The sequence below is a fragment of the Lemur catta genome, chromosome 3, assembly GCF_020740605.2.
Source record: "Lemur catta isolate mLemCat1 chromosome 3, mLemCat1.pri, whole genome shotgun sequence".
Taxonomy (NCBI): Eukaryota; Metazoa; Chordata; class Mammalia; order Primates; family Lemuridae; genus Lemur; species Lemur catta.
In genome coordinates, this window is record NC_059130.1 from 109,151,557 (window position 1) to 109,212,504 (window position 60,948).

Sequence of the window (60,948 nt, forward strand, 5' to 3'; positions counted from 1 at the left end):
AGGAAGCCTGCAGGTGCCTTCTGAGGACTGCGTGTTTAAATGCATAAAACAAAATTCAAGGATTATGAAGGAAACCAAATCTATGGAAATACAGTGACCAAACTAAAAGGGCAGGTTTGTTAGATGGTCACACTGTGCCTCTTTGAGAACTCATGCATGGCCATTGTCATCAGCGGTGATGAGCATGAACAGTGTTTCAGGATAATCTGTGACAAACCTAATGAGACCAAAGAAATCTGTGATTTCCATCACTGACAAAATTGCTGTGGAAAAAGATGCTAAATTTTAGTTAGAAGGTGGTGAAAGGAAAGACGTTATTTCCAGCCCGAGTTCAGAGACCCCCTGAAGTCTTTGCAAGTCAAAAACTCCAGGTCTCCAGCGTGTTCCCTCTCAGAGGCTTTTAGCAGAAGGGTAAGGGGCTCCCTTTGCCCTCCACTGCCTCCTCTTCCTCCTTTCTGCCTCCTCCCAACACTGTCCCAGCCCAGTCCCTGAGCAAGGCGTCACCGCCCTGGAGAGCTTTTAAACACTGGACACCCGATTTCCAGCTCATACTGGGGACTCAGAATCTCCTGGGTCTGGGCCTGGGCAAGTGTGGCTTTGAAAATCCCCCAAAGTTATTCTGATGTGCATCTCCAGGGTGCTTAGGAACTGCTGGCCGGGGAGAGCCCAGTCCTCCACCTGGCTCTGCCACCCGTGTGCTGTGTGACTCAGTCCGAGTGACTCAACATCTCTGGCCGCCATTCTCTCAGCGGTGAAAGGGCAAGAGTGAGTTGGACTCCATCGGTGCTCCTTGAGATGACCCAGTCTCCTGTGTGGGCTTCTCTGTCTCCCCTGTGTGTCCCCAGCACTATCACCAAGCTCTGCTACCTCAGTGTCCCTGTAGACAAAAGGGAGATGGCTTCTCTTTCGTTTTCACTGGCAGAGATGGGCTGAGAGTGAAGCATCTCATCCATGCCCCTGCCTCCAGCATCTGCAGGCGACTGGTAACATGGGGCCCGCCCAGAGGCCTCGCAAGGCAGCAAGAGTCTAGGACCCCCAGACAAGTCTGGCTGCTTGTGCGTGACATTCCAAAGCTGCTGCCCACCCAGCTCCTCTTGGTCCCTCTGACCTAAAAGAGCAGGGTACTCACTCTGAGCCAAGGGAGCAGAACTCCCCTGGGTTCATGGTGGAGAGAAGAGGTTTGGGAAGAGGTGGAGAGGCATTTGACTCCACCCTGCAGCAGGGGGTTGATCGTGAGACAACAACAGGGTGACACTTAACCCAATGAGCCGAGAGGCTGGCAGTGGGATTCCAGGCACTGAGACGGGGGGTGGGAGAGGGCACAGGGGCCTCTGGAGCTGCCTCCCAGGTGGGACAAGGGGTATGTATTCCTCCTGCTTGAGAAATGGGGAAGCTAAGACCTGACATCTGTGACTTAGACATTCTGTGTGACTATGGGCCAGTCCCTTCCTCTCTCTCGGCCTCGGTTTCCCCATCTGACAATTTCGGGCAATGGCCTTGAGGATTGCGAGTGCCCCCCGACAGCCCCGCTGGGGGCTGAGACCTTTGTCCTGAATCCGCCCCATGAGGCCCTTCTCTGAGCCCTGGGCATCCCTCTCATGCAGGTCGCCTTGGGCAGCTCAGTCTTCAAGGCGAGGAGGTGACAAAGGAGGAGAAAGGAAGTCCTGGCAGAAGGCCTGGAGGAGAGAATGCGTTGATGCTGGGGGCGTGGGGGGTGCTGGGAGACGGCTTGGCCACAGGACCAGCCTGTGCAGGGCCTTGGCTGCCTGGACAAGGTTCTCCCAGCAGTGGCTGGACTTGGCTGCCGGCTCCTCCCCTGAGGACGCCCAGGAGAAACGGAAAAGGGACTCTCAGGCATGAGGCAGGCCTGCGTGGAGGCAGGGGTGGACACAGTGGCCGTGGACAGGCCTGGCCGGGATGGTCTGACTCAGAGGTCACTGGACAGGACCAGAGAGGTCCGTCCATATGCCCTTTGCTGAGCTCTGGGCAGTGGCCGACAACAGGGGACTCTGTTTCAACACTGAAAGTCCCAAGTCCCAGGAAACCCCTCAAGCCCAGGCAACCCAGGCTGGTGGGTCACGCAGAACCCGTGTCCATGGAGGCCTCCCCTCCCCCGCCAACGCTGGGAGATGGACGGACTGACCGCCAGTCATTCCGTGCCCACGATGGCGCTTGCCTGGCGCCACATCTGCCGGGCCCCTTTGACGGCGGCTTCTGAGGCCGCCCTGTACACACCCGTCTCCCCGGACCACCCTGCCTGTCCAAAGTGCCCCCCAGGCTGGAAGGGCATTCCTGGGAGCCCCCCACTGCCCACAGGGTCTGGGCAGGCATGAGCCGGCCCCACACAGTGGAACTGTGTGTCCAGGCCTCACCGCACCCACGACGGCCGGCCGGCGGCCCCCAGCGGCCCCGCTGGTCATATAGAGGGCCCATTGACACCTCGGCCTTGAGGTGACCGCATCAAAGTGGAGGCTTGCTCCGTGACCTGAGGGGGAGGGGCCCAGAGACGATGCCCTGAGCAGCAGGGCCTGAAAACCCAACCTTGCAGAGGCTCCAAGGGGCAGGAGAGCAGCGTCCTCTGACCCCAGCCCTGCCTCTGAGCCAGCCGGGACCCTCCACAGGTGGGGGGACTGAGGCCTGGGCTCAGGGTTTGGCGGGGCAGCCAAAACACCAGCTCTTACTGCCATCTCCTGGGGACACCTCACCTGCAGACCCTTCCTCCAATCTACCACCAGGAGTGTGCCCCACTGGTCATTGGGAATCTCACCAAACCTTGCGAACTAATCTCAAACGCTCTCTCTGCCAGAAGTCACCCTGGGGTCGCCTGTAGCCACTGGGAGCTCTGTACTCCTCTGCACCTCGGTCCCGGGGCCAGCTGTGGATGCAGCGAGTGGTTCCCACTCTAGTGCTGAGTAGCCTGCCTTACGTGGTGGGAGTAAAGGGAAGGAAAGAAAGCAGGAAGGAAGGAAGGAGGAAGGGAGGGAGGGCCGCCGTTAGCCCTCAGTGGATTTGGAGCCCGAGCCCTCATCACCGGCCTCTTGGAGGAAGCCCCCCGGACACAGGGGGCTGGCAGTTGTGGGACGGGCTGGGAGCGAGAGTCTGGTCTTGCCTTGAGAAGGCACAAGAACGAGCCAATCCAGGAGAATGTCAGAGCTGGGAGGCAACGAGTGCCCCTCCTAGTGTTACAGATGGGGAAACTGAGGGGAAAAGAGGCACGTGGTCTTGTGAAAGGGTGAACTCAGCAGCAGGAAAAGCACCTTTTCTCAGCTCCCTCGGGCCAACCATCTGCCTTCCACGTAGTTTAGGAATCAGACGGACCAGGGTTTAAGCTGCTTGGAAGCTGGGTGACCCGACGCATTCATTATCCTCTTTGAGTCTCAGCTTCCTCCACTGTGCAATGGGCTCCCAACGCTGACCTCAAAAGGTGGTTGCAAAGAGTGAATGTGGCCGTGTCCCGAGCCCTGCGCAGGGCACCTGGTACGCAGTGAGTGCTCGCTTGGCACACGCAAGTCTCCTGATCGGCTCAGGCCCCTTGGTGCCTCCAGCCTGATCACTTGCCACTTGGCAGATGTTTCCACGTCTCACCCTCTTGCTTTTCCCCAGCGCTGAGCCCTGGTTTTCTCAGCGCTAGACAGGGCTGAGCAGGGGCAAAACGGTAGCGGCACTGCCAGGGCCCTTGCTAATGGCTCCCAGGGACGAAGGAGGAAGGTCTTTGGTGAAGAAGCAACAAAAAGCATGGCCATACGCCCAGGCTGCAGCCAGGCCCCGCCACTTCCTTGCTGTGTGGCCTTGGGCAAAGTGCCTCACCTCTCTGTGCTACATTTTCTCATCTGTAAAATTGGGAAAACTGACAGCACCCACCTCAAGGCTTGTTGGGTAGATTTAATGAGATAATGTATTTTATGTGTATGACACAAGGCCTGGTGCAGAGTCAAGCCCTCCATAAATACCAGAAATGATTACTATTTAATATTCTTCCTCTTCCTCTGCAAAAAACCTTCTCTGGGACTCCGAGCAGGATGGGGAAGGTGAGAAACCATGGCTGCCCCCGGGGGAGGCTTCCCTTCTCCCCAGCAGGCCTCAGGGGTGCCCTGCCGCTACGGCCCCTCACCCCCACCCCACAGGAGTCCAGAGGGTGCTCCTGGGAGCAGGGGCAGGCTCAGCACGGTGCCCAGTGCTCCTGACTAGATGGTTAGAGGGACGGAAGAATGAATGAATGGGCCGCCGACTTGGCCCAAGAGGTTTCCAGCTTCTCTCTTCACTTCCCCCTTCGTCGTCTGGCTTTTTCTTTGAAATGTTTGCTGGCAAGAGCCCGAGCGCTCCCGTCCAATCGGTGCAGGCAGCGTGAAGGTTTAGGTTCCTCTTTGGGGTTTTCTTTCGAGTCTGGGAAAAGCGTTTTTGGCAAAAGGTTCAGACTTACGTGTGGGCGGAAAGGGCAGACGCGTGTAACTTATGATTTGCAGGGTGACCAAAGTCAGCCCCCTCCAAAGGCCCTTCACTGTGGGACACAGTGACCAAGACGGCATCATTATCACGCAGCCCGTGTGGAGTGTGGGCCTTTGCACATGCAGGTCCCTTCCTGTCGTGCACACCTGGTGTCAGAGTCCACCTGCTCTGCTCACCTTTGTTGAGAAGGGTTAGAAGGTTGGTGCGAGGAAGCAGAAGGCATTCAGCGGAAAGAACACTTGGAGAGCTCAGCGGGTGACATGGAAGACGATGGGGAGGACAGGAGAGGTCCATTCTAGTCATGCCCCTGTCCCCAAAGCCAACACCCACAGCCCCAAGAGCTGCCCCCACCTGAGGCTTGCCCTCCAGTTCTCCCTCAGTGAGCCTGGGTTCGGCCCCACCCTGCCCCACCCCCTGGGAAGCAGGAGCAGGAGGCAAGCCCTGCTGCAGCCCCCCCCAGCCCCCAGCCCTGAGCACCTTGTGCCTTGGGAAGAGGCACTTGGGTCCAGGATGGACGGAGCAAGAAGTTCCAAGTCTGGAGGAACAGGGGGCCACGGGGAGAGCCCAGACCCCCACCTCCCCTACAGAGCAGCCGCATTGCTGCCCAGGGGGAAGGGAAGCCACCTCCAAGAACAAGGCACGTTAGAAAAAAGACTGGAAGGAAACACCAGAACATGGACAGTAGTTAACGCTGCGTGACACAATGATGGCAAGGAATCTTTAGTCACTGTGTGTTTGCCAAACTTTTAAACACTGACTATGTATCACTTGTAAATTTAAGGGGGAAAACTTTTTTTTTTTTTCCAAAGAAAGAAAGACAAAGAAGTAGCCCCACCCGCCCCGAAGCAGGCGAGCTGGGGCTCCCATAGGCCTGGGCTCCAGCCGGGGACCCACCTGCTCCTGCCCAGCCAAGACCCCACTGGCCACCCTCCTCTGTTCTTCTTCCCAAGTCCCTATGTCTGTCGCCTACATCCCTGGCTCCGCCCCGCCAGGCTGGGGAGCAAGAGTCTGCCTGGGTTGGGCAGAGCTGCACATACAGCAGGTGCTCAGGAAATACTCGTGGCCTGAGGTGTGCTCCCAATCTGGAGAAGTCAGCCCGGTTTCCCTGCATCTGCACGTTCCCAGTGGACATGGGATATGAGGTGGGCCAGTCGGTGCAGCTGGTTCATTGAGCATCTGCCGCGTGTACGTACCGCCTGGGCACTGAGGAGGCAGGAATGAACAAGACAGACGAGACACCTGCCCTCCGGGAGCTGCCAGTCTAGTGATATGTGGAAGGAGGTGGCATCAGGAACATACACCCCCAACCCTGTCGGCAGTGTTTTTCAGCATTGTAGCTGTCAATTACAGATGGGGAAACTGAGGCCTGGAGAGGAGGCCGTCTTTGCCTAAGCCTCATGGCCAGGGAATTACAGAACCAGGGCCCCTGAAATTGAGCCCAGACCTGAGTCCACCCCAGCCCCACTGAGGTGGGCTCTCTCCTCTGGCCACCCACACCCCTCTGGCTTAGGTCCGTCCTTCCTACGTAGAATCTCAGCCTTCTGGGACTCCTGCAAATGTTCCCAATACCCCGTTAAGTCCTCATCACAGCTCGGTGTGCCGGGCACCACTACTTCCATCGTGGAGATGAAAATGCAAACAGACTCGGAGAGCTGGTGTGACTCGCGGCAACTAACTAATAACTAATACTTAGGATGAGGAAAGGGAACCAGGAAGGAAGAGGGGACCCTTTGGTTGGTGACTTAACTCTGTGCCAGGCACTGTGGTGGTTTCTTTGCAAGCATATCTCATTTTACTTAATCTCTACAATAATCCATGTAGTTGGTGTCATCATTATGATTATCCTCATTTTACAGATGGGGAAACTGAGGCTTGGGAAAGGGAAGTGACTCACCCAAGGTCATGTAGTTAGTAACTGGCAAAGCCCAGGTTCATGCTAGGGTCTGTCTGACATCAACGCCCGCCCATCGAACCCTCCCTTCCACCCGGCAGGTGTCTTCTCTTCCTTAAGGCCCAGATACACCACCTCCACGGAGCCCTCCCTGATATCCTCTGTGCAACCACAGCGCCTTCACTCCCTTCTCAAACACTCGGAAGGCTTCCTAGAAAGGGTGGAGTCTGAGATGGGTCTAGAATAGGCAGATCTGGGAAGGAGGGGACCTTGCTGGTGCAGTGAACGGCAGGGTAAAGGCATGGAACGCCCCCGGGGGGAGAATTTCAGAGAGATGGTGGGCTTGTGGGTCCCATGGAGGAGCCTGGGGAGGAAGGTGGGCCAGGCCTGGGGGTTATGCTTGGCTTCAAGGCAGGGGTGGGGGGTCCGGCAGGACCTGAGCTGGGCAGTAATGTGGGGCAAAGCACCCAATGATGCTCTGAAATAGGCCAGTGTAGACGTGGCCTCAAGAGCATGTACGTGTGTGAACCGAGACCACAGGGGCCTCCCGCACCCACCCGAGAGCCTATTTTTACCACTCTCTAGACACACGTCTGAGCAGCCGAAGCTCACTTGTTCTTAGACACGTAGGGTGCTCCATGGACGGCCACGTCTGCGGTCGAAAGAGGATAGGGGCAAAGGCTGGGAGCAGTCAGAGTGAAACTTGTCCTGGGAGAATCCCAGGAACCAGCGCCGGCTACATAATTTTCAGGGCACAGTGCAAAACGAAAATACAGGGCTCCTTGTTCAAAAATCATTAAGAATTTCAGGATGTTGACCACAGAATATCAAAGCAAGGATGGGACCCTTCTAAGCAAGAGACTCTGTGTGGCTGCACAGGTCACTGCCCAGGAAGCCAGCCCCGCCTAGGACAGCCCTAGGCTGGAGGGGCACTCGGCCTGAGCAAAAACCTCCGTCTGTGTCTCCTTCATGACTTTGACTTGTGCGAGTGCCATCCTTCATGCGTCCACAATTTAGAAAATATTAATAAATTAAGCCTTGGGTGAGATCATACCTTGAAGGTTTTAGAACCAGTTAAGAACATTAGGGAAAACATGCATCCAACCAACATCCCCACCCCATCTGCATTTTAGGTTGTAGAACACCTGAAGATCTAAGAAATTTAAAAATAAACTCGGTAATCTCAACACCCAGAAAAACCGCTGTCATTCGGTGTATTTCCTTCCAGTCTATTTTTTCCCTGTCTAGTTTTTCCCTCGATGGGGGTCTCTTGGCTCCACGTGTGAGTCAATTCAAAGACATATCTGAGAACCTCATCAATATAAACAGTCATTACAGAGTGAGTATCCTTTATCCAGAATGCTCGGGACCAGAAGCATTCGGATTTTGGATTTCGGATTTTTTTGGATTTTTAGATATTTGTGTTATACTTAGATCTGAAACCCAAAATGCTCCAATGAGCATTTCCCTTGAGTATCACGTTGGCACTCAAAAAGTTTCAGATTTTGGAGCATTTCAGATTTCAGATTTGGGGATGAGGGATACTCAACCTATATACATATATGTCAGGATTAGTCTAGGAAAAATCTAGAATAGCGCTGTCCAGTAGGACTTTCTGTGATGATGGAATGTTCTATGTCCATGCTGCCTGACACGGTAGTCACTGGCCACATGTGAATACCGAGCACTTGAAATGTTGTAACTGAGAAACTGAATTTTTTATCTTACTTCATTTCAACATTTTAAATAGCCACGTGTGGCTAATGGCTTGTTGGACCATGCAGATCTGAAATAGTGTCTGCTCAACTATTAACTGGGTTATCTCTTAGGGTAAGATGATGGAGTTTTTTTGTTTTACAACTCAAAATGTTTGAAAAGTTTTATGCATAACAAGCATGTATTGCTTTTGTAGTCAGAAGAAAGCTACTGAAGATTTTAAGTTTTTGATACATTCAATGCTGTAGGGAAAAAAACTTTAGATTTTTAAAAGCATTATCATGGGGGAAGATTGATCCTGGCAGAATGGGATCTATTTTTATTTTTCCTATCAATATGTAGAAGAAAGAAAGTGGAGTTTAGAATCAAAAGCTGTGGGTTTGTCTACCGGATCTGCCACTTACTGGCTGTGTGGCCACTTAACCTCCATGAACCTCAATTTCCTCATCTATAAGATGGGGATGTTGATGCTACTGACCTCTCCAGGCTGCTGTGGGGACTGAATCAGTGAAGGTGAGACCAGGAGGACCACCTGTTGTTGGGTGTGCATTACTGAAGACAATTTCTGTAGAGGTAGAGGTAGACCGAGGCACCACTGCAAGGGGGTGTGACAGCTCTGGCTCCCCCTGCCATTTCCTAGAAACCAGGAAATGAGGGTGGTATCTCCCAACCTGAGTTCAACAGTGTTTTGCTGCAGGACTTTTCAGAGCCTTTGATATGCTAATGAATGAAAGTATCTGGAAAGGGCTGTTGTGCTGGGAAGCCCACTTTGAGAAAGGCTGCTCTAGGGAGAGCTACCAAATCCACCATGGGATAAAGGCACTAGGGAGGCAGGAACATTATCTTTTCAAGGACCTAGGAAATCTTAGGAGACTTAAAGGAAAATCTGCTGAATCCAAAGTACTAAAAGGAAAAGTACAAAACTGAAATTAATAAATGCATTAATGACTATCTAGAAAATATCAATTATGATGACTCAACTCTTAAATAGTTACAATCTTAGCAACAAATATTTACATAGCTCTTACGATATGCTGGGCACTAAGTGCTTTACATATCTTCACTCATTTAATCCTCACAATCCTATAAGAGAAATGCTATTGTGAGGCCCGTTTTACAGATGAAGAATCTGAGGCCCAGAGAGGTTAAGCCACCTGTTAAGGTCACCCAGCTGGGATTCAAACCCAGGCAGCCTGCATCCAGAGCCTGTGCACCTCACCACAGCATGGTAGCTATTAGTTAATCAAGGTTTGCTCAGATCAAGGAACAGCCTTTGTCTTCCATCAGCCCCCTTCTTGTGAAGAGCTGGTGGTGCTTCCACAAGCATGGCTCACATGTCCTCCAGCCACATCCGGAAATGCTGGAGGGACTCAGGGGTGAGGGGAAGCCAGTCAGAATCAGCTCTGACACTCACTGGCTGGGTGAGTCATTGCTTTCTCTGGGCTTCGGTTTCCTTACCTGAGAAATGGGTCAGTAATCATTTGAGGATCAAGAGAGGGGAGATTCTTAGAACCCAGTGAATGCCCCATGCAGAAGGCACTCGAGCCCTTCCGTTCCCCAGCGCATAGTTGGAGAAACAGGCACAGAGGGACGGAACGTGGCCAAAGCTGAGCTCAGAAGGCACCCAGGGAGCCAGGCCAGAATCCATGGCTACCCCAGGCCCATGCGGCACATGTAGGAAAAGGGCTTCTTTCCCGCTGGGCAGGCGCCCATGCTATCCTTCTGACAACACTCAGCACTTTGGTGGGCATCTCTGGGCTCCTCTCCCTAGGTGCCTCAGCTCCCCTCCGAGCCCCTTCTACCTACTGCAGGTTCTGCCTGATCCAACGTCATGGCCCAGGCCTCCTGCCCTGGGCACCCTGCAGAAGTCCCCTGGAATTCCTATCAGGTCCCCTCTTTGGGGTGCGGGGCATGCACACAGGCATGGCCCCGTTCATGGCCCCCTGTGCTTGCCCAGGTGCACATCCCTCCACCCTAAGAACAGAGACCCACCCCACCCCTCAGTCACCTGTGAGATTATGTCCCAGGGCTAACTGGGGAACCTCGTGCTTTTAACACTCTGCAGTTGCTGTATTGAAATCCTTCATGTTATCTTTGAATTGGTGTTTGGTAACCAAAGTCTGATGGGACAGAGGGGCATGCCCGGGGACTTGGGGGGCTTGGGTGCTGGCAAGGACATGAGGTGGGTGTGGGGGGTGTAGGTGCCAGCAACCCACACACCAAGTTTCGAGGTGGCCCCTGGGTGTCTGTGAGGGTCTGCACTCCCCCCACAGGTCTCCCCATGTCCAAAGAAGCACAACATTAACAAATAAAAAACATCATGGTAGGTCAAGAGACCGCAGAAGAAAGGGAAAGCTTCCCCCCGCCCCCACTTTTTGAACAGGGGCCCCATATTTTCATTTTGCACTGAGCCCTACAAATAAGGAAGCTGGCCCTGCCTGAGGACTGAGGGACATGCAGGGCCCCCAAAGATACCGTGCAGGCAGGGAGGGGGCCCAGCCCAGGTCTGCCCTGTTGGTTTTTTCTAAGTGAGAGGAGGTAGCCATAGCTCCTCGGGTCTCCTGGGAGGGTCAAGGGCTCAGGAAAAAAAAAAAAAAAACGAGCCCACACCATAAGGACTTGGGGACATGGAAGTCCCTCCAGTGGCTACCCTGAGCTCAGCCTAGCTGACTCCTGGGTGGCCCCATGCTTGCAGCTGAGGCCCGCCCTCTGCCAAGTGCACGAGGGGAGCTGGGCTTCCAGGCAGGACGGGATTTCCTGGTCCGGCCAGGGCCAAGGCCAGCCCCCCGCTCCACGGAGGCTCGGCCGAGTGGCAGCCCCGAGGGGGTGGCCGGGCTCCTGCCAGCCTCTCGCCCCTGCCCACGTGGACTGTGCACCTGGTGAAGCAGGCACCAGGCCTTGGCCTTTGAACAGTGGCAAATGAAAGGTTCACAGAGGCTCCTGCCGAGTGAGGGAGGTAGGATCACAGCTCAGGCAGCTACCAGGCCGGGGTCAGTGACAACCTGGACGAGGACTCAAGCCGTGGTCAAGACTGGCACTCGGTTGGTGGCCATTTGGGAGCTCAGATGGGGGCCTGGTCTGCCACGTTCACGGCCAAGTCCTCGGTGCTGAGCTGGGTCTGAGTCAGAGGAGGTGCTCGGTAAATGCCGCCGGAGGAGTGAACAAAGGCATGGTCTCCCGGGGCCGGGCCGAGGCTGGGGTCCAGCCCTGGGCCCTGTGGGGGACCGACTGGCGCTGCCCACCCAGCCACGGCGGGATTTGCACCTCGGCTCCGCGGCTTACTCTGCAAGGCAGATATTTAACCTCCTTTTAGTTATTTCTCCACCTGTGCGATGGGGGGCATAGCGGTACCCCCGCCCAGGCTGTTGGACGATAAACTAAGACAAGTTTAAAGTGTGTGGCTCCCTCGGCGGCCGCCAGGTGCTCCGTGTGTGAGGACTCATGACTGTGTCGAGATGACCCGCGGGTCCCCAGCCCTCGGAGACGCTCACGCTCTTCTCTCTGGTCATAAGACCTCAGGCTTTAACATTTTTATGTGCTTTGCTGTATTTTCCAAGTTTTTCCATTGTGCTCCCATTAGCTGTATCATGGGGGCAGGGGCAGGGGATTCTATTAATGTTATTTATTTAGAGTATTGTTTAAATAGACAATAAATACGGGGAGGTCACTGAGGGTTAGCTCCCCTCAAGCATTCACTGGGGTTGCAGCTCCCCAGAGGCCCTGACAGCATTTGGGCCTTGTGCCCGCACCCCCCCCATGTGCCCGCACCCCCCCCCGTGCCCCTCCCCCACATGTGCCCCCTCCTCCCCCACATGCAGCCGCCTTCAGGTTAGCCGAGCACCAGCTGAGGGTTTCCGGTAGGACCCGCGGGTGTGATGGGGCCCCTGTCACAAGCGACCCCAGCACAGCAGCCAGAGTGTGGCCCCACCTCCGGCTCAGGCCGCCTGCCCTGGGCGCCACCCCCACGTGCACGAGTGAGCTCACACATGCACCTCCGTGCCCACTGCAACACACACCGACTTTTGAGGAACCCCTGCCCAGGGGACCAAGGGACACCTGGCGGTATGGGCTGAGGGAGGCTACAGGGGGAGGCTGCTTTGCCTTTACCCAGGCTGGTCCCTGCTGCTCTGGCCAGAAAAGCCCTTCTCTTCCTAGGGGTCCCCAGCCACCTGCCCCCGCTCCTGTCCACGGGGTGATGCTTCCGGAGAGCCAAAGCCTCCCAGGAACCTGTAGGATGTAACAGGGTAAGGACCCCAGCTCAGAAGGAGGTTTCCCAGCTGGGGGAAACTAAAGAGATGCCGGGGGTGGAGGGCACCTATCGTCTGACAAACGGGGAAACTGAGGCCAGGGGAGGGAGGGGCCTCCCCCGGGTCACCCCCGAAGGTAGAGGCGGAGGAGGCAGCCTAGCCCAGCAGAAGTGCACAGCAAAGGGCAATGAGGAGGCCAGTCCTGCTCAAACCTCTCCGGCTTTGGGTTCCTCTCCTGTCAAACAGGGACCACTCAGGGACCCTCCAGCTCCGACAGTCGGTCTGCTGGGGGCTCTGGAAGGCTCCAGGGAGCTCTGGGTGAAGTCTACACAGCTCCCTGGGTGGCGGGGGAAAGAGGATGCAAATAGGAGGGATCCCCAGGGGACCTGTGTTAACCCCCTGAACTCATTTCTGGCCTCTGCTTCCTGTGGGGTCAGTTAAAAAATAGCCTCCCATCTGCCAGGGCTGGGGTGGGCCGGCCTCCGTCTGGGGCTGTCAGCCCTTCCCAGCCCAGCCTGGGACTGAGACCTGCCCACTCCAACCCCCCCGAGACCAGGCTGGGCTGCCTGTGGCGAGGCGGCCGTCTGAAGTGCTCGCTCTCTCTCTTTGACTCAGCGGTGAGTATCAGCAGCCACTGAGCTCAGAGCAGCCGCGAGCCCGGGAGGCTGTCGTCTGAATCCCTGCTCTCCCGATTTACAGATGGAGAGGGTGAGATGCAGTGACCTCCCAGGACACACGTGGAGCCAAGCCAGCGGGCAGGATGTGGGCAAAGCCTGTCCTTGCTTCCTTCCAGGTGGTGCTGGGGCTGTGCCCCATCAGGCAGCAGGCAGCAGGTGTAGTGGGGCCGTGTGTTGATACCCCCAGATTACAAGACCCAGGGCCCACAGCAACATGGGGCAGCATCTGCAAGCCCTCAGTGTTCTCATCTGTGAGATGGGAGACAGCCGTCCCTCCCTCCCAGGGCAAGCGTGAGGACACACAGAGATGCACAGGGTGTGGTACGTGACAAGCTCAGTCAGTGAATTGTTCACAAGTATGATGTCTACACAGGCCTGAGGTCCCAGCACCCTCAGATCGTGGTGAGCTCTGTGGCTATTTGGGTTGGAACTGAGCATCTGAGATGGAAACAGTGAGCCTTAGACCACAACATGGATAAATGGCTGAACAAATGGGTATTTTCAGCCTTGGACGGACCCAGTGAGGGACTGGGGCTTTTCTCCAGAAGAGGTGGATTAATGCCTCCGGCTTCCTGTCAAGCCAAGAGGTCAAGGCTGCCGATGGGCCTGAGGCAGGAGGTGCCCAGAGCCGGACGGTGCCCACACCAGGTTCAGCAATTCCAGTCCCAGAGGAATCAGGATGTGACCACGGCGTCCATATAAGGGTGTCCCCTGTAGTGTTTTCGTAATAACAGAGATCCCAAAACATCCTAAGCAGCCGGAACAGCTGACCACGAGGGAACACTAAGGGGGTCCAGCCAGGGGCCTCTCCACACCCCCACCCCACCATGTCCACTCACACCCACGGGTCCCTTGCCGTCAGGAGAGGATTTAATGACACAGGGGACATACACAGTATGTTGGGGAGTTTCAAAAGCAGGTTTAAAGCAACATGTACTACATGTTCCCAACACTCTAAAAGAAAGGAGGGAGCAAAGAGAGGGCAGGGGAGTGGGGAGAAGAAGAAACTAGATCTGTACCTACAGTAACAATACCAGAAAGCTACAAACCAAAATGTTAACCATTGTTCTGGGTGGCAGGATTATGGGTGGTTTTAATTTTCTTCTTCATAATTTTATTATTTTCCTATTTTTCTTTAATGAATGTGTATTATTTTCATAATTAGAAAAAAATGTGTTTTGTTTTAAGAGATGAGAGGGGGATCAGGGATTGTTCTTCCCTTTCATAGACTCTAAAACTGAGGTCCAGAGTGAGAAGGGCATCGTTCATTCACTCACTCATTTGTTCATTCATTCATTCATTCTCAAATGTTTCCGGAAACCTCCCTAGAGCCAGACTCAATTCTAAGTTCCATCCCAAAGAGCTGAAAGTGACCCGTTTCTGTCCTCAGGTTGGTCACAGTCTGGGGGAGTGAAGGACACAACAGCAAGTCCTTACAACACATTTGGACAAGGGACCATGGGAAGAGTGGAGACAGAGGAGGCCAACTCTTCCTGAGAGTGTTAGAGATGGACTCACAAAGAGGGAAAAGTAGGACAGGGCTTTGGTGTATGAGTAGGAGCTCTGCAGTCAGAGAATGGGGGAGTGTACACCCCCCAAAAAGGCACCCTTGACTTAGAGAGAGAGCACATAGTGTTCAGGGGAATGAGTGGGTGGAGAAACAAAGCTGGAACATTCCATGAGCCAAGTTCCTCAAGGGCCTAGAATTGTCTGGCTCTGCAATTGTGTAACTTTGAGCAAGTTACTAAGCCTCCTGGGCCTCAGTTTCCTCATCTGGAAAATGGGCTAATGACCTCATTGGGTTACACAAGAATTGAGTTAAGAATTATAAAGCACTCGGACCATGTCTGGCTTAGAAGAGGGGCCATGAAATTGTTTGCATTTTGCCACTGGCTGTCATTTATACTTTGTCCTGCAGTTCCTCTGGAATCCTAAGGGGATTTTTTAAGCTAGAAATTAATGCTAATTCATTCATTTATTTATCTCACTCACTCAATAGATATTTACTGAGATCCTGGTATATACCCAGGAACTGGTTTAGGTGCTAGGGATGGAGCTGCCAGATAAAAATACAGGACACTAAAATCACATGAATTTCAGAAAAACAATAAATAACTGCAATATTTGGGGCAACTTTACACTAAAAAAGTGTTCCTTGTTTATCTAAAATTCAATTTAACTGGGTGTTCTGTGTTTCTATTTGCTAAATCTGACAACCCTGTCTGGGAATGCAGCACCAAACAAACAAAAAAGTCCCTGCCTTCCTGGCGCTAACATTCTACGGGAAAAGGGACAATTCATCTTCACAAGCGAAGGCCCGAGTCACCAGGCAATGACACACGTGCTGAAGCACCAGAGACCTGGGAAGGGGAGACAGATTAGTTTCCTGTTGCTGCTCTAATGAACTATCACAAATTTAGTGGCTTAAAACAACACACGTTTATAATCTTACGGTTCTGGGAGACAGAAATCCTATGTGAGTCTCCGCGTGGCCAGGATCGAGGTGTCAGCAGGGCCCTCCTGGAGGCTCTGCGGGAGAACTTGTCCCTTATCTTGCCCAGCTTGTAAAGGCTGCCTGCTTTCCTTGGCCCGTGGCCCCTTCCTCCAACTTCACAGCCAGCAGCTTTGGGCCAAGTCTTTTCCCTGCTGCCATCTCTCCAGTTCCCTAATCAGTTTCCCAAATCCCATCTCCCTCTGACTGTGCTTTTCTGCCTCCCACTTCCATGCGTAACGACCCTTGTGATTACACTGGGCCCACCTGGATAATCCAGGATAATCTCCCCATCTTACAGTCTTTGGCCTTCATGACATCTGCAAAGCCCCTTTTGCCATATAATCCACAGGTTTCGGGATTAGGAATGTGGACATCACTGGGGCATTATTCTGTCTACTACAGGGGATCAGAGGAGGCCTCCTGGAGGGGGCAGCAGGGACCTGAATGAGATGAGGAGTTGAGCTATGCAAACAGAATGTGAAGGGCTTTCCAGGCGGCGGGAACAGCATGTGCAAAGGCCCTGTGGTAGGGGTATGCTAGGTGTGTTTGAGAGCAGTATGGGTGGAGCGGGGTGAGGGAGGGGCAGGGTGGGAGGAGATGAGGACAGAGAGATGCAGGATGGGGGGGGCATGTCATGTAGAACTCCATCAAGGCTGATTGGAAAGGGAGAATCAGTGACCCCTCCCCACTCCTGCTCCTCAACTGTCCCCAATCCCCAACCCCAGTACCACCCTGTCCTGCTAATCTGATACCCACTCCAAAAGTACTCACTTTTTAATAGGAAACTCTGTAAGGCCCCAAGGACTAAGTCAGTACGGTTGAAGCCCCATGACAGGCAGTGAAGAAGATATTTTACGGTGGGGAAGGGCACATTCTTACCTCCTCCAACACCAGGAATTCAGCAGTCTTCACCAATATCAAAGGCCAAACTATTCTCAGAAGTATCACAAGATAAGAAGGAAGAGGGTTTCCCTGCAACATGAGAGACTCAAGTTAGATGTCTAAAAGGACTTCCTGCATGCCAGGTCCTGACTTGGGGGTCAAGGCCAGTGCCCTCAGGGGCCTCACATTCCGGGACCAGCTGAGCTCCCAAGATGACCTGGAGGAGTAGTAAGTCCTGACCTTGGACTCTCTTTAGCCACTGACATCCTGTGACCTTACCACGGCACATCCCCTCTCCAGACCTGCTTCTCCAACACAAGGGGGCTGGACTCAGAGATTTTCAAGGGTCCTCCCAGCATTGACCAGCTGTGATTCTCACACTCTGAGAATCTCTCATTCTAGGGATCTTATGTTCTAGGACAGAAACCTCGTAGCTGTGAGACTTCGGCAGGTCATTTAACCTTGCTGGGCCTCAGTTTCCCCATCTGTAAGCAGGGATGATCATAGAACTACCTCCTAGGGCGGGGTGAGGATGAAAAGAGTTACACTGAATAAAGTGCTCAGAACCGTGCCTGGCATACAGTGAGCGCTCAATAAAAGTGAGCGACGATGGCGGAGATTCTAACATTTCAGAGTCTGGAGTCCGTGACCCTGTCTCTCGCAGCCTGATATTTGCTGGCTGTGGGATTCCGAGTCCCCAGACACCCCCCACTGCCAGCGTGCCCCCAGCGCCCTGGCCGCCCCCCACGTGCTGGGTGGCATGCCTGCCCCGCAACCACATGAAAAGCCATTCCCCCAGGGTGTCCCCACACCTGGGAAAACCGGCAGTCTGCCCGGCGCTGGCCCCGCCCGGTGGCTGGAACACCGGGCAAGATCAATGACACCCGGCTCAGCTCCCAGGGCCGCCACCTTGTTCCAATCAGGGCTGGGCGCCTTCCGCTCCGGACCCCCGCCCAGCCCGAGCTGCCGCTCCCTCCCGGGCCCTCCCCAGCTGTCCACGTTTCCAGCCCTGTGACCTCTGGGGAGTGGTGCCCACTGCCCTGCCTGGGCTCGGGCGGCTGAAGAAAGCACAGGAGGACGGGCGGGCCCCGAGGGGCACCAGGCTGGGAGCTGGTGGTCTGGGCCTGGCATTCAGGAGCCAGTAAGCCTGTCCTGCCTCAGTTTCCTCAGCTGTAAGTCGGGCTACTTAAATTCACCCCATCCGGTTCTCAGGGCTGTCGTGGGAGAAGCAAAAGAGATAAAAGGTGGAAAAGAGTTTTCGGATCTGGGAAATGGGCAGCGCAGAGGAGGGAGGAGAGAGCAGGTGGGTGAAGCGTTCCCAGCGCGCGGTGGGGTCTCCTACCAGCTCCTTCTGCCTCCTCTACTCGGGTCCTTCTAACCCTCAGGTCTCAGCTCTGCTGTCACCTCCTCCGACAGACTTTTCCTGACCACCCTGTCTAAAGTATTGGTGACGACCCCTTCTCTCCCCTCCCACCAGGTCACTCTCTATCACTTTACCTAATCTGTTTTCTTCGATGTCCTGAGACACTATCAAATATTGGTATGTTTACTTATTCACCTCCTTGTTTGTCTTCCGTCTTCCCTGCTGGAATCAAAGCTCCATGAAGCTCCATGGCTATCTTGTCTGTCGCTGTATCTGGCACCTAAAGTAACCCCTGGCACATAGTAGGTGCTCAGTAAATGTTTGTTGACTGCATGAATCTAGTGCCTGCTCCTCTCTGTCTGTTTCTTCTCCTTTTCCTTTCCATCCCATGTCTTCCCCAGCTAAGCACAGAGCTCCCCAAGGACAGGACTGGGACCCTTTTCCCCTGGGGATGTGGATGGGGACAGGGACAAGCCCAGGCCTCTGTGAGCTAAAAGGGCCTTTGGATCATCAAGCCCACCCGGGACTCTACTGAGGCTCAGAGATGAGGCAGTGAGAGGGCTCGGCCCCCACCCCGGGTCTGAGGGCATTCGGTGGGCTTCCAGAAGCCCACTCAGGGGCAGCCAGAGATGCACAGGTGAAAAATGTCATGTTCCTGCCAGTGACAAACTCATGCCAACAGCAAATGACAGAGTGCCCAGTGTCTGAGCCTGTGGCCTGGACTTGCCAGGTGGGATTTATGGGCCTGCGTTAGCCTCTCTCTGGCTGTGCCCACATCCTCAGCACCTCCCCGAGGGCCACAGACCTGGGCAGGAGGACGGGACGCAGCTCATCACACAGGGCTGGTGCCACTCTGGCAGCAGATCTCCCAGGCAGCATCCCTCAACCCGAGCCATCCTCCCCTGCTGGCCTTTGGTCCCTGGGGGTGAGCTGTGGACCCTGGGGCCACCACGACCCTGGGGCCACCACTCCGTCTTGTCTCCGTGGAGTCCTGCTTCCCACGCAGCCAGGCCAGGCAGCACAGACGCTGGGATCGGGCTGCTGAGGTTCAGGGCTCAGCTCTGATGCTCCCCTGGGGTGAACTTGGACAAGTTCCTAACCTTCCTGTGCCTCAGTTTTCCTACTGTTATAGTGGGGGTGATGATAGTGGTACCTAACACATGAAGTATTTCTGAGGATTAAATTAAATGGTATGTGTTAATGTATATAGCATTAGTTATTAATATTATAATTGAGGGGTCTGGCCCCTGGGGTGAGGCTGTTGCAGACAGCAGGGCCCAATGTTGGCATCAACAGATCTTGGGTCAAATCCCAGCTCTGCCCCTTCCTATCTGGGTCCAAGAGACTTCCTCAGTGAACTTCGGTTCCTCGCCTATAAAGTGGGCCCAAGGACACACAGCCGGAGGGCACCTGCTGGGACCTGAGGAGCGCTGCGGGAGGCTTGCCCAGCAGGGCTGGTCACCCAGAAATGCTGCCATTGATGGGGACGGCTTCAAGGGCCCCCAGATGGTTTGGCTGAGCCTGCACTAGTAGACAGGACAATATGGTTGAAACAGGGACTTGGCCAAGAATAAACTCACCCCAACTCTGTGCAACTTTATGCAAATTGAGACCTTTTGTCCATTTTTTTGTTGAGAGGTTTTGGGGCAGGCGAGACTTTTCTATTTTTTGTATTTTGCTTTCCTTTAAAAATATTTTATTGGGCCAGGCGCAGTGGCTCACGCCTGGAATCCTAGCACTCTGGGAGACCGAGGCGGGAGGATCGCTCGAGGTCAGGAGTTCGAGGCCAGCCTGAGCAAGAGCAAGACCTCGTCTCTACTAAAAATAGAAAGAAATTATCTGGCCAACTAAAAATATATAGAGAAAAAATTAGCCGGGAGGCTGAGACAGAACGATCGCTTAAGCCCAGGAGTTTGAGGTTGCTGTGAGCTAGGCTGACACCACGGCACTCTAGCCCGGGCAACAGAGCGAGACTCTGACTCAAAAAAAATAATAATAAATAAATATATTTTATTGTAAAATATATGTACAGAAGAATGTATAAAATATAAGTATTGTTGAAAGCATAATAATAAAACAGACTTCTATGTACCCACCACCTGGCTTAAAAAAATTAGGCACTAACTGGACCTCAGGGTGCCCACCAGTGTCTCCTCCCCAGTCGCATCCCTCTCCCTCCCCCTGCCACGGGGTGGCCGGCAGTTGAGACCACTCTCCTGATTTTTGTATTAACCATTCTCTTGCTTTTCTTTCCTTTTTTTTATTATTTTATTTATTTATTTTATTTCAGTATATTGCAGGGGTACAAATGTTTAGGTTACATATATTGCCTTTTCCCCACCCGTGTCAGAGCTTCAAGCATGTCCATCCCCCAGACGGTGCACACCGCACCCATTACGTGTGAATATACCCATCTCCTCCTCCCCCCACACCTGCCCAACACCTGATGAATGTTACTACTATATGTGCACCTAAGTGTTGATCAGTTAATACCAGTTTGAAGGCAAGTACATGTGGTGCTTGTTTTTCCATTCTTGTGATACTTCACTTAGTAGAATGGGCTCTAGCTCTATCCAGGATAATACAAGAGGTGCTAGATCACCATTGTTTTTTTGGCTGTGTAAAACTCCATAGTATACACATACCACATTTTATTCATCCACTCACGGATTGATGGGCACTTGGGTTATTTCCACATCTTTGCAACTGTGAATTGTGCTGCTATAAACATTCTAGTGCAGATGTCTTTTTCATAGAATATCTTTTTTCCTTTGGGTAGATGCCCAGTAATGAGATTATTGGCTCAAATAGTAGTTCTACTTGTAGCTCTTTGAGGTATCTCCATATTACTTTCCACAGAGATTGTACTAGTTTGCAGTCCCACCAGCAGTGTATGAGTGTTCCTGTCTCTCTGCATTCACGTCAACATGTATTGTTTTGGGACTTTTTTTTTTTCTTTTTGAGACAGAGTCTCACTTTGTTGCCTGGGCTAGAGTGAGTGCTGTGGCATCAGCCTAGCTCACAGCAACCTCAAACTCCTGGGCTCAAGCAATCCTCCTGCCTCAGCCTCCCGAGTAGCTGGGAGTACAGGCATGCGCCACCATGCCCGGCTAATTTTTTCTATATATATTTTTAGTTGTCCAGATAATTTATTTCTATTTTTAGTAGAGACGGGGTCTCGCTCAGGCTGGTCTCGAACTCCTGACCTCGAGCAATCCACCCGCCTCGGCCTCCCAGAGGGCTAGGATTACAGGTGTGAGCCACCGCGCCCGGCCTGGAACTTTTTGATAAAGGCCATTCTCACTGGAGTTAAGTGATATCTCATTGTGGTTTTGATTTGCATTTCCCTGATGATTAGAGATGTTAAGCATTTTTTCATGTGTTTGTTGGCCATTAGTCTATTTTGTTTTGAAAAGTTTCTGTTCATGTCCTTTGCCCACTATTTGATAGGGTTGTTTGATTTTTTCTTGCTGATTTTCCTGAGTTCTATATAGATTCTAGTTATCAGCCCTTTATCAGATGTGTAGCATGCAAATATTTTCTCTCATTCTGTAGATTGTCTGTTTGCTGTCATTATAGTTTCCTTGCCTGTGCAGAAGCTTTTTAATTTGATCAGGTCCCATTTATTTATTTTTGTTGTTGCTATGATTGCCTTTGGGGGCTTCTTCATAAATTCTTTGCCTAGGCCAATGTCTGTAAGAGCTTTTCCAACATTTTCTTCTAGAATTCTTATGGTTTCATGCCTTAGGTTTAAGTCTGTTACCCACCATGAGTTGATTTTTGTGAGATGAAAGGTGTGGATCCTGTTTCAGTCTTCTACATGTATGTCTATGCTACCCAAAGTGATCTACAGATTTAATGCAATCCCTATTAAAATACCAACATCATTTTTTGCAGATCTAGAAAAACTAATTCTATGTTTCGTATGGAACCAGAGAAGACCCCGTATAGCAAAAGCAACCTTAAGCAAAACGAACAAATTGGGAGGCATCAATTTACCAGACTTCAAGCTGTACTACAAGGCCATAGTAACTAAAACAGCATGGTACTGGCCCAAGAATGGAGACATAGGCCAATGGAACAGAACTGAGAACTCAGATATAAAACCATCTTCATATAGCCATCTAATCTTTGGCAAAGCAGACAAAAACATACACTAAGGAAAAGAATTCTTATTCAATAAATGGTGCTGGGAAAATTGGATAGCCACATGTAGAAGCCTCTTGCTTTTCTATATGTTCTTTTGCTTTCAATGTAATTTTCTATTTATAAGAGCAGAAATTCTGGGACAAACTGAAAGGCTGACAATAGAGGATGTGACCTGGTGAAACACTTGAAGGAGCTTATATGGGAAAGCACACAGAAGATGATTTGTTCTCCCCATTTTACAGATGAGGAAACTGAGGCCTGGGGAGGCCCAAGGTCACACAGTTGGCAGGTGGAGATGCCAGGGTAGGAACTCAGAGTGGGTACACCCTAAATCATGGACGGTTGGGCCAGAAATGGAGCTTTGTAGTCACTCTCTTGTTTGTTCAAGAAATGCTTACTATGAGCTGACCCTGTGCTGGATGCTAGTATGTGGTCCAGCCTCCTGCCCCATACAACAGTGGAACTCCCTCTACAATATCCTGGTCTCGACTTGAATACCTCCCAGGATGGGGAGCTCTCTACCTCCAGGAAGATGTGTCTCATTCTATTCCTAGCTGGCTCTCAATACATTTTGTCCTTGTGTGGATCCTTACTTCATGCCGTCCCTCCCACCTGAGAGTTCTTCATAAATCTTCAAGTGGAGCTCTTACCCCTAGGCCTGTTCTTCTCCCGACAAAGTCCCTAGTTGCCTCAATAGTTCATCACGTGACATGGTTTCAATACTTTTCCCCAAGCTGAGGTCCCTGGGGGTGTCACATGGCCCCTAACAGAGGGGGCTCAGGCTGAGTCCCCCTCTAGGTCCCATTGGGGTGTGGCAGTTGCTGTTTCTGAGCTCCCACTGCTCGCCAGGGGCCCCTTCACACCATCTTTGAGCAGCAGGAATTGTCTGCATTTTACAAGTGAGGGGACACTTGTAAAGGGAGGGGAATGAAGCTCAGAGAAGCAACATGGCATGCCCAGGGCCTCTCAACCTAAACCTGAGCACATGCTGCTTGGGGACCCTAGCTTCAGCCCTCCAACGATACCTGCCTTTCTCCGAGCCAGGAGGACAGGCTCTCCTTACCCACAAGGAACACTGAGAGGGTGGATGACTAAACTCAACTGCTGGGGAAGGATCTGGAAGCCCCAGGCAGGCAAACCACCCAATGCTTCTGAATTAAGGAGAAGTGGAAACTTCCACAGCCAGGGTTCAACTCCTCCCAGAGCTGACCTGAAGAATAAATCCAAACTTCTGAGCCCTCATTCGACACCTGCCTCAATGTGTGTCGATTTATCCACACCATGGTCTGTTGTCTACACAGCCTTGATGTGTGTCTCTGCTGTGTGTGTCTGCACAGCTCTATATGGGGGTTTATCTGTGCAGCTACACTAACGGGTCTGTGCACGCTGATGCAGATAGATGCACCTCCTCAGGAGTGTCTTTGCACACACACACATGTAACTGTTGACAACTGAGGCTGCACTATGACAGTGTTGGCCTCCGTGAGGGCTTGTTCACGCAGGGGTGTGTGTGAGTTGCCAGTGATTGTGTATGTGAGAGTGTGTCCATGAGCATGTGTGCTGTGTGCGAGTGTGCCCGTGTAGGGTGCGTGTGTGTGTGTGTGTGTGTGTGTGTGTGCGCACATACCCCGTGTGCCCAGGCTCCAGTGGAGACCCTCTCACCCTAGCTTCCCACCTCACTTGCCCCACAGGTCCTGGAGTCTGGCCTTGCCGCCTCATTTTCTAGCCAAATTATAACCCTGTAGAAGGGGCCTTTATTACGGGAACACTGACACAGCCTAAATGTGACTGGGGAACACAAAGTGTTGCCGTCACCTGGCAGGCTTTTCTCTAAAGAGATCATCTTAGTCCATTCTGTGTTGCTATACCAAGATACCTGAGACTGGGTAATTTGTAAAGAGAATTAGAGAAATAGGAACTTAATTCTCACAGTTCTGCAGCCCGGGAAGTCCAAGGCAGGCTCTGGCAGGCTGGGCGTCTGGTGGGGGCCTGGTCTCTCTGCTTCCAAGATGGTGCTTTGTGGCTGCGTTCTCCAGAGGGAGCGAACATCGTGTCTTCACGCGGCTGAAGGCAGACAGGCACAAAGGGCCTAGGCCAGCTCCCTCCAGTACTTTGTAAGTCGCTAATCCATTCATGAGGCAGCACCCTCAGGACTTAATCACTTCCCCAAAGGCCCCATCTCTTAATGCCAATACAATGGGGATTAAGTTTCAACATAAGAATTTGGGGAGACATTCAGACCATAGCAGAAGGTCTTCATTACCTGCTAAGAACCCTTAACTGTGACTTCCGGGCCTGGGCACCTAGGGTGCTGGATAGGCCAAAGTGGGCTGGTGGGGGCAGGACAAGGGTGAGCTGACCTCATGCTGACACTGGGTCCTCCGAAGGCTTGTGCAGAGACAGCTGGGCCAGCAGACAAGGGCCCCGGAGTCAAGTCCAGCTGCCAGTAAGCATCCTGTGTGACCCTGGGCAGGTCCCTGGGCTTCGGTTTCCCCAGCTGAGAGATGGGAAAATAAGCAGACCTATTGTAGATTAGTATGAAATTCTAGAATGTTGAAGGCACGCCTCCTGGGGATCAGATGTGGCCCAATGCAGCCCCTGAACAGGAGTCTGAGGCCCAGAAAGGGCAGGGACTTGCCCGAGATTACCCAGCAAGGAACAAGGGAATGCCTCCGCTGGAGCTAGAAGCCAGGTCCATGAGCCTCAGGCCCGGCCAGGTTACAGGACATGACAGTCTCTGGGCTCTGTTCAGCCCCAGCTGTCTAAGATTCATTGAGGATTTGAACACTTTCGAGTTTATCAAGGTGCAAGGTGCAACTGTTTCCCAACCAATGAGGGTGGCAGAGGAAAACTGGAGCATGAAAGAGTGGAAAAAGACACAAGGAAGGACTTCCAGGTGTTTAGAATGGAGAGGTAAGGGGGCCAGGGCTCCAGCTATATCCCAGACTAGACTCAAGGCAGTGACCCACATCGAGAGAGCTAATACATTTCCAAGTGGCACAAACAAAAGCCTGAGACACCACCCCCAGCCTTGTGGAGACCGGCCTAGGTCCACTGTCGCCTGGTCCTTGATGTGCCATTGACTGTGTGTGACCTTGAAGACCTTCACTTCTCTGGTCCGTCTACCTCTGTGATCTGGTAATAGCCTGACCCTAGGACGCGGTGAAGATGAAACACTGCAAAATGTAGTGGCTTAAAGCACTCACTTTTGGGTCGAGGGGACCTGAGTTCAAGTATAAACTTCCTTGGCACATGGAAGCCTCTCTGAGCCTCAGTTTCTGTATCTGCCCATTTCACAGAGTTGTTTTGAAGTTTATCTCAGGTGATGTAAGCAAAGTGGCTAGCAGGTGGTCCAAATATACTATTCCCCAGGCCCGGACACATGTAGCAACCAGGAGAGGTGTGGCAATTTTTAAGGGATTGGGGGGACCTGTAGTCAGGACCGGTTACATAATTTGGGGGCCCCAGTGCAAAATGAAAATGCAGGCCAATTATTCAACAAATATTAAGAATTTCAAGGCAGTGGTGGCAGAGCATTAAACCAAGCTCATGACCCTTCTGAGAGCGGGGCCCTGTGTGACTGCATCAGTCACAAGCCTGGGAAGCCAGCCCTGCCTCTGGACATCTGGGGCAGCTCAAACCCCGTTCAGGTGGAGGGGCTGAGGCTTCCACCACTGCATTGAGGGCCACCACCCTGCCCAGACTGCAGCTGGGACCATGACCGCTGGCCCTGCCACTCTCGGTGGCCATGGGAGGCGCATGAAAGACGGACTGTTCTCCACCGCATTATGCTCGTTTTTATCTCATGCCATGCATACAGCACATAGTTGATTTCTTTCCGCAAAGGGCTGTGCTTTTTTTCTTTTCCAAGGGCGACGCTGGAAAGCCATGTGGCTTTTATTGCTGGCAGGAATGTCTGAGGCGTTCCTTCACCACCACATGAAATGAAGCCCTAATCTTCATCTGCGTAAGGCCAAAGCCCCCAGTCTCCTCCAAGCCATCGGCCTCTGAGATTAATTAAGGCTTCGCAAGGACTGACAGTCATTAGGACCTTTTTGGGGAGGTGGAAAATCCCTAATGGGACCGGCTGGGCCCAGGAGCTGCTGGGTGGGTGGTGGGGAGAGAGGAGGGAGAAGGAGAGAGGAAGGTATGAGGATCAGAGTCAGTGGGAGGTAGCAGAAGGGGGAGGAGTCCAGACTCTGCCCCTGGCATTGACCTTGAGTAAGACCCTTTTCCTCCCCTAGGTCTCAGTTGTGCCATGTGATAAGTGGGGATTAGGATTTGATATTTCAGAGCCTTGTTGAGTCTGACATTGTAAAATTCTGAATCCTGCCCATGACTCTTATGCCAGGATTCTAATTCTATTCCATGACAGTAACTTCAAGCATCTGATTCTGGTCCATGAGAGGAGTGTAGTGCTGCCAGAAACTTGGGCTCTGAGGCCCGGCAGCCTGGTTGGAATCCTACCTACCTGGTTTCCCAGCTGTGTGACCTTGGGCAAGTTACTTAACCTCTCTGGGCTTCAGTTTCCTCATGTATAAAATGGAAGTGATAACTGTACCTATCCTATAAGAACGCTAAGAGGCATAAATGAGTATAAAGTGTGGAATGTGTGAGAAGCGACAGCCACTCAGAGGTGTCCTTTCTCTCCCTGCCTGCCAGAGCTGAAGCCCCACCCTGGAGCTGGGGAAAGGGCACTTCACACCCCCTTGGGCTCCAAGCTACCCAGGTCCCTCTGGCCACTTTCCCACCCCAAGAGCAGAGTCCTCTGATCTGATGGCTATGCCAGCAGGCAGCTCTGCACCCACCCGCTGCTGTGGATGGAGGGTCCAGGCAGTGTGACCAACCAGCAGCCTGGAGACAGACCCCTGATCAAGGAACGAGCCTGCTGAAGGCTCCTGAGAATGTGTCTGAACTCCTCGGGTTCTGAGGCCCAACGAGGGAAGTTCTTTGCCCTCTGAGCCCTGGTTTCCCTGTCTGCAAAATGGAAAGGATAAAATCTCTACCTTGCAGAGGCTCCTGAGGGTGAGCGACAATTGGGGGGAAACTCCGAGCCCACAGCAGGCGTCCAAAAGATTAGGACAATTATTAGTCCTAGAGGATACTAAAAGTCAGACCAAATACCTCTCTATTAGAATTAGTTCCCTGATTTATAGATGACAAAAGTGAGGAGCACAGAGAGCGATAGGAACACCCCACCAAGTGATGGGAGTTGAAACCAGAACCCATTTCCCTGGCTTACGGATGGTGCCAGCGTCGTGTGCTCTGGCCCCGAGCGCGCGAGTGCTGGGATCACCTCTCCCTCCTCCCACCCTCCCTCTTACTCTCTCCCATCCCCGAAGGAAGGAGCACCCTCTCATCACTGACCCATGGCAGGGTGGGGTTGGGTGTGGGAGCAGGGGATCCACGGCTGTGCAAACACAAGGGAGCTGGCGCTAGCAATGCACTGGGTAGGGAAGAGGGGCCCGAGGTCACAGGGAAACCCGTCTAGGGTCCTGCGGGTAGACGGGTAGCCTGCCGGCATCTGGAGGGACCGTAGAAGCGCAGCCCTGGTGTTCAGATGGGGACACTGAAGCCTAGAGGGAAATGAGGCTGACCCTGGCACTTCCCCTAAGGTTATATGGCGATCGAGTTGCATCGGTCTGGGCCCGGGAGGCGGCACCTGTGGGACTATTGAGCCTGGGCCTGAACGGGCTGCGGCTTCCAGCAGGGCCGAGGTCACCCTGCCCCTCATTTGGGTCCCCCGGTTATCGCCCCCTGGCCTTGCCGGAGCTCAGTCTAGACCCTGGTCACGCCTCTCCCTCTTCCTGGGCCTCAGCGTTGCCATCTGTAAACCAGGGACCGTAGCCAATCCTGCCACCTATCAGGCAGGTTTTGAGGCCAAACGACAGTGGGTGGTGGTGGGGCCTCAGCAAAGGACCCTCCTGAGTGACCCTGACAAGCCCTTCCAGCCTCCGGACCCAAGTTTGAAGGGTCGCTGATTTCCAAGTTCATGGCTGCTTAACAGACTTTACCACCTACAGCTCTCCTAGCCGCACAACAGCAATTTCAGTATCTATACACCGGCTCTTCCCATTACTTCACTCAACCAATGGGAGGACAGTAGTGATGTGCTTGACCTAGTGCTGCCTCCACGCTTAAATGTTGAGCCAGAGCAGGCTTTTAACCTGGCTCTGGTCTTCCCTAGCCCAGCAGACTTTGAGCAACGTCACTCTTTGTTTAAATGGGCATAACACCTCCGAATAACGATCCATCGATCCTTGTGGGAATCGAATAATGCACATAATGCCCAAGCACTGGGTACATGGCAAAACCCCGGCAAACTTGACTGTTACTGTCCTTCCCACTTTACAGGTCAAGGGACCGAGGCTCAGAGGGGTGTAGACCCTGGGCCAAATCACACAACAGGAGGCAGTATCTGGGTCCTAATGCCCTAACCACTGAGATCTCCCATCCCCCTCCCTCCCCTCCAAGTCTGGCCCTTCCCCACCCCCCAAAAAGATAAAAGATCTCTGTAATTCCAGAAGCACACTTGTCCTCCCACACATTCTGGATCCTTCCAGAGAGGAGAGATGTCCCCAGTGCTGGATTCTCTGGGGTGAGACCTCCCAGCCCTGCAGAAAACCCCACAATCTAAATGTATTACTACTTTTCATCACTGTTTCTCACTAATTTACATATTCAGAAATCGGGATGCAGATGAGCCCTAGTTTACTTAACAGCATTTTCTTTCTTTCTTTTTTCTTTCTTTTCACAGCAAACAATTGATAATTACATTTTAGATACGTGAAACGTAATGCCCCTCCCCTCCGAGAGGGAATCTTTAATCCCCCCAGGGTGAAGTGGAGCTGTTAGAACGGCCTCCATTGACAGAAGAAACTGAGGATCAGAGAGGGACAAGAATGTCCCCTGTGAGCTCCAGGGCACTAGGCAGGAGATAGGTTTCACCATGGGTCCCTCTGGAGTGGACATGTACAGGCCAGACTGGGGGAAGCCTCAGTTCTAGGAGAGTCTTCGGAGCTCTGCAGGGGACTGGGCTCCAGTGAGACTCAGAATAAAGGAAACAGAGGCCTCCTGGGGAGAGGGAGGGGCTGACAGGGTCTGGGGAGGCCCACTTGTTACTTAGGGAAGTGTCTGCCTGCGGGAGGGTGGTGGGGTGTGGGCCGGTGGGTTTCCAAAGTGAGGGTCTGAGAGCCTAGGAGGAGAGTCATCAAGACCTGGGCTCAGGCAGCCCTGTGATGCTTGCTGGAAAACCCTCCTGTGGGCTGAGTGCACCCCGGAGCAGGTCACAGACGGTCCTCACCTCCCCCAGGAACCCCCTAGGGGAGTCAAGGGGGGAAGGACAGCCATGGACTAGGCTCTGAGTCCTGGCGAGCTCTGAACATGAGAATTGCACATTTCACAGATGGGAAGTGTGAGGCCCAGAGAGGGAAGGGATTTGCCAAAGAACCCCAACAAGGTGACAGGCCTTATTTTTTCATAATAACAGTGACGGTTCCCCATGGATGGAGCACCCCCTATGTTCCAGGCCTGTGCTAGCACTTTACACACAATTCCTTAAGGAGACCCCTATTAGAACCCCCACTTTACAGATGAAAGAAATGAGGCTGAGGAGGTTTTAAGCAACTTTCCCTAGATGGCTGTGGGCCTTGGAAGAAGACAAACTCGGACTCCGACTCGGACTCGGGGCTGCAGACTCGAGCTCCTTCCACAACTCACGGCTCTCTTAGGAGGTTTTCCAGAGCATACTTGTCCTTTGTGTGGCACACTTGGGGGATGAAGTAGTTTTTGCCAGTTTGGGATGGAGAGCAAGCAGGTTGACGATCGGTGGAAACGGGGAACTAGCTGCCTGTTCCTTCCATCGGTTGGAGGAAAGAGGGAGAGGAAATGCCTGGCCATCCCAGATGGGGAAGGGAGAGGGTGTCTGCATGTCCCAGGCGGGGGAGTGGAAGCTCTCCCTCTCACTAAAGGCAAAAAGCAGATGTAGTTTTTGTCGCTTGGCGATCGATCGGTGTTAACTGGGAACTAGATGGCCTGTTCCGTGCGTCCGCCCTGCAGAATGGGACGGGAAGGCTGCGCATCTCTGACGGGAACGGCTTCTGCAGGGGGGAGGACGCAGGGATCCTCCGTACCTGCAGATGCGACGGCAGAAAGCGTCCGTCTCAACGGAGGTGGGGAAGGCAGCCTTGGGTTTGACAAAGCCATCGGTTTGTCCGAAACGTGGCCGCGCAGATGGCGAGGCATCAGACTAGCGGTGTGTCCAGAAAGGGCAGCTCGTAGGAGGCGGCCGCGGCGCCCGGACGCGGGGACCGCAGCTGGCGCGCATCTGGGCATAGCCTGGCCCGGGAAGGCGCGGCTGGCGGGGCGCAGGCGCCAACTAGCGGTGGCTCCGCTGCTGGTCCCGTCCTGGCGGCCCCGGCGGCCCCTGCGACCTCGGGCTGGGGACCCAAACGCCTACAACCCCCGTCCCTTCGTTCCGGTGCCCACGGACGGCGAGCGCCCTCCGGAGGGCCGGAGCCGCGCCGAGTGCGATGCAAGGTGCTGGGGCCTACAAGAGCCCCCATTCTTTGAAAACCCGTTTGTCCACCCTCTGTATGATGAGAGAGAGAAATCGGGCGGAGGGACAGGCAAAGGGCACGATGCAAACCAAAACCTCTCGACGACTCGAATTTACAAACCCCAGAAGCAGCGAGTCACGGCCCCACAGCCGCTCGAGGGCAGCACGCGTCACCGGTCCCGGGCTCCGGGCCCTACCTGGCCACGACGCGGTGGGCCTTTCCCGGAGAAGCTCCCGGAGGTCAGATGCGGAGGTCAGATGCGCTAAGGCCGGGATCTCACGCTTTCCTCTGTTTTCGGCTCCTGGTGCCAGCGCTTCCGAGGGCGCGCGGGCCTGGCGACCGACAACTCCTAAGGATAGGCTCTTTGAAAAGATCCAGTAAGGGACCCTCACCCTCCTTGCTTTTGAGATGGCCTGAGGCGCTGACTTGAGGCTCAGAGAGGGGCAGGGGCTAGCTCTCCAGGTGGTCAGAGTTGAGCAAGAGCCCGTCCCCCCTGGAGCCACTCAGGGCTTAATTTCGTTTCGGGACAACGAAACGGTGCGTACTGGGCAGGGTCAGATCCAGGAGGAGCTCTCGCGGCCACCGTCGGATCCTGTGCTTCTTTGCTCCGGGGGCTTGGAATTCGTCGTTTTGCACCTGCCGAGCGCCGGGGGCAACGAAAATCCACCTCAATCTCCAAAGCGGCGGGGAGATTCCACGCGCTTTCGATTCCCAGAGACCAGAGAGCGCACCTGGGGCGATATTTCGGCGTGAATGGGGGCTTTATCTTTCCTGTTCCCTCCCCGCTGTAGCCCGTCCCTAGGCCTGTTCGACTGGCCCGGGAGGCGGGAGAGGAAGGGGTTGTTTGCAGTAAAGCCCAGAAGTGGTTGGGCCGCGTGGCTGGGGAGTGGGAGCCGGACCCCAGAGCCCAGCGAGCAGGCAATGAATGCCTCGGCGAAGCTGTCAGCGTCCATGCAGCGCGGCCAGAGCGCACGGGCCTAAGACGAGCCGGGCTTGGAGTCGCGGGGCCATTTTCCAGCCACATGGAGGAAGACGATTCTCTCCTCTGGAAGCCAGGGCCCTTAGCTTTGCAGCCATTCCGCAGTTTTCTTCTTGCCACGGACCTGCGTGCTGTTCCACAATGCAGGACCGTGGTTAAATGCGTGGAAGAAAAAAATCGGGGAAACGCGTTTTGCAGGTCGCATTATGTTTTTCAAAGAGCCACAGGCTGCCACAACGAAGAACGATGCCTCGAGGCCTGCACGATCCTGAAACTTGTTTTGAGGGGCGGTCAGAGAGGAGCGGGGTTGTTGGCCCCAGCCGACTGTGGGCCCGTGGGAGACCCCCTTCCGTCTGTCCCCAAGTTGGCACAGGGACCACTGAGGCCAAGACCAAAGCAAGACTGGGAGCTGCAGAGGCCGCCGGCTGGGCTGGCCCCGGACGGCACGCAGAATTTCATGTGCAGAGGGGGGTTCTTGGGTCAAAATAATTTGCAGGGGGGGTGGAGGGAGATGAGTAACCTCTTTAGGGCAGCTCCCGGCGCCGGCGCCGCGTCACTGGCCTTGGAGCCCCTGCGGCCCCCAGCGGAGGGTGCAGGCGTCACGGGCCAAAAGCGGCTGGAGCTCGGGGAGCCTGCCTAAGGCCAGAGGGGAAGAGGAGGGCAAGGGTTGCGGTCCCAGCGTCAGGGAGCCGCGACCTGGAGAGGGCGGCAAGGGAGCTTTCTGTGGGGCCCGGACGTTCTAAACAAATTTCTAGCATCTGCCCCGGGCTCCTAGAACTCTCGGGGCCCTCCGCCACCGCGCAGGGCCTCCGACAGCGGGCGTCCTCCGCGGGGCGGGGCCTTCCGCCCCACCCCTTTGGGCGGCCTTCGGAGGGCCCGTTCCTCCCCCGCGAACGCCGCAGAGGTACCCGCGATGGGGGCTCCGATTGGCTGCGCGACGCGTCGCTCGGGCCAGGCCCGCCCCCGCGGGCCCCGGGTACTAACCCCGCGCGGGCGGCCACAGCCCCGCCACTTGATTCTCGAGGATTTGCTCTGGGGCTGCGGCTGCGGAGTCCGTGGGGCGGCCACGGGCTGCGGGCCGGGAGGCGGCGGCGGCGGCGGCACAGCCCGCGCGGGCCCCGCCGCGGCCCAGGCAGCCGGGACCGCCGCGAGGGGCGGCCGCACGCGGGCCGCGCGCCCGGGATGCGGGACTAGCGGGCAGGCTGCTCGCGGCCGTCGGGGCAGCGAGGCCTCGCGGCGGGCAGGCCCCGGCGGGTCGTCCCCGGGCGCCGCCCCCTGCGCCCTGAGGCCCGGGCCCCGCCGCTTCTGCTTTCCCGCTTCTCTCGGCAGCGGCGGCCGAGAAGGCGCCCGCGCCGGCCGCCCCCGGGGGAGCCGCGCCGCCGCCGCCCGCCCGGCGCCCTGACGGCCGCTGTTATGCGTATTCCTGTAGACCCGAGCACCAGCCGCCGCTTCACACCTCCCTCCACGGCCTTCCCCTGCGGCGGCGGCGGCGGCGGCGGCAAGATGGGAGAGAACAGCGGCGCGCTGAGCGCGCAGGCGGCCGTGGGGCCCGGCGGGCGCGCCCGGCCAGAGGTGCGCTCGATGGTGGACGTGCTGGCGGACCACGCGGGAGAGCTCGTGCGCACCGACAGCCCCAACTTCCTCTGCTCCGTGCTGCCCTCGCACTGGCGCTGCAACAAGACGCTGCCTGTCGCCTTCAAGGTGAGTGCAGGACCCAGGGCGGGAGGACACGGGCCCTGGGGCTCCCGGCGTCCCAGCTGCAGGAGCCGGGGCCCCGGGAGGAGTGGGGAGGGGACCTGCCCGAGACTCTGCGGCGAGACCGGGCAGCTGGGCCGAGGGCGCTTTCGACCTCGCTGCGTGCTCGGCCCAGGGACCTCGGCGTTCATTCTTGGATGTGCCCCGAACGGATGACTTTTAGGGGGCTGGCCCCCTCCACCTGGGCTTTGGGGAACCCTGCGTAGAGACGTTGATGCAGAAACAAGCGAATGGGGCTTCGCTCGCCCCTGACTCGGATCCCTCGGACACAGCCCTGCGGGCAGCCGAGAACAGGATCCCCGGGACCAGGGCAAGGACGCCGGAGGTGCGGTTCGGAGGGTGCATAGGGCCTACCCTGCCCTGCCAGCACCCCTCCTCCTGTGCCGCTTCAGAAACACTTCCTGCTCACACCCTCCACCTCGGGCTTGGGGCTTGGGGCTTCTGAAATCATACGCGGGGCTGGACTCCAGGCCCGGACCGGGAGCATTGCACCCTATGGTTGCGCCGGAATAGTCTGCATCCGCAATGGCAGGCTGAGATTGGGGTGCCCCCACCCCTGGCAGCCCCCAATCATTCAGAGGATCTTTTTCTCTATGCCAGGGAGTAGGCGACTGTTTCATTTTCATTTTTTTAAGGGGGCAGCGAGATGAAACGAAAACGCCTTGGTTTTCCCCTAAACCTCTCACAGCTGCCGTGAGAAAGGGCAGGGCAGGAAGGGCCGGCGGCAGGGGGGGTGGTGCCCGAGGTGGCTGGAAACAGCGGCCGCTGGCAACTGAGCCGTCCTTGCTCCCATTAAGACGACTCCAAATTGGAAAAAAGCATGAGTGGCTCTTTGAGGTCTCCCGGGTGACATCTTAAAATACCAGTGGGGAAAATCTCCCCGGGAGGGGGGAGGCCCGTGTGACTTTAATCGTCAGATCGGAGCTTTTACTGTCACTTGGAGCTTAAAAGGAGTCTTTGAAATTAAAAGAAGACAGGATGTTGACAGGAAATCTGGCCTTTTTAATCAGACCCCAAACATTTTCTCCTTGAAATTTTTACCATCTGGATCCTTACTCCCTGCACGCGGCAGCCACGTTTAAATGGCTGTGACTCTGTTTAGAGTCTGATTCTTTTTCAAAAGGCATCTGCCTCTCCGTGCTCTTGGGGGTAGGGGGTGGGGAGACGGTATTTAGGGGGACATTCTCACCCCCATCCTGCAATTCCCAGCAGGTGCATCCTCCTGTTATCAAAAGCACCCCCCTCACTTGAAAGGGGTTTCCTGGACGACCCTTCTCAAAACCAGTTTGTTTTGCATTTCGCATTTTCTCTGCATAACGAATTCAGGCTCTGCAGAGGCCAATAAACCGGGCCTGGGCCACATTTCAGGGCCAAATTTCCTACCCCAAACGACTCTTGCATAAATCGAGTGAGGGCAGCAGCCCTCTTATTATTATTGTTGGTATTCTTTTTTTACTTGGGAACTTGGTTGCTAGAAGCATGTTGATTCCTCCTTTACTCAAGCCAAAGACAGGGGAACCACATCCCACATCATAGTGACTGAGCTGATTCACGGCTCTCACTTAGATTCAGTTTAATTGAAAGGATAATTTCTTGGGACATGGCTTAACCAGTTGCTCTAGGATTTTGCCATGAAGGTACGGATTTCATCTGCTTGTTTTTGTTATATTTGGGGGAAGGTCTTTATTGTTTCTAAGCCTCTTCTCCACCCCCCATTTGAGAAATCTGCAGTGCGTCTGGGACCCAGGGGAGCTGCCCTCCCAGCCCCTCCCCTCCTTCCCCTTGCCCCCCTCTGCCTTTCTAAGCGATCCCTCAGCATCCCCCTTGTCCTCAGGTGGTGGCACTGGGGGATGTGCCAGATGGAACAGTGGTGACCGTGATGGCAGGCAACGATGAGAACTACTCTGCCGAACTTCGCAATGCCTCTGCCGTCATGAAGAACCAGGTGGCCAGGTTCAACGACCTTCGTTTTGTGGGCCGCAGTGGGCGAGGTGAGCCGGAGGGAGACCTCGAGAGCCTGACATTGACAATGGCAAAGGTGGGGGGAAGGAAGCTGCGAGAGAGGCCTTGGGGTCCCAGTGGAAGCTCCGGAAACCGGTCTCCCGGTCCAGCTCTGTCTAAAAGAGCCGTTTGTAATCCCTTAGGGTGTTACAGATCTCTGTGAGGGTGTGAGGAAAGTTATGATCTTTTGCCAAGAAAAGCCACATTTTTCTCCCAGTTTCTGGGGTTTACTAACTACTGAAACCTTCCATGCCACCCCTCTTTCCTGATTAAGCAACCCTGGTTGCACAAAAGATGCTGGGAGAAGATCGTGGATGAACAAAAAGGGAGCTTGCAGGTCTTTCAGCAGGCAGCTTGGAGGACCAGTCTGCCGGACCCAAGCACCCAAGCCACTCTCCCCTCAGGGGCAGAATCTCCCCTACACTCTGAGACCACCTCTCCCCAGCTGTGGCCTCCGCAAGGCACAGTTTCCCAAGCCCTTTGAGCCCCAGGTGGTTTAGAATAGAACTAATGCAGTACAGAATGCTGAATGTCGGAAGGCACAGCTTGCAGGCTGCCGTCTCCCATCCTGCAGTCCAGGCTGGTGTGTCACCCTGCCTGCCTGGTCGACCTCGGCAGCAGAAGGAAGGCAGGACCAGGGGCTGTTGAGTGGGAGGCTGCTGGGACCTGAAACCCATCATCGCTTAGCTCCTGGGTGCAGAAGTCCTAGCAACCTTGCCCTGGAGAAATGGAGGCTTAAGGTCCACTGGCCCTTTAAGACCAGCCTGCTGAGAAGTGGCTTCGGGGAGCTGCCCTTCCCAAGCACCAGGCCTGCCTCCAGCTTTGTTAAGAAAGTGAGCCGGGTTCCCTCTGCTGCCCGACTCCACACAGGCTGAAGCGGCTGAAGCAGAATTGTACTTTTCATCACCAATAAACAAGCCCTTCTCAAGGTTTTAGTTCCCTCTGAGCTGCCAGCCCTGCTCCGAAGCGGGCATCTGGGCACCATTTTTTCCTCTCCAGCCATTCAATGTATACATGCAAATGTCAAACATATTTTGACTTTTCAGCATTAATTAAAACCAGGGCATTATTTGCGTGTAATAACTGTTTACTTGTTACTTTTTATGAAACTGAAATAGTTTACATTCTTTCAAACATTTCCTGTTCCTGTTGGCTCCCTTCCCCATGCACAGATTTCTTTCAAACGGTGCCCTTAACTGGTTGCAGGTTGATGGATGGAAAATGTTTGCTTTTATGAATTAAGCTTTCATTGCTGCTCCTAATTAGTCTCCAAGCCCCTTTTGTCATCCCCAATCTCGAAAGCCCTTTGCAACTTAATCCCAGCCCCAGCCCTGAGTGGAGAGTCAGTCATCTCTGGTCGGTGGCAGGCAAGGCTGGTGGCTCTACTGACTTCAGGGCAGTGGCTGTGTCTGCCAGTGCAGGTGTGGGGGACACTGTAGCTGGCATCCCTCATGAGGCAGGCAGAAGGTGATGTTGGTCGGGGAGCCCAGCAAGGCATCAGGAACTTTGTTTATCTTCCCACTCCTTTGCCTGGGAGGGGAGATACAGAAAGAGAAGAGAAGGTGATTCTCTGAGTTACCGAGACCTCGTCTGGCCATTCTGCATCCTGAAAATGATTTTTTTGTGGCTTTTATGCCCACAGACCTGGGCCGCCACCCCCAAGGCCTGCAAGGAGGAAGATGGCTTTCTAGAACATCATTTGGCAGCATGCTCTTATAGCTGGCACAGCCAAAGCTGGGATGGTGGCTGTGGGAGATGCAGGAGGCTGTGTTTATAAACCATTCTCACTTCCATTCTCTCACCAGTCTCAGTGGTCCTGGGAGGGAGGGAGTGGTCTAAATACAAATTCCGATGCCTACGGAACCCTGGATGAAGCATTCTGCCCTCAGAGGCTCATGATCTTTAAGAGCCTGGCTCTAGAATCAGCCAACCTGGGTTTGGGTCCCAGCTCTGCTAGTGTATTGCTGGATGGCATTGAGCAAATGACTTAACCTCTATGTGTCTCAGTTTCCTCATCTGTAAAATGGGGCTAATCATGGTCCCTACCTCATGAGATTTTGAAGGGATTAATGAAGTTGATGCAAGTGTATCAGTTGGTGCATATCGAGAACTGGATGCATATTAGAGATTTTGTTACTTCAAATGCTTGGGAATGGAGGAGGCCTTTGAGGTCCCTTTGAGTGGTGACAGTCACTGATTTTCTGATTACCGTGCGGTTTGGGCGGGGGTGGGGGAAACCCAGAAGGTGTGAACTGCTGAGTGGGAGAGGTGGAGGCGGCTGGCAGGGAGGAAGGAGGGTGCCAGGGTCTGGTGGCATGCAGACACACATCTGTTGTACCCATCCTGCCGACTGGGAAATTCCCACCTGAGAGAACAAGTCAGTGGTTGACACCGACAATCTGGGCCACTTTGGGAGTCAGGACAGGTTGGGGTTTGGGACCCAGAGCCCTTCCCTGGCTCTGTGACTTCTTCCAGGACTAAGAAGGCAGATGGAAACTTCTGCTTGTTTCCTCAATTTTGAGCCTTTGCTTCTGTCTGAATTCCAAGAAGATAGCTTTCCACGAAAGACACACACGGTAACACCACAGGCTGAAATTGTGAACCAAGAACAGGAAGGGAAGGAAAACCAGGTCACTGCTGTCCCCTGCAGTGATTAGGGTCCAGGTTCCCACCCTGCCAGGCACAGCACCCCTTTCTTACAATAAATATTTTTTGTGACGAGCCCTTTACTATCCTATGTTGAAATCAACAGGTAACATAACCTACCTACTTACATCCAGTTTCAAAAGCTTTATAATTCCACAGCTATGATAGAGGAAAAAAGGGAAAGTGGTTTATAATAAAACACCGCTATGAATACATACATGTTGGGGCGAGACGACACAGCAAGGTGGACGGATGCCCGCCAATGCCCGCTACGCAGAAGCCTGGCCGTGGCCACAGCAGACAGAACGGGCAGGGGTCCTCAGAGTCTGAGTGCGGCCCTGCCATCAATGCCATCATTTTCTGAAGTTGTGGACAATTCTTGGCAAAGTTCTGAACACAATTAAAAAAAGAAATAATTGCCTTTTATCTTGGAAAATTCAGTAGACATTAAAAGTGCAAAAAAAAATTTCCTTGTTTTATGTAAAACTGAGTTAGGTTCAGGGCTCAGGATTTTTATGAGGGAGCTTTTGCCTTCCAGCAAGAATGTGCTCTTCACTGCCCTGTCAGTGCTGGACACGTGCATCCTCCCCGCAAACACTGCCCACCTCTGATGCCGGCAGTGGCTGCCCGGCACCATTGACCACGCAGACCACTGACCCCCGAAATGCCCTCTAGCAGGCAGCCGCAGACCTAGGCGAAGATGACAAGTGCATGAGCTCCTGGCCTATCATTAGCTAGTTAAAAAGGAGCCACAATTTGTGGAGAGAGATTTGGGGTGAGGAGTGTGGGTGCAGGCTTAGGGAGACCAGTGCTGGGGGAAGAGACGGGTGGCTTCTTGGCCAATGTGGAGAAAACCCAGAGGTCCCCTGAGACAGACACGTCCCCTCCTTTGCCCAGGCAGCTCCCATGGGTGGGGCTCATCGCATAGGACCCTCTCGGGAGGCTCAGAGGCTTGCCGACGTCACACTGCCGGACCCAGTTGAGCTTGATGATGGGACCAGGGGTTCTGCAGGGCAGTTATTTCCCGGACGTGGATTTCTCCCCCGACCCCCTTGACTAAGGCACCCTTGGAGTGCCTGGATTTGCAATTCCTGGACTCCTGGCCAGTTGCAAGCTTGCCCGGGGTTTCTGCAAGGAGCTGTCCACCTCCTTGGTCTTCTCCGCTTCCTGGTCCTAGAGGCAGAGAGATGGATGGATGAGTTTGTTGCCACCAGGCAGAGAGAGAGCCAGGCAGGGCCAGGGAGAGTTGAGGGGCACTCAGGAAGACAGCTTCCTCCCACCCCTTGTTCCCACGGTCCCTGCCTCCTGGTCTTCCCGACACCTGCCCCTCCCGTGCCCTCCTCCTCTTAGGCACCCCCACCCCTTCAACTTCCAACTCTGACTCCTCTCCCCTCTGCGGGCACCTGGGAGGGATGGTGACAGGCCTGGAAACCGAGGGAAGGAGTGCTGGTGACTTCAGGGGTGGCATATGGTTTGCTACCCATTGAGAGCAGGTCCTTAGTACCAGTGTGGTGGGGCAGGCTCCAGCACATTCTAACCTTCCTGAGCCCTGCTGGCTCCTGTGTGACTTGCTCAACTCACTCCCCCTCCAGGAGCCTCAGTGTTCTCATCTGTAAAATGAGAGCAGTAATTTCTGCTCTTAATTCATTTAATAAATGCTTATTGAGCACCTGCTATGTGCCAGATGCTGTCCTAGGGGCTGGGGACACAGCAGTGAGCAAGACAAAAATTCTGGCCCAGGGAGCTTATGATCTAGTAGAAGGAGGCAAAAGGAGATGCGTAAGTAGAGGCTTGTTAAAGGGAAGGGACACTATGGGGACATTGAAGCCGGTGCAAGGCTGGAGCAGGCAGGGAGTGGAAGGGCCTGTGACCCTTCAGATTGAGCTGCTTAACCTTTTCGTGCCCTGAGGGCTCTTTTGACAGCCTGGTGAAGCCCACACACCTTTCTCAAAATAATGTGGGTTTTTTCTTTAAGGTTTAAGATAAAATACAAAGGATTACAATGGAAACCAATTCTTTTACAACAACTGTTAGCAAAATGTTTTAAAAATTGTGATAAATGTGCTGCCTGTTTAATGTATTAAATGAGAAGATCTAGCAGTGGGTCTAATGATGACTGTGATATCGAAGTTGTGATGAGCATAAAAGATATTTAGAGAAATCTGCGACAACTGTAATGTGATATGTAAACATCTGTGACGTCTCTTGGCGACAAGGTCACAGGTACTGCCACGAATACGGCTGTGGTTTGTTGCCTACGTTCGCTCTTACTTGAGAGAGATGCTAAATTTCAATTAGAGGTTAGGGACAATACAGTTGTCGTTTTTTTCCTATCCCAGGCCTGCTCAGTTCTACAGAGCCAAGTTTAAAACGCCTACTTTAGATGAAGTGACCAGGGAAGGCCTTGCTGGGAAGGTGACTTTTCAGTTGAGACCTGCAGGCACATTGTAGTAAATCGTCAAGTGCTACTGAGGGCACTCAGTGTCCGGAGTGTGCCCACTAGTGCTCTGGGCTGTGCCTAAACTGCCCCTCGGCATGGCACCCACAGGAAGCGATAGAAGGGGCAGAGGCCCAGAGACCCCTGGAGAGTCCCTGCCTGGTTGGAGGGGGAAGGGGTCCCAGAGGGAGGTGACTTCAGAGACAGGGAAGGCAGTATCAGGGAAGGAGGGTCCTGGCAGGCAGGGGTGAGCAGGGAGCCTGAGGCCACCAGCCTGGCATTGCCATAGACTGTTTTGTACTTTCTGTTTGCATTGCAAAGTGCCCCTGAGGCTTTGTTCTTCTGGACCCAGGGCTCCAGGAGCAAGTGCCCTTAGGATTTCTATCCCTGTCTCCAGCTGGCTGGCCCCAGGAAGGTCTTCCAGAGGAGCCCCTCTGTTTCTCAGTTGAAGAGCTCATAGCTCAGGGGCTCTTCAGCTTTAAACGCCCCCTGGCATCTCAGAAGCCCTTGAGTTCTTCTGCGTGGCCCCGGCAGCCTGGCTGGTTTAATTTTGTTCCAGATTCTCCTGTTTATGGAGCTAGAATTTTCACTTGATCACTTGGCCACCAAGTACCCAGCCGTGCAAACAGAACCATAAGATACTGGTCCCCACACTGAGGTCCCTCTCCCACAAGTGACGTGGGGCTCATGAAACCTGCCTTGAGAGATGTCAGGAGGATGCCAGAGGGGTGGACTCAGGCAGCCTCCCTCGGTGCCCATCCTGTGCCAGCCCTGCGGGTACCGTGCACCAGGCCATTGGCCCCTGCCCTCAGGGAGTTCCTGGGACTGTAACTGGGGTCCAGAGGCCAAGGCTGCACAGAGGCGGGAGGGAGGTGAATTCTGGCTTGGGGGATCGTGAAGCTCACCCCCAATCTCACACAGCACATGGCTGTGGGTTACAATGGAAACAGCGTGAGAGGAGGGCTCTCACTAAGGCACCAGGAATATTGGGTTGCTCTTTGAGGACAAATCCTTACCTTATACCGTACCAAACAGTGGAACCCCGGGCACATCAACTAATTAACTGTAGAAAGCAGAGAGCACGCTCTTTGTTGCAAGTGAAGCCTTTATCTGCCTTCGACATGGAGAAAACTGTCTAAACATAAAAATGATAGAAGAACGAGCGCTAGAACTGAAAACGAAAACAGCTCGGGACCAGAAAGTGAAATGAGAAGTCCACTGGCCTGGGAAACTGATCACCACAACTACGACATGGAAAGTGTTCATACACGGCAGGTTTTAAAAGGCACTAAATCCTTAACAGGAAAGTGTAAAAGAGCACAAAGCAATAATTTGTGCTGGATTATGCCGGATAATAACCATATCCAAAGTTTCCCTCTCACTAGTAAGAGAAGAAAGGTGAGCACGGTCAAGAGAGTCTAAAAGATCTCCCATCTTGCTGGACGCAGTCACGCAGGTGATGGCCCTGAGGTGGACATGGCCTCACACCCGGCGTGACGACGACAGAGACCTCTCTGGAGAGTCATCTCGCTCCGAGATCAACACCCAGAAACATGTCCCAATCCTCCGATGCGATGAAATCACAAAGCACTTCTTGGAATCTATTCTAACGATATAAGCAGAGATGCAGACAAAGATTTTTATAAACAGAATGTCATTTTCATTTTATTTTAAATGGTTAAAAAAAAAAGTATTATTTTAAAAGTTCTTTTCCCCCTCTCAGGAATTTTGAATGGAGACTTTGGAGCCAAATGTCTATCTAAAAATAGAACAGGGTTCTGGAAATAACAGTTGTGTCTACAAATGAAATGTCTGCAGCTTCCAAATCAGTGTTTTTCCAGCCCCGGCTGCACACACCAATGAGAAATTAGCAGCGATGTAAATGCAGGGAGTGAGGAGGTGGTTAAATAAAAGATAGGGCTTCCATGAGTTGAAATATTTGCAGCCAGTAAAAGTGAAGTTTATGAAGAAGTTTTAATGACATGGGCTTCTGATGTGATGTTAAATGAAAAATAAAACAGAGTACCAAAATGTACATCTTAGTACCTCTGGACTGTGTAAACACAGGTACCCACACACAGAGGATGGGGCAGAAAGTACCCAGATGGTAACAATGTTTGTCCTCCGGCTAGTGGAACGATGGATGTTTTTTTCTTTCTTTAATATTTTCTGTGTTCTCAAAGTTTTCTACAAAGATCACTAATTACTTTCAGGGAAAAAAATATAGACCCATCTTCGCTCCCCACCCCCAAATCGTGTGGGTCTCTGAATAGAAGGAACAGCACAGAGAAAGACCAAGAAGTAGGGAAGAAATAAGCCAGGGTGACCAGAGCTGGGGGGAGGGGTGACAAAGTTGGTGCCAGACCCCTGGGGGCCTTGAATGCTGACCCCAGCAGCTGGAAGCTCACCTAGAGCCCCATCTTCTTCCCATGTTCAAAGGGGAGAGACCTGCCCTTTCTAGAAAGTCAGGGGCTTCCCAGAGTGGGGTACAGGTAGGAAACCAAGGTGTAGTGAAAGCTCCAGGTGCCAACCTCCTGCCTTTATCTCCCACGCCCCCCAGGGAAGAGCTTCACACTGACCATCACTGTGTTCACCAACCCCACCCAAGTGGCCACCTACCACCGAGCCATCAAGGTGACCGTGGACGGACCCCGGGAGCCCAGACGTAAGTGTCACTGAGCCCCCTGACCCCCTGGGTGGGGCAGGAGGGTCTGGTGGGAGGAGGGCAGTGGTGAGGTCAGACAGGTGGCACTGGGTCCCTGGAGCCCTCTGGGAGATTGCGGTCCTTGGCTCTGGCTCCCCACACTGTGTCCCTGTGGCAAACCTCTAAACCCTCTGGGCTTAGCCCCAGACCGTGGGGGGCTGGGGGCAGAGGGGACGGCAGGACAGCTTGGTAATCCTGCCTTACAGTGGGACCAGCTGAGGCAGTCAGGAGAGGAAGAGGATGGGGAAAGCTTCAGATGTGGTGTTGGGGGGCGGGGCCAGGCTTGCTCTGCCAGAGCCCCTCCTTGGAAACTCTTTTTAAGTCTTAGCACGTGACTTGCTCAAGTCATGCAGAGCCCAAGCACTCTGACCCCAGGGCCCACACAAGCGAGATCAGGGCTGCAAATCTAATCCACAAATATATACTGAGCACCTGCTGTGTGCAGGGCATCCTGACCCATCGGCATGAGTTTGTGTTTAGTTCCTTCTGCCTGCTGAAGGCCCTGGAGTTTGTGGAGTCGGGCTGGGGCAGCGGGAGGGCGGGCCACGGGTCTGTGTTCGCCGAGTGAATGGTGGAAGCAAGGAGCCAGCCAGCCAGCTGCCCAACCCTATCCCAGAGCGCTTGTCTGGACACCCCCACACCCCAAAGCACAGTCAGCCGGGTGTATTGAGAGCTGGCCTGTCCCCTTCTTTCTTTGTAAGCATGACGCTTTGCTTAGAAAACCTTTTCACGCTTATTATTTCATGGGATCCTCGTGACAGCACTACCAAAGGGTCACCCATGTTCCGGTGAGACAGTCTGGGCCTAAGGAAGTTGAGTACTTGGCTGGGACCTCGTGTCCTGCCGGGTGGGGGGAGGTGCCCTAGGCCTCAGTCTTCCAGAGCCAGCCTTTGATGCCGGGCTGTGCAGGCTAGGGGCGGGAGGACATGCCATGTCTGTGAGGAGCACCCAGGCCTGGCCCTGGGCCTGCCCCTCCCTGCTGGGGAGTCGGGTGGGCCTGGCCCCCCACCCACCCAATTCCCGGGCCCGTCACAGCGTCTGGCCACTTGGGAAAGGCTCAGAGCTGGGCCCAGCATCCCCGAAAGTTTCCCTGCAAGCCTCTCAGGGTCACCTCTGCCGGCCTGCCCTGAGCTCCCGCACGCGTACGTCCCCAGGCCTGCGCCGTCAACACCGGCCGGCGCCTGCTCTGGCCAAACTCCTGCCGGCTCCTCCCGGCTGGGGTCTGATGCAGGCAGGCCCACGCTCTTGACTTTGGGCTTTGTGGCCTCACGCAAGTCACGGCTCCTTTTTGGCCTCAGTGTGATCGTCTGTGAACTGGATCTGTGACCCCAGGAGTCTCAAGGTGGTGATGGCTGGGAAGCCCTGTGAGCCATAGGCCACCATGGTGCAGAGAGCAGATTCAGAGCCAGCCTGCCTGGCTGTGGGACCTTGGGCAAGTCACCTCCATGCCTCAGTTTCCTGATCTAAAAAATGGGATTCACATAAGCAGCTACCTGTGGAGCTGGGGACACTGCTCACAACAGCCAGAGAGCACCCAGAGGAGAAATAGGGTAATCTGTAAAGCACTTAGAGGGGTGGGAGGGGTAGCAGGTAATCAGTTACTTTAACCAGGGCTATTATCTGCTGTGTGACCTTGGGCAAATCATTGACTTCTCTGGGCCTCAGCTCCCTCCTCTGTGAAATGGGATGATCCCACCTTGCAGGCCTGGAGATCAGGGTGACACGTGGACAGCCCATGGCCATAGCAGACAGAGGATCCTCATGAGCTAGTGGGTCCGTGGTACACCCCTGCTCCCCCACACTCCCGCCACCTCCCACCACCACAGTGGTCAGTGGTGAACCTCCCTTGGGAGCAGCAGGGTGCTCCCCTAGCAGTAGAGGTGCAAGTGTGAAGTCCCTACTGAAGGAGGTGACAGTCCTGCTCCAGGTCCCCAGGGGCAGGATCAGGATGGACAGGAGCCACAGTTGGGGTGCGGCACTTAGGAGCCTCTCCGAAAAGGAGGGTGCACCTGTTGGCAGAGACAAGTGAGCAGGGGGTCTCAGAGCTTGGTGGGAAGGTCCCCAGGGGCCAGGCAAGCCTGCCATCTCTGAGAGCCCTGCCTGTTCATCCCTGCCCAGCCCAGAGCTGCCCACCCTCCCTGCTGAGGCGTCCGGATGGGCATGGAGGCACAGCCCTGCCTTCGGGAGCCCCAAGTTGAATCCTCTGCCCACTTCTCTCTCCTGGGCCCCCCCAAGCCAGAGATGGCCCTTTCTGGAGTGAGCTGGTGGGGGAGGGGTGCTCAAGACCAGGCAGCTGAGCCCAGAGGGAGCCTTGGCGGCAAGAGGAAGGGACAGAGGCGGGGCCAGGAGACCAGCAGAGGCAGAGGCCAGGCTTGCTGTACCACCTGGGGCAGATGACATCTCACTCCGGGCCCTGGCAGGGGCCAGATCAGTGGTTTTAAAGTGACTTGTTCAAACAAAATCTTAACAGAAGCTCATTTATAAAACAGAGCAGAGGTAGGGAGGGGGCATTTCTCCAGATCCCCCATCCCTGGTACCTGCCTGCTCCTGCCCTTGGCCTGCCCTGCCCTGAGGTCAGGTCTCACCCTAACCCTGGGTTCCAGCCCCAACCTGGCCTCCAAGGTCTGTGACTTCGCACAGATCCTTCCCCTTTCCTGGCTTCAGTGTCCCCAGCTATAAGAAGGAAGAGGCCAGCTCAGTAGCTGCTGGTCACTGAGCTCCCCCTGTGTGTAATGTCAAATTCTCCATTAATTAATCCTCAACAACCCGAGAAGGGGACAGAGGCCAGGGAGGCAACACCTCTCGCCCAGGGCGAACTTCAGTGCACCCTGGGGGCTCCAGCTGAGTGCTCAGGGAGGCGAGGGCCGCTTGGTAGGGCCTTCCTGCCTCCATGTGCTCATCTGTAAACCCGGGATGGTATCAGTGTCTGCTTTGGGGCATCGTTGAGCGGGTTAAATGCGTTTTCAGCTGCCTGGCACAGAGGAAGTGCCCAAACCCTCCTGGATTAGCACCGCCTTTTTGCGCTCCGGGATTTCCTTCCCTGCTCTGCAACCCCCGGCCCGGCCCCGGCCCGTGTGGAGTCCGAGCCTTCTGTGGGGTGGGGAGGGAGCCACGGGCTGGGAGTCTGCTGATCCCTGAAGCCGACTGTGGGTTCTGTGGCTGGGTCGTTCCCCTCTGGTGCCCTGCAGAGCATGCCCGACCTGCAGCCAGGTGGCCAGCTGGGTTTGAAGACTGGCTTGGTGGCTTCCTGCCTGTGTGGCCTTGGTTTCTGAGGTTCTCGATGCTGGTGTCCCTCAGAGTCACTGGGGGCTGGTTAAAAAGCAGGTTGCTGAGCCGGGTCCAGGATTCGGGCAGGAGGTGGTACAGTGCCTGGCGATCCTGGCACTGACCACAGTTTGGGAACAGCTAACCCTGACTTCCAGGCTTAGCAGGTGCTGGTATCTCGAGGGGTAGGACCTGGGCTCTTACTCCTGCCTGAGGCAGAGGAGGATGGTTCTGGAATCTTCCCTGTGGGCCCTTTCCTCCCAAAAATGTACGTGGAATGATTTCAACAAATATTTTCCTGGGCACCTACCCCGTGTTAGGCCCTGTTCCACGTGCTGGAGATGCCACAGTGAACCCCGCCAGATGGGCTCCCGCCTTCTTGGCGCTCACACTCCGGTGGGGGAGAGATGGGGAGCAGTTCTGTTGTTACCACGGCCCTCGAGCCCCACCTGATCTGTGCCGTTAGCCCTCACTGTCCCCACTCACCCCACTCTGGTCAGTCTGGCCACCCTGGCTGGTCTTCAGCTTTGCCAGGTACACTCCTGCCTCAGGGCCTTTGCACTGCTCTTCCTTCTGCCTGGAACTCTCCTGCCATGGCACCCCCAGGTGTGGCCCCCTGTTGCAAGTTGCACATGCACTGCCCTCCTCGCCTCTCCCCTGTCCTTCCTGGCTCTGGTGCCACCCCGAGCATGTACCCCCTTCTACGGTGCTGCACAGTTCAGTAGTGTATGTCATTCATTATTTCGCTCCCCCGCTACTGTATGTACGGAGCAGGGTTCTTTTCTCTCTTTTGCCAGGCACTGGTCTAGACCCCAGATACAGGCAGGAGCCCTTAATAGGGGCTTGATAAATATTTGATGAATAAACAAAGTGAGCAGATAATTAGTTAATTTCAGGTAGCGTGAAGCCTTGTGAAGAAAAACAAAGCTGGGAGGAGGGGTGGAGAGTGCAGGGCATGGGACATGGGGAAGGGTGCCCTGAAGAGGTGACCTCTGGGCAGAGAGGCCTGCAGGAAGTGAGCAGACAGCAAAGTGTGGCTGCGGGGGCCTTAGCGTGGGCAGTAGAAGGGACCCTCAGCCCACAGCTGGGCCTTGGAGGGTCCTAAAGTTGCCAGTTTCTTCCCCGGCTCCAGGAGGAAGCCAGAGGGAGGGACGCGGAGGGATGGATGCCTGGGCTGAGCAGGGGCAGCCGCCCCCAGCCCACGGCTCCCAAGACCCCCACAACCCCAGTAGTGGCCCCTGTGCTGGGACCGGCCTAGGGGAGCCGGGGGAGTCTGCCTGGCAGGAGGGAAGGGGTTAACCACAGACCTCCCGGGTTCCCCTAATCAACCCCAGGCTGCTGGAAGCCCCACTCACAGCCTCCCTGCCCGCTGGCCCCCAGCCAGCCCGTTTCCCTGCCCAGCCACCGACCCAGCTTTCATCTGCTCACAGGGGGCCGATTCACGGCAGACCACCCTGGGCCAGCACCCGCCTGCGATTCCGCGAGGTTGTTAAGAGTCGGGTGTAAATCTCCTGACAGGCCGCAGAGCCGGCCTCAGGCCCGGCGCCCCGCCCCACGGCTGGGCAGACAGTGGCTGCTGTGTCTGGGCCGTGGCCACACCAGGCGGCCAGGGAGCCTGCCGAGTGGCTTCAGACGGCCAAGAGCCTGGTGATCCAGGCCTGCGTTGTCCTGGCAGACAAGTGTCCCGTGGCCCTGCCCACCTCTGCTTCTCCCTGCATCCTGCTCCCCTCCCACCTGGTTGGGGCTGGAGGCTGAGCTGGCCTCTTGCCAGCCAGACCTGGTGTCCAGGTGACCCTGTCCTCTCTTAGAGGTCTTGGGGAAGCTGAGCTCCGCAGAGCATGCTAACCATTCCAGGCTTGAATCTCAGGGTTGCCTCTCACTGTGTGACCTTGGCCCCCTGTCTCCACGTTTCCATCTGTAAAATGGGGGTGATGGTAACAGCTTCTCAGAGCGTCGTGACCCTTGGAGATGGTGTGTGTGGCCCACCTGGCGCAGTGCCTGGCACATCCCCCTGTCAAAATGATGGCCACTCCTGTCACAGGGGCGCCTGTCAGGCCAGCGTGGAGACGGGCGTGGCCCTGATGGCCTCTCCTTCCCTCAGAAGCACCAGGTGCCTGGGGTGGTGATGAGGGATGCCCGAGGGACGGTGGTGGAGCCCCCACCCCGGAACCCAGCCCTGGTCCTCTAGCTCCTGCATGGTGTGACCCTGGGTGAGTCACCAGCCTGGCTGGGTCCTGGCCTTCCTGCCCCCCACTTTGGCCCTTGTCACGTACCTGTGAGGTTGGGCACCCCCACCGTATCGATGCATTGCAGGAGTTGTTTGCCAGGAGTAGATGCCAAGTCAGGACTTGAACCCAGAACGCCTTCCTCGAAGGCCAAGGCCTAGTGGGCTACTTAATTCTCGAAGCCTGTCCTCACCGTTAGCAGTTAGGGTGAGTGGTTCATGTTTTACAGGTGAGGCAGCAGAGGCGCAGAGGGGGAGAGTGGCTTGCCAAGACCACTGGTGGATGAGAGCCATCTGGTATGGGCCTGGGGCCACTGGGCCCTTGGGAGGGGCAGGCTGGGATCTACATTACCGTAAGTGAGGGCCATGGACACTAATCAAGTCCGTGCAGGAGCTGATGTGAGCCCAGCTGCTGAGACTGACAGCAGCCCAAGCCAGGCCCCCAGGCCAACGTGGGCCCTTCCCGGGGGTTCTCCACCTTCCCCTTTTAAAAACATGTGGTCTCCCTCTAGCTTATCGGCACTCCTAGGGTTAGACACTGTGATAACCACTTTACACGTATGGAAACTGAGACCCAGAGGAGCAGAGGGATGTGGTGGATTAGAGCAGGGTATGAATGGAGACTTGGACTCTCAACCCTGAGCTTCAGAGCAGGGCAGTGGTGGAGTCCACTGAGACCCTCTCATCTTCTTCTCCCCAGGGCCCATCTTCCTGTGCCCGGGCCTCAGCTGGGCCCTCACACCTGTTGTGGAGCCCCTGATGGTCAAAACCCAGTCCTTTCCTGAGAGATGGGCTCCAGGGAGAGCAGGTGGCCAGGTGCCTTCTGTGTGTCCTTGAGTCTCAGTTTTGTCACCTATACAATGGGGACAGGAGTAGACCTGCCTCAGGGGGATGTTGCAGGGTGAAACAAGGCAGTGCACGTCAGCTGTGTAGACACTGCTGTGGAAGAAGCGCTCAGAGAGTGTCGGCTGCTGTTTTTGTGATTCATGCTCCTGCCAACCGCTGCTTTCAGGGCGGTCTTGGCCTGCAGAGGGGCCCCGGGGCTCCGTGGCCGGAGAAAGGAGGCTTCCTAGAGGAAGGGCTGTTGGGGTGGGCCCCAAAGGACAGGAGAGGATTTCTAGCAGAGGCTGTCCTGAGCTGAGGCTCTGAAATACGAGGGGTAGAGAACATTCGAGAAACTCTGCCAACAGCAGCAGCAGGAAGAGGTGGTGCTGGGTGGGTGCCGGGGCAAGAGGCCCTGCCTTCTTGCCTTTTGGGGCCATCTGACCAGCAGTTGATCCTTTTAATCTTAAGTCAGGGACTTTGAGAGGGAGGAGACCTCAGTGAGCAGGCTGTGCAGAGGGGAAACTGAGGCACAGAGCACATCAGGGCCTGGCCCCAGATGAACAAGTACATCAGGGCCAGAGCCCTCCCCACCAAGCCCTCCCTCTGGCAGCCAAATGAAAGAGGCCTTTCTGAGGCCCATCTTCTTTCCTCGGGCGAAGGCACTTCCGTCCTGCTCCCAGTGTGAGGGCCCCGGCCCCGTGGCTCTGAGACTCCCTGGCTCCCTGGCCACACGGGCTGCCCCTGCCCCTCCCTGGCAGTGGTTCCAACGTTCCACAGCAGCAAGGAGGCGATTCCCGAGCTGCTGCTGAACTCCCCGCTTCCAGGAAGCCTGCCCTGCGGGGAGGCAAGACAGCATGTGTGGGGACATGTGCTCTGCGGCCCAATGACCTGATCCACAGCCTGGGACCAGCCACTTAGTGTAGATTTCATCTCAAAGCCTCAGTGGCCACATCTGAACGATGGGAGCGAAAAGGAAAGTGTCAGGAAAAGAGCCCTGGACTTGGAGTCAAGGGATCTGGGTGCAAGTGCTGGCCCTGCCGTCCAGGCTCTGTGATCCAGACGTGACGTCACCACCCTGGCCTCAGTGCCTTGGTCTCTAACACGGGCTGGTACTCCTGCCTCCCTTGGCCACAAGCAGGGGTAGAAGTGACAGTTATGATGGCAGTGACCCATGTGAGTGGAGAGCATCCACAGACCTTACTAGCCCAGCACCTCAACCCACGAGGGCAGCATGACGGGGACACTGCAGCGTGGGTGTTGGGAAGGGAGTGTGACTTGAGCAAGGCCAACAGGCTGCAAGCGGCAGGGCCCGTCCTCGAACCCAGGCTGGCTGTGAACCCCGCCCTCTTTCCGCGGGAGTAACTGTAAACACTCTTAGTACATGGTGTGACTCAGAAACGGGGGACTTTATTCACCAGTGACGAAAATAACAAGGTCTGAGGTTTTGCACCAGCATCTGTGTAGCCCTATTGGCTCACTTCAAGCTTGTGGTTGACTAAGACACCCAGATCCTTTGCACCCAAGCTGCCGTCAGGTCAGTCTGTGGTCTCCACGTCCATCCGGTAGGCTTCCTGCCTGTTGAGATTGTTCTGAATTCACGCGACCACTAGCTCATCGACACATCCCTGTCATTTCCAGTGGCCTTAGCAGCGTGGGCAACAACATTTTCTCCAAGGCCTGTTAGGGCTGAGGACTGAGCCTGGCGTTGGAAGCTCTGCCACCTTGGGCCCACCCCCATCAGGGTACCAGGTGGGAGCCCTTCTATAAGGCCACCTCTCCAGTCTGCCCCAGTCCCCACCCATCCCACTTGCCTAGTCTATGTGACATGCCCAGCCCCCATATCCAAGTTTGCGCCCCCAGCCAGTGTTTCCCCTTTGTTGCCAAGGGTCCTAGGAAGCGGCAGTGGGGGCCTGGCCAGAGGCCAGACGGTCTCATTCCTATGCCAAGTGTCATAGGTTCTTGGCCTGGGGCTTCGCTGGAGGAGGAGGCAGGGCTCCTTGGTTCTGGGTGACTTGCCGAGCCCACCGTGGCCCCCAGGACTCCCGGCTTCATTTCTGAGGCCCTCAGATGCCCATTTGAGCTTGTGGCAGGAGCTCAGGGGTCTACGAGTACCAGAATCCATCGTGTTCCCATTTTCAAAATCAGAAATCAAGTCCATTCTGAGGCCCCTGGTGCTGGGCCCTGATGCCCAGCAGTGGTCAACAGTCATTTCCCACGTTAACGTTGCCCCAGGAATCACTTGTCCAGGCCCCAGCAAGGACAGTGAGGATGTCTTCTCTCCTTGTCAATCTAGAAAATTCCACCTGTCACTGCAGGCCAAAGGACTCAGGCAGACCTTCTCCTCCCCCTTAGCCCTTCCCTGCATTTCTTTCCTAAAGGGGCCCAGGTCCAGGAAATCCCCCGTGTCTGCCTCGCTGGGTGTCCTCGGGCAAGGCTTCCTGCCCCTCTGGGGTGCAGTCGGAGTTCTCTTATGTGTAAGAGAGGATCGGGCCCCCCGTCCCCCTGGCAGTCTCCCTCGGGGTCGTGTGAGGCAGCAAGGCCAGCGGCTTGGACAGTGTTATGCTGATCAGAGCCCCGGAACGTGAAGCCCCGGAGAGACCCGAACACAAGGAGGCGTGAACAGGAACGTTCGGGGAGAATTGCACGTAAGGGAACAGAAGAGGAAATTTGGAAACGACCTAAGTGTCTGTAGAAGGGAACAGTGGAGGGAACTGCGCCTCCAGTGGACGTGACAAGCAAGAAGGAGGGACGTCCAATGGCGCGGCGTGTAGTCCTCGTCACTCTTGTGGAGCCCTCATTGCCAGGGCGCGCCCCCAGGGTTTTACGGGAACTCTGTTATTTCCGTGAGGCTGGGTTACTCTCCCCATTATACAGACAGGGAAACTGAGGTTGAGCTCCAAAGAGCGCTACAAAAAGCAAGTTACAGAATGACACGCCCAGGCTGAGACCATTCGAGAAAGTTCCATGAGAAACTTGCTCTGTGCTTTCCTTGCATGGAAAGCCAAAAAAAGGCTGGGGAGAAAAACCTGCAAGCTGGTCACGGTGGGGACTTCTGGAGAGGGGCTTGGGGTGGGTCAGGAGCCTTGTCTGTAACTCGTTTAGTTTTGTAAATATCCATGTGTTGCTTGTGAAATGTAAAATGAGTGATTGAAGAAGTGTGTGTGCCTGTATGGCAGGAGCGGTCCCTGCACATCTGATGTCACTCAAGAAGCGTCCCCTTGGCCTCAGCAGGCTGCAGGAGGGCAGGGCCAGGCCACCTTGACCCTGCTGGCACCTCTGGGGCCTGGGAGGTGACGCTTGGGCCTCTTCCTGTGCGGGCTGTGGCAGGGGGCAGTGGGAAATGCGAGCAGTTTTCTCCACGTGTGACGCCCCACGCCAGGTGCACTGGTCTAGCCCCTCACTCAAGTGCCTGCGCCCCTGCCCAGCATCCTGGTGGGTCTCCTTCTGCCTGGGGCTCGGAGCAGGGAAGGCGGGTCCCGGGGATCACCGGGTGGTCAGGCCTAGAGCGTCCTGGGGCCTCCTCCGCTTGTTCTTCGGACGCGTGCGGGAGGCACAGGGGCAGCCGCACTCCCCGGTTCTCTCCCTGCCTCCCTCGGGACCATGCTTCAGCCAGTCTCCCATGCCTGTTGCCTCAGTTTCCTCTTCTCCTGAACAGTGTGTTGTAACGGTTTAGGTCACAGGCTTTGATTTGAACCCTCAGTTTGAATCTTGACTCCACAACTTACTGGCTTTGTGACCTGGAGCCCCCACCTGGACCCCCCAGCCCCTCCCGCCTAAGAATGGTTGTTCCTGCTGATGCAGACGGGCGAGACCATGGCAGCCCTGGGTGGCACATAACGGCCATGCTTTGTTCAGAAAGTCTTTTGAGAACCTCAGAAAAGAGGCTGGTAGTGACCTCAGGGATCTCCCTGCTGAGGCCTAAGGTTAGATCTCAGGAAGGACTTCCCAGCAGAGTGAGGCATTTCTGTCTCCCCTAAGACCCTGGGAACCAGCGGCTGATGGCCTCCCCGTGCTCTGCAGGGCACCGGCAGAAGCTGGAGGACCAGACCAAGGCGTTCCCCGACCGCTTCGGGGACCTGGAGCGGGTCCGCATGCGAGTGACACCGAGCACGCCCAGCCCCCGCGGCTCTCTCAGCACCACGAGCCACTTCAGCCAGGCCCAGACCCCGATCCAAGGTACGGCGCGGCAGGGGCTGCGGGGCGGCGGGTGGGTGGGCACAGAGGTGGAAGGGGGACCTGGACGGGGTCCATCTGCCCCAAACCAAGAGCCCATCCGGAGGTCAGGCACTGCACCGCTTGATTTCTAGAGGAGGCAGCTGGTGCTCATTGGCCCCTACAGCTGTTTCCCGAGGGCCTGCTCCACACTGCCTTCATTCATTCACTCGCTGCATTCTTTCATTCACCTGCTGCCATGTGCCCGTGCCTGGCCCCAGGGATCACCATGAGCAGACACAGCCCTGCCCTCCAGGAGCACACGGCCCCCTGGGGCAGTGGGGTTAATCCCATAGTTCCCCTATTAAAATCAGGGCATGTCCCAGGAGCTGTGACAGGCACACCCTGCTGTGCCCCGCCCCACCTCAGCTTTCTCATCTGTGAGTGGGGTGGTGGTGGATGCCTCTGCCTGGGGCTGGAGTGACCTTACTGCACTCAAACACACCTTATAAACCGTAAAGTGACGTTCCCGCCCTGGAGAGGCACCCGGCATTGCCTGGGAAAGGTCTCCCTCCTCCCCTGCCCGGAGACTCCTCCCAAACAGGGAGGCGCTGAGGTGGGTCGTGAGGACTGAGACTGGGCCTCTGTCCCCGTTGCCTAGATGGATACAGCACCTGCCTGCCCTGCCTCCACCCTGCCGCTGGAGGAGAGGAGGTTGGTCTGTTTGGGGCTGTGGCGTACCCACTTCTTCCCTTGCTGCATCCTGTGTGGCCCTCTGCCTGCCGGCCTCCCCAGGCCTGTCCCTTTTGGGGTGAGAGGAAGGGTCCTCAATAACCAGAGTAGGGAAGGAGCGTGAACTTCGCAGTCAGGGGGACTTCGCTGGGAATTTAGGCTCTGCCAGGCATTGACGGTGTGATCTTAGGCAAGCCGCTCAAACTCTGAGCCTCAGTTTTCCCATCTATAAAGTGGGGAGAAGGAGACCCCTCCCACGGAGGGGTGTCCTCAGGCCCAAGCTTGGGGAGTCAATCTCACAGGCCCTCCCTCCCTCCCTCTGCCTTCAGAACACCCCGCCACCACTGCCCTGGGTGCTTGTTAACAGCTTGACTCCCCCCCCCAGCTTTGGTTACCAGCAAGCAGTGCGGAGACCCCAGCTCCTCCCATGCCCCGGCCCAGCCCCTGCTGCAGCCGCCCACAATGGGGGCTTCTCACAGCTCAAAGGGCTCATTCAGCCACTACACAGCAGCTGGGGCAATTTGGAGAAGAAAATAAACATTTCCTTCCACTGTTGGGATTGGCTGCCCGACAGTGGCCCGGCCAGCTCGGGTTTCCCGGCCTGCGAGGCTGCACAGTGGGGTGGGGGTGCAGGAGCCTGGAGGAAGCGGCTGGGGCATCTGGGGGAGTGCTGAGGGCAGGTACTTCCCCCACCACCCTGGAGGAGGGCTGGTGGCCTTAAGGGAGGAGGCTGGAGCGGATGGTGACAGGTCCAGGCAGGCCCAGCCCGGAGCCCCTGAGGGCTCTGAGGGACACACACACTAGGCCCAGGCCCATGGCTACAGGGTCTGTGTTCCCTGGGCCACTGTCCTGCTGTTGCATCCTGGGGTCTCTGTTTTGGGTTCCTTTGTCTTGAGAATGGGGCTCCTGTCATGTAAGCAGCACCCACTGCCACTCTGCTCTGCGTGGGGCTGTCAGCCTCGTACTTGGCTATGCTTGCTTGGGGTGCCGCCGGGCTTTCCCCCCTGGGGCTCCTAGACAAGGACAGGCAGCCAGGCACCTCTGACACCCTGGGCTTTAAGGCAGTGCTGGCCAGCCAAATGACCTGTTAGAGAGGGCACCAGATGTTCTAGAAGGCCCCAGCCACCTGGACTCCCATCCCCACATCCCCCTTCCTTGAGCTGGAAGCATCGCTCTGTTCTAATCCATGCCCAGGGCCAGAGCCTGCTGGTGAGGGACACACCCCAGCTGACTTGGGAAGAAGGACCCCAAAGCCCTGAGAAGTCCCAAGTCCCACCTGAGGTCACATAGCACCTCAGGCAGAGCCGAGGAGTCAGGAGGCCTGAGGACGCCCACAGCTCTCCATCCTCAGCCAAGCCTCCATCACGGCAGGCAGTGCCCACCCCGGGCTGGCAGCAGCCTTGCTGGGCCAGGGAACAGAGGATGGTCTCCTCCTGGGTCCTCCCCTGGCCCTTACCCTTTGAAGGGTGAGATAGAGGGTTGGGCCCAGTCACCTCTGGACCACTGCTGGGGGCTCATCCACCCCCCCACTGCTGCCAGGATGCAAGGAAGGCCCAGGCTCAGGGCCTTGTCTTTGCAGGCCCCTGAATGTGCCAGTTCTCTTGGGTTCCCGGAGCAAGTGGCATTGTAGCTGCTGCAGCAGTGCTTAGCTGCCCTGGGCCCCGTCTCTGTGCCCAGCTCCATTCTAAGGAGTTTATGTGTGTTAACTGAATCCTTATGAACTGTTATTGTCCTCATTTTTTAATATGGGGAAGCCAGTGCACAGAGAGGTTAAGTGACTTGGCCAAGGTCACATAGCTAGTAAGTGTCAAAGCCAGGATAACTGTCTAGCCCCAGAAGCCACTCAGTTAACCTCAATTCTGTGCTGCCTCAGAGGTGGGACAGCTACCTATTAGGCATGTGCTGGGGCTCAGCACCGGAGACCCTAGGATTTTGTTGCAGGTCCAATGTGCTTTGTGACTCGTGGGCAAGGGCCTCGCCCTGTCTGGGCCTCAGTTTTCCCATCAAGGGGCTTAGCTCAACCCCAAACCCTCTTTGAATGCTGGGGGGGGGGGTCTGTGATTGCAAGGCGGGGGCGAGGCTGGAACGCTTTGTCTTAGAGCCCACTGGGAAGCCAAACCCCTGAGGGGGCCAGGGCAGAGGCTGGCTGGACACTGTGTCTCTGTGACCAGCACGGGTCTGGGCCCCCCAGCCCCTCTGGCTACAGTCTCCCTTTGCTGTCGAGACAGGTGAGTGTGGCACTTGGTCACTGTGCGGCCAATGGTCAGCTCCAGGCTGCAAGGCAGCCTTGGAGACAGGCCCAGGGCGAGGAGGCGGGCAGGTGGCAGAGCCGCCATGAACCCAGCACCCACACCTGGGAACCTGGGACATCCACAGGTGTGAGCACCTGGGCCCTCCCCAAGCTGCCCCTGGGCAGGAGTATGCGCACACATTCACACTCGCACACGCGTGGCCCCAGCAGGGAGGCCTCACGACGAGTTCCATTTCTTTTTGTGCCGCAGAAGGAGAATCAGTCTTGCTTTCTCTCTGCCTCAGTTTCCTTATCTTCAAAAGCAAGGTTCAGCCCCCAGTCTCACAGGGCCATTGGGGACCGTCTTCACACCCGTGGTCTTGCCAGCTGCTAACAGTGGGGAGGGGGGCGGGGGGAAGAGGAACCTGCCCGGAGGAGGCTGCTGGGGCCTGTGTGGACTCTGTCCCCAGCCCTGCCTTCGCCCTAGGCCTCTCTGCTGCGGGGCTGGGAAGGAGGATTGAAGGAGGAGAAGGAAAGCCTCCTCCTCCTCCTCTGCTCCGGCCCGGGGGGGCTCCCAGGCAGTCTCTGGCCCAGGGTGCTGCTTCCGGGTGGGGCTGTGGCAGGAGGCATGGCAGGCTCTGGCCCTGAGCAGCCCAGGGCAGGGAGGGCAGAGCCGGATCTAGAGCCAGGGATCCCCAAATGGGCCTTGTGAACCAGGCCCCGGGGTCAGCCTTCAGGAAGTCCCCTGGGGTCATCTAGGCTGCCACTGACCCGCCTCCTTGCTGTCCTGCAGGTACCTTGGACCTGAACCCATTCTCCGACCCCCGCCAGTTTGACCGCTCCTTCTCAGCACTGCCGCCGGCCCTCACGGAGAGCCGCTTCCCTGACCCCAGGATGCACTACCCGGGGGCCATGTCTGCGGCCTTCCCCTACAGCGCCACGCCCTCGGGCACAAGCATCAGCAGCCTCAGCGTGGCGGGCATGCCGGCCACCAGCCGCTTCCACCACACCTACCTCCCGCCGCCCTACCCCGGGGCCCCGCAGAACCAGAGCGGCCCCTTCCAGGCCAACCCGTCCCCCTACCACCTCTACTACGGCGCGTCCTCGGGCTCCTACCAGTTCTCCATGGTGGCTGGCAGCAGCAGCAGCGGGGGCGACCGCTCGCCCACCCGCATGCTGGCCTCCTGCTCCAGCAACGCCGCCTCCGTCGCCGCCGGCAACCTCATGAACCCCGGCCTGGGCGGCCAGAGCGACGGCGTGGAGGCCGATGGCAGCCACAGCAACTCGCCCACGGCCTTGAGCACGCCGGGCCGCATGGACGAGGCCGTGTGGCGGCCCTACTGACCGCCCCGGGACTCCTCCCGCTGGAGGCGGGGGCGCCAACAGCCTTCCTGACCAGCGACTGGCCCAGCTCCGAGGCTCTGGGCAGCAGTGGGACCTGTGCTCCAGGGCCGTCACGGTCCCAAGGTCCAGCGCTGGAGTGCGGCTCCAAGTGCGTCTGTCCAGCCACACCTTTGTACAGAGGGGCAGGGACCTCCCCGGGACACTGCCCCCAGCCCAGATCCTAGTCATCTCAGTCCACACCCCTGTGGGAGATTAGCCTCCCCTGCCACCTCCCCAGAGCGACCTCGCTGTGTCCAGCTATGCCCAGTGCTGTCACGGGGCCAGGTCTCCTGGGACAGCGGCCGTCTCTGTTCCAGAGAGAGGCAGCGTTTGCCCCCAGGAGAAGCCACAGGGCCCCGCGCCCTCCTCAGAGCCCCCGCGCCCTGTGGCCCCGGCCCTCCCTCTGCATTTACACAAGTCCAGTCAGAACTGGAAAGTCCCCACCTGAGACGGTTCCCCTCAGTGTACAGGTGGGGCAGGACCCAGGACCCGGCTGGCACAGCTGGGAGGAGAACGAACCCAAGCCAGTGTCCCGCCCCGGCCCTGCTTCCCCACACTTCTGAACAGCTGGCTCTGTCCCTGCTCCGTGGGTCCCAGGCCTCAGAGCAGATGGTCCAGTCTGTGGCAGCAGGTCCCCAGAGCCAGGGAAGGCGCCTGCAGACCGGCCCTCCATGCACTTTCCCGGCCCACGGCATTCGCCTTCTGCTCCTGGTGGGGGCGGGGGGGCCCCCTTTTCCTTAGGCTCGTCTCATAATTTTCATTTTTGGAGAGAACACGGTGCCCAGATAGGTCCTAACAAAAGGCATTGAGGTGAGGGGTCATTGGGTCACACGTCAGCGTCCCTGTCCCACCGAGGTTCAGCCAGGCTGTGCCCCTGCCCCCCAGGCCCCAGGGAAGATCCAGCACATCTTCCAACTCCTGACACGCAGCTGTCTTTGTTTTTGTGCTCCAAAACTAACAGTCTTGCACAAAACCAGTTTTTAAAACTGATTTTAGGGGGAAAAAAGCTTCGGTCAAACATCTTCAAACACAAGGTCTCTTACAGGCAAAGCCCTGTGATTGGGAACATCCTGCCCCCAGCTGCCTTCTGAGGGTGTGGGATTGTTAGGATCTCAGTACTCCCCAAGAGGTGACATCCCACCAGCCCCCACGGCAGGTGACCCTGGAGGAGCCCAAGGGAAATGCTGGTGAGACGCTGGACTCTCACCTGTGGCTCTTGGACATTTGTCCTGGTAGGGCAGGTGGGGGGTGGGGAGCGCTGGCTGCGGGGTGGCAGGACGGAGCCGGGAGGGTCTCTCCAGCCTCAGCTTAGCCCCCCACGCTCTGAGGGGGAGCATCGCCCCGAAAGCACAGGCCTTGCTCAAGGGCCCGGGCTACATCGATTCTCATGTCAGAGTTCTTTAGTTCTAGAAAGGCTTAATTGGAAAAGGACGAGAAAACTCTTGTAAGGTTAGACAGCATGTGGTTTTTGGTAATTGTTCTGCCACATCCTCTGTGGATGTGGAAATCTCCCTTAACAAAAAATGCTCCTTAGTGGTTGCCTCTGTCGGAGCCCTGCCGTGCTGCCCCCAGCCTGTAACAGCCAGATCCACATGCTGGATACACACTTCGGCAGGTTTAGAAAGTCCTTCTGGTGATCCTCTTCAAATCCCTCCTGCTGTAGTTTCTCTTGTCCTACCCGCACTGGAAAAAGCAGTCTCCATCTCTTCAAAACAGCTGCTGGCTGTGTCCTGCTGACTCTCAACACGCAGGGGCCTCCCCTCCCCTTCTCAGGAAGCAGCTATGAAGCCGTTGACCTTGTACCTGCTTCACTCCTGTTCCCTGTGGTTGTCGACTGGCTCCAGGCCAGCGTGGAGGCACCTTCGGGTTCCCAGTGCCCAGCACTTTGTGGCCCCAGCCTAGATTACTCTCCCTTCCTGAGCCCCAAGCCCTGGTGGGGGCAGGGACAGGAAATAAACTGACCTCCGCTCCTCCTACCCCACTCCCCATCCTCTGACCCAAAGAGATGGCTGCCACATGGAGTCTGTTTTTAAGGCCCCTAGCGGGTGCAGACAGCCTGGGCTGGTAAAAGTGGGTCCTTATTTACACGGCTGCTTTGAAATTGTCCTAGGCAAACACACTGATGGGGAGAGCAAGGAAGGGACGGAGTTGTGATCCGGTTAAGGCAGCCCTGTCAGTGGTGGGTGCAGCCCCTTTGTGACTATCGTCATGCTGAGGAGTTACTACCTGCTACACTCATACCTTCCAGAAAGCCATCCCGGGGCTGGGAAGAGGGTGGGGAGGGGTGGAAACTGCTTTGCACTATCATTTGCTTGGTGTGTTTGTTTTTAATGCACAACTTGCTTGTACAGTAAACTAACTGTCTTCTGTACTATTTAACTGTAAAATGGAATTTTGACTGATTTGTTACAATAATATGACTCTGAGATATGTTGAAGGATCCCAACGCCAGGCTTCTAGGGCTGTGTGCTTGGGGGTTGGGAGCAGGGACAGGATGGAGAACAGGGCGAAACCGCTGCTTTGGAGACGCTGGCATCTTGGCCACAGCGACCACCCCGGTGCCAGCACGGCCTCCTGCTGTGTGGCCGGAACCCCAGAGCATCAGACGGGTCTTCAAGGTGTCACTCGCGCCCCCTCCACTCGCAGCGGTTTGAGTCTTCACAAGGAAGCAGGCAGCCGAGCACCTCCTCTAGTCATCCCCGGACTCGGATCTGGGGAGGGGGCGGAGGCAGAGGGGGCTACGTTGGTGAGAGCCCCGCTCTGGGAACTGGCAAGTCATCAGCACTCAGGACTGAAAGCAATCAGCTGCCTCAGTGGCCCCGTTTTGTAGATAAGGTGACAAGTGCAGAGGGCGTGCCGTCGGGTTCCACGTCTCCCTGGAGTTGCTCGTGGCTGAGCTGGGAACACAGCCTGAAGATGGGGGCGGTGGGGGTGATGGCCTGGGGACCTGGGGTGACAGCCCCCTCCCCACCCTGCCCTCAAGGCAGCCTGGCCCACTAGGGGTCCCAACAACCAGCTCGGCTGGTGGCCAACTGGGACTCATGAAGGGGAATATTCATAAAACTTTATTTTCGAGTGATGCCACTTACTTCAAAACCTAACCCCACAACTTTGCCCTGTTCAGTTGGGTTGGTCTGCCTAAAGCCCAGCACCCAACAGAAAGTCCCCATGTCCCCAGCCCAGCACCTCCTCA

At 55.7% G+C, this 60,948-nt stretch overlaps 1 protein-coding gene across 1 annotated transcript; it reads left to right on the top strand.

Annotated features, from left to right (window-relative positions):
- The first annotated feature begins 32,815 nt into the window (after positions 1-32,815).
- RUNX3 (RUNX family transcription factor 3) lies at positions 32,816-60,183 on the top strand. Its single transcript, XM_045545960.1, has 5 exons — positions 32,816-33,103; positions 34,992-35,148; positions 42,802-42,906; positions 53,279-53,434; positions 57,166-60,183. The coding sequence occupies exons 1-5, from the start codon at positions 32,816-32,818 to the stop codon at positions 57,714-57,716; spliced, it is 1,257 nt and encodes a 418-aa protein (XP_045401916.1). The 3' UTR covers positions 57,717-60,183.
- The last annotated feature ends 765 nt before the right edge of the window (positions 60,184-60,948 follow it).

Coding starts and splice junctions, on each gene's coding strand:
- RUNX3 (XM_045545960.1), top strand. CDS start 32,816: ATGCGTATTCCTGTAGACCCGAGCACCAGCCGCCGCTTCACACCTCCC. Junction 33,104..34,991: donor CGCTGCCTGTCGCCTTCAAG/GTGAGTGCAGGA, acceptor CCTTGTCCTCAG/GTGGTGGCACTGGGGGATGT. Junction 53,435..57,165: donor GGCCCAGACCCCGATCCAAG/GTACGGCGCGGC, acceptor GCTGTCCTGCAG/GTACCTTGGACCTGAACCCA.